Source organism: Neolamprologus multifasciatus, chromosome 7, assembly GCF_963576455.1.
Source record: "Neolamprologus multifasciatus chromosome 7, fNeoMul1.2, whole genome shotgun sequence".
Classification (NCBI taxonomy): Eukaryota; Metazoa; Chordata; class Actinopteri; order Cichliformes; family Cichlidae; genus Neolamprologus; species Neolamprologus multifasciatus.
The window spans coordinates 55802886-55873149 of NC_140445.1; the positions used below are offsets into that span (position 1 = coordinate 55802886).

The window sequence follows — 70264 nt, forward strand, 5'->3', positions numbered from 1 at the left end:
TGGGTCTTTCTGTGTGGAGTTTATATATATATATATATATATATATATATATATATATATATATATGTGACCTGTCCAGGATGTACCATCACCTCTCACTCCTTGACAGCTTGTTCCAGCCAACCCACAACCCTGAGTTGGTTACGCAGAAGAAGAGGGATCACAGAAAGTCAAATTTGAAAATGTAAGCTCAGGGTTGGTAGCAGAGCATATGCTAATTGATTCCGATTCACAAGATATAAATTTGACTTTGCTATTTTAAACCATATATGCATACATTTATAGCCTGTCCATAGCTGTATAGGCTATACACGCATGTCCAGCAATTTTCTTAATTTATAATGTATTTGTAAATTCTCAATAAGTTGTATCTTTGTCTTTCATTTTAGAAATGGAGGTGGTCCAAGAATACAGTAGTGTCACACTTGCTGTGATGTCATTACAGGATGATTTTTAGTTTTATTATTCATGCAACTTCTTACAACTATTTTAATGATTGGATAACTATTTAAATGGCAATTCTTGAGGCAGCTGTCACTTTGCCTTGAGTTAGATAAAAAAGCAAACAGATGAATGCTAGCTTCCCATAAGCATTACAAACATGTAGGAAGTGTGTCATAAAACTACGGTTCCTCACATGGCCACTAGGGGAAGGCTCCTAAAGTAAATTAATCCCCAAATTTAAAATGGAACAGCTATTCCCAAACTCACCAGTGCTGTGGCACACTTAAAAACCAGAAAATCTCAATCTTACATTTTCACTCTAATTAAAATACAAGAGAAATTGGTATATTTCCTTGAATTTGTTGTGTTAAGTTATAAGCCCAATATGTGAGCCACCTGCAAATTAGACACAAAGGTCAATACATGTGTTGTACATTTAGGTCAGAGTATTGATTAATAGCACAAGCTAACCCCCTTATATTGCCAGTTTTATCTTTTTTTTATATGGATAAATGTATTTATATAAATATGTAACTGTACATTATTATTACTTTGGACCACCTGCAATACCTTTGTGGCCCACTATGGAGCCCCTGCTAGCATGTTGGTAATCCCTTCCTACAGTCTGCTCACTTTAGCTAATTATTTGTTTGTGGCAACTGTAAGGATATTTGTTTTAAAATAACTGACCTATTACAAGTGTAGGTTAGAGACAGGTGGGTTCCATTTCTGTCTTCTCTTATACTAAAAGACAGTCTAAGAAGTTGGCTGCCAGGTTTGGCCAACATGTATATAATTTGTAGCCTGTTTTACGTGATCGAAAGTTAGAACTGTATTACTGAAGTAAATGAGCGATTCTTGCTACTCAGTTTAGCTAGCCAGCTAAGTTAGCTTACAGCTTCTACAACTGCTGGTTTAGAAAAAGGGCACAAGATGGCGGTAGCTAAAATGCTTAACTCTGAAGCCCGTTAAAGTCCTGGTCCGTTTTTTGTCTTTATATTCTATTTCTATATTTTAATAGTACTAGTATAAAGTATGGCGTGTCAACCATATTGTATTCTTCACTTCATTTGCATTTTTCTTAGGTAAATTACTTAAAACTGTAGTTGACAAACGAATCGCTTTAGCAGCTAGCCTCAAACCAGCAAAAACCACATAAGAGTTTATGGTGTGAGAAGATGGTAATTTGTTATATTTAAGTGTTTCTTAAACACGTGTGGACAGAACAAACACGAGGCCCCACAGGACTACTGTAGTAGATGTAAGTTGAGCGGAGATGACGCTTCTCTGCAGCGCCTCTAGGGCCGCACTTGTGCTCGCAGAGGAGGACAGTAGTACAGGGAGGTGGGAGCGCGGAGGCAGGGCAAGCTCTGTGTGAGTTAGGGATAATGACAGACCGGCACGGCCGGAGTTTAGCAGAAAAATAAGAACCTGGTGAGCAAAATTCAGAGCCGCCGCGAAAAACCACTAAAGTCCGCGGCGGAAACATGCGATCTGACTGGAATCTACGTGTCCGCGTCTCACTTGTGCCTTTGCTAACACCTTCAGGGAGTTCACATGTTTCTGCGCGTCGACAAGGAGGCAATGTTTAGACGCAGACGAGCGACGGAGCCCCGCGGAGTTTGGATGTGTGTTTGGTAGCTTGTCAGATGAAAGAGTACAGTTTGTTGAATCGAGAGGAACGGCGCCAGGGAGCACCCCGAATGTAGCCTCCAGGGGAAGCGAAAAGCGAAACACTGTACCTGCCAGTGTGTTCCTTTGGTCACCCTGCTGTGTGTTTCGATTTCTCGTAGTTCTGTGAGGCTAACGTAGGAGAGGATGCAGGTGAAGAAGCAAAGGGACCCGGACCGGAGCGACGGGGACATGCTGGAAGCAGACGGTCCCCGCAAAAACTCCTCGTGCTTCTCAAATATCAAGATATTCTTAATATCGGAATGCGCCCTGATGTTGGCACAGGGCACCGTCGGAGCATACCTGGTGAGTACAACACAACCCGAGCTCACGCAGGACTCGGAGTGCCTGCAGTGTGAACTGAGACCCCACTGCAGTGGGGGCTGCTCAGATCTGTGTTTACTGGGACTAGGCTTTTGCATTTGGGGCTTTTCCTGCTCTGCATGCTTTTGACTAATGCAGCAGAGCAGTGTCAGGACAGAAACCTGCCTTCTTCTGAGTAAAGTCTGCCCTTTAGGATAGTATGCCCTTTACCACTCTTTTGCTTGTGTTTTTATTGTGAGGAAAACATCTATAGCTACTTTTCACTCATGTCTAATTTATCTCTAATGTGTCACAACTCAAACTAAATCATCATTTACCATCCATTTACCAGAGGGTGACTTTAAAACTCTGGTTAGCTTTAGTAATAACAGCCTAAACATATTTAGGATGGCAGAATTTGGCTGCTTTGACCCCAAATGACATTCAAGGTCAAAAATTTCCCCTCCATTACTTAAGCTTTCACATTTACTATTACTCATACAAATAAACTGGTAGTATGAGAAATAAGATAATTAACATCTGCTCTCTTCTGACGAATCTTCGAAATGTGTCTTGGTGATGATGATGATGATGATGGAGTGTTACAGTAAAATTTGAACACAGGAATGCCTAATATAGATTTTGTTAAACAAAGCTCCCTGAAGTGCTTCAAATTTTTCCTCAAAGGGTCCCAGAGGATCTTTCACAACCTCGGGCGAACCACTCTGAACATTTAGTTTCAACATTAGCAGTGTTTATTCTCCAAGAATCACACCGATTTCTCAGCTTGCTTGTTCAATTATTAGAGTAAAACCCTAAATATCTTGTCCATATTTGGAGTGGAACATCTTATCTTAACTCTTACTGAACCTGCTGAGCATCAAGCATCCTGTGGCCCAGCAACAACAGAGCACAGTGGTGCCACTCGGGAGTCGCTTACGGGGAGGAGGGGGGTCTTTTTCTTCACTGTTTATTTCAGATTAAACAGGCAGTTGCAGTTTTTTTTGTAGTATATTGGCACTGGACACCTGTTTAAACAGGAAAGGAAAGATAGACCTGCAGGTGAGGTTTGGAATCATTCACTTAGTCAAACATGCCAAGCTTTTGGGCCTGTTTTTGTTTGTAAAACCCACCGAGCTGATTTACATGGAATATCATTTACTCAGACAGGACTGAGGTACCTGGCTTGGTGACAGTCTAATGAGCTGGTGTTGACCTGTATGAGCTAATGCGGTGTCTGATTGGATGAAGGTGCTTAGGAGTGTTTGCTGGCAGCAAAGGGGCAAAATTTAACTATCACGACCCCCTCTGATTTCTGTGAGCTGCTTACAGCACAAGACACTTACAGTAACAGCACGCTGTGCCTCCTGATTTAGCAGCTTGACTACAGGGGAACGGTTAACCTGCACAAACACATGAGAGCACACATGTACGTCTGCAGTCTGTGATTTATTAGGCCTGTTCTTTTTAGTTGTGCAAGTGAACAGAGGGAATTAACGGCTTTGAGTCTGAAGCAAATAATGAAAGATTGTTCGAGGCAGTTGAGTTCAATGGTCTAATGCACATTAGGGCTATAACTTTTTTCTTTTTTCCCCTGTCATTACTAGGTATGTTACAATACTAGACTAATAGTACAGACCCAAAGATATTTAGTTTATGATGAGATATTATAAAGACATATAAAAGGCTAAAACCAGAATATTTCCATTCCTTCTGTTTGGTAAAATGACAGAACTGATTTATTAATTGCTAAAATAGCTCAAAAATGAATTAAATCTTTTGATTCACTGGATTAATTGACTAATCATTTCAGTTTGGTGGACACAGAGTTTGAATCACAGTATTACAGGAAACTAAAGTCCTGGCTTACAATCACGCCAAAGCTTTTTAACATAATGTATGTGCACTCAGGATATGGGCTTTCAATAGGTAAACAAACAGCAACTCATCTGAAGTATGGCCATTTAAGCTGCTCTATTTTGCCATGGTTAAAAAGGTATTTTGTCGCTGCTTTTTGATATCAATAGATCACATGCATGATGAATATATTCAAACATCCCTTAAATAGTGATGCCTGATTAAGATTTTAAACTTAGGGTGTGGTGTTATATGTAAATCTATAAATAGAAAGCATTGGTCAGTTTTTGTATGCAGGGCCCAAGAGTTCAAAATCTATTGCTTATGTTATCACTTCTCACAAAACCACCAAATCTGACACTTGAAAGCTTTGAGCTACAAAGTGCGACAACTGAACCTCAACGGTGTTTGTCTTGGCGCTGCAGGCCTGTCACACCAAGTGTGTTCAAACACGGAGGAAGCCCAAACATGGCTGTCTCAGTACTTATACCCCTATAATGTTTTAACATAAGGTTTTAGGTGGGATCTGATTTGTTTAGTAACTTACCAGACATTTATTGGTTTACTTTAGCCATTTTTGTTGATTGGAGCACGAGTATAACCATTAACACACCTGTCAGATATAAGATTCTGTGAAAGTGTAAAATGTTGTTTTGAAAACTGCAGTACATTTCTAAAGAAGTGTTCAAACTATGCTATACAAGTTATTTAAAAAGAAAAAGTACTATAAAAAAAGTTTATCTCTGTGCCCATGGCCTAAACTGTGGAGGCAGCTTCTTTGGATGCCACTAACATAGCTCTTTAAAAATAACCTATGCAGTCCTGTTCGAATACCTTTAGATAACCTTCAACCTGCTGTAAGCCACACCTCATAAAACAGAGTGGATTCCATTCTAATAGCAGAAGCTTAGTTATAAACAGTTGCTCTCCCATCACAAATAGCACCATTTCAGCACATTTACATCAATGCAGCAAACCTCAATGTGCAGAAGTGACTGTCAGCAGTGAGCAGCTTTCTTCTGCATGTTGATAAGTAAATGCCTGGTCAGTACATCCCGAGAAAAGTTGTCTCCTCATGCTCACATAAGGTTTGCTCTTCTCATTTGATGGGTTGTCAGCACGACGAGGTTTGTTTTGTTGCTGTGAGACAGATTAAACATTTCCACAGTCTGAGTTGTGATGCGGAGAAAATGTGGCTTTGACCACTGACCATTAAGCATTCCTCTCAGTTTTTCCTGTGTATTTTATGCTTGTAAGTGAAAAAATCAGTGATGGAAAGCTGGCTGTTGAAGTCAGAAACGTGTTGAACCTGCAGACCAGAGTATGACTCATCCGGAGGGTTTCCACTGATCAAACTGTCAGTCACAGGTGCTGACTGCAGGCTCTCGATAATGGGATGAGATAATGTGGTGGCTTTATTCCCTCTGTTTCAATGTTAATGTCTGCGTAGAGCTGCAGCTGTTATGTTAACAGGTTGTTGGGGCTCACTATTGTTTCTAACAGCTGGGTAAAACAGGATTGAGCTTAGATCCCAGCTGGGCAGAGCCAGCCAGGCATACCGCAGCCCATCTAGTATGTTTGCATTCTTGAGAAAGAGCCACCCAAGGGGCAGAAACGTCATGACTCATTCTGAAGTTTTCAATCTAACAAACTTCACTGAAGGACTCCGGCATGAGCCGCTCCCAACAATCATCTTCTCCGCACTTTGATAAGTAGTGAAAGAGTCACTGCAGTTGTGTTCAGAGAAGTGCAAAAATGACCTGCTGTCACATCTAACTTCTAAAAGTCACAGAAGACAGCTTATTTTAAACCCAAATGGCAAAACAGATAGACTGCATAGCATTGTTTTTTTGTTGGAAGTGACAGTCTACGCACCTGTTGTGTAGTAAGTATTGTGCATAGGTAAATAAAGTAAAGATAATGCACCCAGTAAACCCACAGATACAGATTGCAGTTCAATTTCAGGAGAACACAGTGTGTTGAGCTGTCACTGAAAAGACAGCTGTGGAGGAAGTGAAGGTGCTAAATACAAGAAAAGCTGAAAATATATTCTATGTTCTACGGTTTAAAAAAATTAAGCTGATGCTTCCCTGTGATTCCTCCTGCAAACCAAACACTTAAAATGTACAGCATCAAGGTAAGGAAACATTCGAGTATGTTTGCATGACGGACGAAAAGAGCAGTTTTGTCAAATCATTTCCACATTTAAGCCTTAAGCACGGAGCCTCTTGGAGCCACAAAGATTATGTCTGCATTAAAACTGCTTATAAACCTAAATCAACTGTGTACATTAAATCACCATAATTGGGAAAGAAATGTGTAAAATGCTCCAGCAGCAGAAACCGCAAGTTGACTGGTGGGGCCCTCTTTTCAGGGGATGTTTGTGTTAGTAGGATCTTTTCTTTCTTTTTTTTTTTAGTAATTCAATCAAAACTCCTTCATAGTGGCAGTTGGGAAAAGGGAAGTAGTTGTGCCCTTTAAAGGACAGTTTGAGCCAAATATATAAATAGCATTTTATACTCTCTAAAATGTGCCACTGTGGTTCACATTGCTCAGAGAGACTGTTCCCACAGATCCGACTTTACTGAGAAATCATGGCATGCACATGTCTAACTAAATTTAAAGTGTTATTTGTCCGTCTCTGTATATCCTGACTATAAATGTGGCCTCACAGTATTTATTCCCTGACCTCTAAATCGTATCTGACAAACAGGGTTGCCAAAAAACGATCCTATACAACCTTTCTGTTGTGTTTGCTTTGTTTAGAAGTTACTGGTAAGCTCTAACTCTTGCTCTGGATGACAGCTGGTGAACAAGAGAAGCAATGGAAGTAAATGTTGCTGTGCCCAGCTAATCAGAAACAGAGGCCTGTTGCCTAGGAGGAGCCACGGCGTGGAACATCTGAACAGCTCGTTATTCAGGATGTTCCAGTAGAAAGGCACACTTTAAAGCAATGTGACTGATGATGATGGAAACACGTGATTTATAGCAGTGCTTGAAAGAATCAAGCACAGGCCCTATTTAGATCCACTAATAGTTAATGTGTGTTTTATGTTTGAATAATCATGCTTCCTCAATGGCTCTTGTTTTAAAATCCAGATATGTATTCCACATTTTTTTTTGTTCATTCCACATTATTCGCATGGCCCCACATTTTACTTATTTGTTCCCTTTTTTTGTCCTGCTGTTTTTAGGTGAGTGTGCTGACCACCCTGGAGCGGCGGTTCAACCTACAGAGTGCTGACGTCGGAGTGATAGCCAGCAGCTTTGAGATAGGCAACCTGGCACTTATCCTGTTTGTCAGCTATTTTGGGGCTAAAGCGCACCGGCCCCGTCTGATCGGCTGCGGTGGCATCGTCATGGCACTCGGCGCTCTGCTCTCAGCTTTACCCGAGTTTCTAACAAATCAGTATGAGATAGGGGAAGTGTGGAGGACTAATGAGGGTCGGGATTTTTGCTCCAATAGTAACAGTTCAGAGGCTCAGCAAGCGGAGAAAAATGTATGCGACAACAAGGCCAACACCAACATGATGTACCTGCTGCTGATCGGAGCCCAGGTCCTGCTGGGGATTGGAGCCACGCCAGTGCAGCCCCTGGGGGTCTCCTATATCGATGATCACGTAAAGAAGAAAGACTCCTCACTCTATATAGGTGAGCCATATTAAAAATTCTTAGGGTGTCATCAAAGGAAGAAACGTTTTGCTCTTTTTGAGCAACACATTGATTTCCCTAGGAAATGAAACCTCGTGTGTTTGTTCATCGCCATCAGGTCTAATGTTTACATAGCTTAAGTCAACATATTATGCATGTGCACTTCTGCTGCACACCATCTCCCTTTGTTCCCAGCGCAGGCCTGTTCATGCGAGTGCCAGGTGAGCACATCTTGGAGCTGTTTAATCTCCATTGCAGTGGTTTAAGTGGTAAAGAGGCCAGAAATGGGCGAAATGTGTCGGTCTGCTGTGTTTGCGCTCCTCTCTCAAATCCAGGATGCTGCTGATGTGGCTAGGTTTAAGGTGAATTCAGAGTGCTTTCTGTGCAAAAGTGTGAATTCACAGTAGCTGTTTAGAGATTAGAGAGCAACTAAATCTGAGGCCTTACAATTTGTAAATTTGACTAGTGAGGTTCTTGCTACATATATATATATATATATATATATATATATATATATATATATATATATATATATACCACACAGAATTGAAAATAAGTTTTTCAGTGTATTCATTTAAAAAAAAGGTTTCATTGACTTACATTTATAGATGATTAATCTTTCCCTTTACATGTAAACCACAGGCAAAAATCCCAATCAGTCTGTCTCTATGTTTTGACTGGGCCTGTAATTTGTTATCCAGATTGAAACATCAAGCTTTGATAGAGTGCATGAGATGTGTCTGAATAGCAGGCAATGTTTGTTATCAGTGTGCAGCAGAGACAATGAGAGCCTGAATGTAGGATGAGTTCAGGCTGGTACACACCCTTCCTGATACATTTGCACAGCAGCGTGCTGTGTGTCACTCCAATACAGATGTGACCTGTGGACAAAGCCAGCAGTGTGCTTTGTAATCTCATGGCCAAAGCTGATGTTCTTGATTGCTAGTCATTGTGTTTATTTCAACATGTTTTTTTTTCTTCTTTTTTTTTTAAAAAAAGCACATTGTCAGGATCTCTATGATTTCAAACAAAGCTCAGAGTATCACAAAAGGCTTTGACATTTTCGCACCACAGTGTTGATGCTTGTAATCGGTTTATAGTGGGAAGTGGACTGTGAGTGATTGAAGTTTGGTAGGCACAGGGGGGAGAGATTTGGTCCTGCCTTCCTCTGATAAGCTGCTAGGAGAGCTGGAGGAAAAACAAGCGGTGAGCAGCGAGGAACAATGTGGTATTGAGTCGTGCTCAGCTGATCGTCCTAATCCTTCTGCTGCAGGCTTGTCATGCGCCCCCAGCTCCATGAATGGTGTATATTGTCTGAATTTCCTTTCATATTTTGTTACATTTTTGGATTATTCGTTCAGTTTACTTCAGCAATAACAATGTTGAGAAACACACCAAGTTGTGTTTCATAAGTCTTTGTTGTTCTTCCACTGTGTTTGGTTATTTACTGCACATTAATTAATTTTAAACAGGTTCTGTGGCCAATGTCTTTAGCTTCAGTTTCATAGTTTACTTTAGCTCCCTACACACCAGTGAAGATCATCTGTGTAGAAAACGAATAAAAGCAGAATACACACTATACCTTAAATTGGCAATAGTAGAAACAAGAGATTCTTTAGTTTCTTTTATTGACACATACATAATAATCAAAACACTTGGTTTAATAGATCAAAACTAATGACATAAGTAATTTACAACAAGCAAAAACAAAGTAGAGAAGTAAAGATGGCAAGGATCCATCACTTTGTGAAATAATTAGTGAAAAAATGGTTCAGCAATTCAGCTTCCAGCTTCTTCAAAACTGGATCATATGGATCATAGACCATCAAGTGAACATTGCAAGATTATTTAATTGAAAAAAAAAAAATGCTTTATTTAATACTTTAACACCTTTCCAATTCTAATCTTTTTCAGGCTGTTTAACCTCTGCAGAAAGGTTTGCAGAGAGTGTTTTGTTGAAGTTTTGATGGGGAGTTTAGGCTTGGTTTTTAGGAAATGTTCATAACATAAAGAGCACGCCTTTCAATTCTGTAACAATAAAACCTTACTTTTAACACATAGTTCTCACAGCAGTGGCAGGCAGATGTGTTGGCACACACAGTAAAGCTTCCTCTGCAACCACTGCTGTCTCATTTTCAGCAGAATGATGACACATTAAGACTTGGACACGTTCACACTTGCAAGTGTTAACAAATAGTCAGGATTTAAAGCAGAAGAAATATGTTTTTATGTATTGTTTAATTCACTATCATATCATTTTAAGCTCAGCACCGGTTTGAAAAATATCTGCACAATTAATGATCCTAATCTGTAAGTGATGGTGTTTTTATCTCAGCATAGCTGTAACCTGTCACTGTTGTCAAAGCATATTTCCACCCAGTGATGAGTTATTGTTAAGATTAGAGTCTTAACTAGTCTGAACCAAGTGAAGAGCACATACCTTTGAAGAGGGCAGGTCTCGCGCCATGTTCAGTACAGTGGTTCAGGGAGAGTGTAGCATAGAGGCCTGGAGAGGAGCCATAATTACAGAGTTAGGCAGGAATGCCAACCAGCCAGCAATGAGGTGGGTCTGACTGGGCCGGGACGCTCACGCATACCACAAAGGCCTCTGAAAAACAACTCCTCGAGAGGCTCTGCCTTCCTACTTTTACTGTGTACACCGCAGCAGGCATGTGTCTCTACTCTTTTAACAACAACTGTAAAACACACTAAAGGCTGGTCTGTTGTGACTCTTCAGAGAGCTTTTTGGTCTCTTTCTGATTATAATATGTTTTCTGTCATTGTTAATAGATTTTATTTTGCTAAGCCTCCATTGGTAAGTGGTAGGCTACATGTTCTACTTAAAAGAAAGTACCTTAGTGTTCTGAAGAAGTCAGTTTGAATCACGTTGCTACTGCAGAGTCGCGCATCATCAGGTATTTTATTGGATGCTGTTGTCTTGGTTTGTTTTCCAGTCTAGATGTAGCCACTGGTCGCTGGCCAAAGGAAATAAATATGATTGGACAGATTGCGTCAACAGGATCTCTATTCCCACTGCTCCATGACCTTTCATTATTCACTTCTAATTTTGGCTCTTCCCACAGGACCCCCAACTGCATAAATACACTGTCCAGGACAGTCACACAGAAGCCTCTAGAGCTGATGTTGTGTGTCTTACTGACTTCACACAGCTGTCTGTTTAGGTGTCAGACGTTTTAAACAGCCTCTGATTACGTCATCATAATGTAAAGCATGCGTTGCCTGCAGTATAGTACACACAAGGGTTGAATGGAAGTATGAAATGGATAAAAAAATGATGTAGTTATTTTAGGATAATGAATCAAACTTCCACTTCAATCGTTTCTGGAGCTAGACAACTAATATGGCACATTCAGGAATAAATTTGTAGGTTAAAATTATTTATATCATTCACAGTTCTCATTGTCTTTGCAGTTCAAATGTCTTTGTCTGTCTACATAGTGAGAGAACATTTGTATATGCCCTATTGGCCACAGTCATCACTGAAAACATAATGAAAACACTATTAGGAAAAGCAGTTTGTTAGCTAGCAATCTGTGGTCTCTGTGATTTAATCTGCTAACAAACATCATAGTCTGAGATTCATACAGTTATAAGCACAAATTTGTTCTCAGTCTAAGCTTTGGTTAGGGAAGTTCCTAGTGACTAATTTCCTAATTGGGTAAATGGGAGGGAAAAAAGTCGGAACAAATCTACAAGTCTAAAAGTTACAAATAGTCAAAATGGAGTTCAGTTGAACATATATGGTTAAATATTGCATGTGTAATCACAGACACAGTAATAGATTAGTTTGCTGAGTGTGGTTAATTGGCAGTGCTAGCACCACAGATTATATGGCTGCCACCAACATCCTTCTTTCCCTGCAGGAAAGCTTCCTTGCACCCGTATAGAAAGTGTTTACGCAGTACTGTAGTGATTATAAGTTTTGGGGGTGGGGGTTTCTTACGGCCTACATACAAACTTTCCTTTACTAGATCAATTCTATCTTATTCTATGCCGCTAAACTGTGGTGGTCTGTGTGGCTGTCACCTGTCTTACTTTCCACTTGTTGCTTGTGTACAACTTCCTTTCACACAGAGAGGTGTTTCTGTCTCCTTTTGACAAAGAGCTGTGGCAAACTTTCACAGCCACATCATACCAAAAAGACTTCTACCTGGAAAGTCTTTAAAAATGTGTTTCCTGTCTTTGTACTTTGCTTCCAATCGCTTTTTTGTATTTTATCTTCAGCCCTCATTATTATCTAGGGCAAAATGTAGTGCTAATTTATTCAAACTTATATATTTTACCATTTTTGTTTACTTTAGCCCCTCAGAGATAAATTTAGCTTCAGGTTTGTTAAGAAAACTGTTGAGTGGTTGCAGTGACAACGGTCTCGGAGGGATCCTCGAGAAACTTGTCAACATTCCTCCTAAAATGCTTTGAATCCAAACCACTGCTGTGGTATGGCGTTTATATAAGCTACTTAAAGTCGGCGCATGGTAATGTCATCTTGAAGGATTAGATCCTAAATGGGTTTTTCCATCCACGGTATAAGCTGCATGCAAAGTTTGCCTAGCAACACTAGTTTGGTTTATCTCAAGATGATAAATAGGGTTGCAGTAACCTTTCATCAGTGAGCCGCTGCTTCCCTGCATCACTGTAATGAACACTATCTGTCCGCCATATGTGACAGCATGCAACCGTCTGCTGCTCTACAGGCTGATTGGCGTAGAGGAGTTTACAGTGCATTGAGTTGCAGGCCCTGATACAGTGTACACTCCCTGCTCAGTTACTTCTAGTCTGGTTCTAGAGGCTATAGAGGGCAATGAACACGAGATTATCTTGTATCCAACCGGTCAACAACATGCGGTCCTAGAGCTAATCACTAATTATCCCTGAATACTCTGAGTAGCACGTCAAGTAAGAGTCAGAGAGGAAGCAAGCAGACATAGTGCAGAGCAGAGGGAGTCTGCACCCTTAACAGTGCTCCAGTTTTGGTAAATGGGGAAATCACTATAATTGATTAGCAACTTGCCCTGAGTGAAAGGTTCATTAAATTTGTGTAAAAGGAGTTGTTTGATGCAAGTCTTCCGCCATTCCTGCCTCTAATGAGGTCATTTCTCAGTCCCGTGCAGCGATAAGACAAGACATACTGATCAGTTTATAGTTAGATTTTGCACAAGCTGCTGTTTGCAGACATTGAGAGCCAATTAAAGAGTTTGTTTATCTAGAGAAATCAAATGAGGCCAGTTTGGAAAATTATCTCATAATGTTTCATTAACCTCACACTGGTGTGAATTTAGCACAAGGGGTGATTTGTAAAATTCCAGATTTCTGCTGTGTAGTAGGAGCACTCGTCATCTAAAGTGAATCACCTCCCTGTCAATTTGTTGTTTTTGTGTTTAATATTGCACTCATGCTGTGATTATTCCACTTTATATCTGGCTGGGCTGATCAGATGTTTCACTTGTTAACAACTAAATTGTTGAAATTGAATTACATTTACAAAGTTTAAAAGGAATCAAATAAAAAAACAAAAACAAAGGATAAATACCTTAAAATGTGTGAAAAATAGTGTGTTATTGAGAGAAGAAACAATTAGCCAGTTAATGAGCATTCAATAGACAGTTACTATATTGATTTTCCACAAGGCTCCTTTACAGTCCTGTGCACCTTCAGAGCAGCTCTACCATGCAGTCCCATCCTTAACCTTTAAGATTAAGGTTTCAAGTCAGATTGTCATACAAAACTGAACAAACGGTTGAGACAATAGGTTCATCCTTCTAGCTGCTTGTTTTCCGACACTATCAGTCATGCAATACACATCTGCAGAGTTTGACCAATTTGTGACTGTTTTTTTTTGTTGTTTTTTTTATAGTTCCGCTGATGGTGAAAGACCTTTTACAGTCTGAAATTGCACCATCAAGGAGTGAAAAAAGTGTACATTTGGCCTTTTAAAAATAGGTCAGATGATATGGATCATCACAGGATGGCATGATATGAAAGCCTTAACCTCTGTCACTGCAACCTACACAGTCGTACACTGAAACTCCTGGCTGCAACCCATCTGATCTTATTATTCATTTTTTCATTATTATCTCTATTGTACTTTTAGCACCCTACTGTATTCACAGCCACTGTTTTGGTCTGAACATGCTTGTGACACCTTTTCCTCTTCATCACGAATCCCTGCCGACTCTGCTGCCAGGCAGTCTTCTAGAGGCAATCTGGGTCAGGCACCGTCACTGCTGATTAAAAAGGGGATTTTTTTTGTCATCCATTGAGGGAGGAGCACTGGGATAAGAGGTGGGATGAGACAGATCATAAACACAGCGGCATCAACAGACTGTTGCCACAGAAACGTCCGGTTGTTAGGCTTCTGTGTTTTTTGGGGGGGGGGAGGATGTGGAATTTTTCCTATCCTGATGCAGTGATGGATACAGCCACTAGTCTGATCTTAAAAACAAAAATCGCACACAGATACACCTTTGACTTTCCATACCTGTAACTGTCCTTTTTAAGAACTTTATAGAAAGCCCTCTCCTTGGACAAGGTCTTACATGGATTCACATGGCTTTACCACAAATCCCAAACCTCATTGATTGAGTGGTGCGTAAGTGGTTGCTCTGTGGGCTCCTAGGATTACACAGAAGCATGTTCAGCACTTAATCCCCATATCAGTGATGGCAGAGACTGAAGGATAACAGTGCCTAATTAAATGGACTCTGATCAATAAGTAGGCAGTAATCATAAGTGACTGTTTGACTCAGTCAGCCTTTATTTATTTCTCCAGTCCCACTGTGTTATGCTCCTTTCAATAGGTGTTGAATCAGAAGGCTTTCTGTGACACTGCAGTTTGATTTACATTAATCTGTATTAATATCTGCATAGAAGCATAATCCGAAAGGGACAAGGTTTTGATTTAGCTTTGGTGTCTGTTTCTGATCATGTTTGAACAGGCTTTGGTTTCCTGTTGCTCTCCCTTGGAGCAAAATAGGGATTGTATAATTTTAACCTGCACAAGTTGCACTCCTTTAACCATTTGCTATTAGCAATTTAGCTTCTCCATTCAATAACAATGACCATGAACACTTCTTGGCCCAGATATCTGCTGGCTAAGGTGAAATTTTGGCCGTTGTCCTCAGAGGCTGAGTCAGCAAAATGGCTGATGGATTGATCATATCCTTCTCCAAAGTAAGAGTCCAGAGTGTATTGTATGATTGATTTCTGTGTTAAGTACTTAAAATTAATTTAAAAAGAAAGTTAAAAAAACAACAACTTTTTGTCATTATAAATTGAATGTCTTTTGGTTTTTGGACTTCTTGTTTTAAAAACAAGAAACACAAGTTTGAGGCTTTGAAAAATGTCGTTAGTGTTATGTAACACTGTTATGTAATATTTCACACACCAAATGACTAAACTGTTATTAATAATACACAACAGATTAATCAGTACTAGCAGAAAGATTAAAAGTTTGAGTAGACTTTGTTTGTTAATGCTGTTTCTTAGTTGCACATGTCTAAGATGACCTCGCCCATCTAAGGTTTCATTTTGACTCAGACTGTAATTACACTGATCTGAGACATTAGTATAAGACCTAAAATAGTAGTTTGTTCAGTCAGTCTCTTATCACGTACAGTAAATTCCTTCAGTAAGTAGTCAAATTCCACCTAAAGATGAGGTCACAGATGAGTTCCTCACAGTGTGTTGTACTAACTCTAAAATTAAGAATGAGAGAGCTGTGACAGAGTTTAGGGTCTGGATAGAAATATGATTTTAGCCATTGCCCGAATGCTTTCTGCCTTTTATTTGTCCTCAAAACACTTCACTCATCATATCTTCCTCATCAGTTCTCCTTTTCCTCAGGATGCAGCACAATTAGTGCTCCATTTTATTTGGTGGCGGACATGATGTTGTACACTTGGCTGTGTTTTTATGTGCCTGCTTCTCCCATCTTCTCGGGGAAAAAAGGAGAGATGGGCTGCTGGCATCTTTATTCTAATAATTAAGCCAAACCACCTGCTGAAGAAGCTGTTACCAGCTGCTGTCAGAGAGTCCAGAACCTCTCTGTGCTCCTCGTCTTCAATAGAGCAGCTGCAGCTCTCCAGCACAGACCATATATGCGCTGGTCTTTTTGCCCCTTGCCTTGATCCAAGCAGCCCACTGCTCAACAGTGGAGACTGTGTCTTGCAACGTCTCAGCTCCAGCGTCTAAAAGCTGATTACAAACGGATCACTGTATGACCGGGCTTCACTCTGTTACATTAACTCCTACACACCATCTACCCGTCATTCTCTCCCTCTGTCTCTTTGTGTCTGTCCTCCTCTGCTGACCCTGCGTTCACAGACTTTGCAGTCTGGCTGAGTCCTCTGAGCTTCTAGCGTCACATCAGTAGTATGTTTGAAAGCATGCCCAGCCTGCTTATGTAATCGTACAGCACAGAAAGACCATCATTATTGTTGTAATAGCATTCAAAGCATCCATTACCCAAATATTTGGAAATTGCTATCCTGCAATTTCCAGAAAAGGCCTTACTGATCATTATACTGATAATGGCATGGTTAACTAATTGGGAGTGTGGATTTAAATCCATAGGACATGAAACAAAAACAAATGCACCTCGGTCAGATCCAGCTAATACAGGCGCCATTTAGGTTAATGAGGGCTTTCACTGCTTCCTGGAACAGTTTAATGACAAAAGGTTAATTGGACTCAAAGATTAAGTTACTGCATTTCAGGCTAAAGTAGCATACTGTCATTGACCTGGGAGGTGAAAGAAAAGACAGATTATAGACACACTTAGAACAAGCCTCCTGGATTATGAAGTACAACTGTATATGGGAGGACTTCTCATCAGTGTTGGCTGTAGGTTTGGAAATTTTTTGATTCTAAATCTTCAAAATGGGGCTACATGTAAAGACATTAGTCTGTGAACTCTTAGGGCGACCGTGGTTCAGGGGTTTGGGAAGCTCATCTTGTAACCGGAAGGTTGCCGGTTCAGTCCCCAGCTCTGTCTGTCCTGGTCGTTGTGTCCTTGGGCAAGACACTTCACCCTACCGCCTACTGGTGTTGACCAAAGGGGCCGATGGTGCGATATGGCAGCCTCGCTTCTGTCAGTCTGCCCCAGGGCAGCTGTGGCTACAACTGTGGTTTGCCTCCACCAGTGTGTGAATGTGAGAGTAAATGAATTGTAAAGCACTATATAAATGCAATCTATTATTATTATTATTATTATTATTATTATTACTACCAATGTACTCTTGCCTCAGTGGTGAAATGAAATACAACTTTTAAAAACAATCATTTTTAACTTCTTTCGCCTCTGGCTAGGCCTTTTTAAAAATGTATTTTCCATAGTCCAGCATGTATCTGTAAGGAGACACACAGGGTATGAACACACTTTTTTTTTCTCTCCCAAAAGGTTTAATATGATGGCCTCACTCTGTTTTATATAATGTATGAGGTCCAGATGAGGATTTTTTTTTAGATTAAAAACGCATTTATTTCCATGACAGGACTACAATGTTCCAGCTCTGTCTTGTATCTCACTCGATAAAAGGCTTTTTCTTTTTCTTTTACCATCCTGCCGCACAGTGTTTTACTTAAATGATTTTTCTCTGTATTGTCATCCAAAGGGAAGTGGCAGCTCAGCTGTGCCAGCCTCTGAATTATAAAAGAGGATAAATTTGTTTTGTTTAGTTTTTTTGGTGGTCCTCCTATATTATATAAAGAGTATTTTACACATATACATTGATTAGTGTGTAAATACATCTAACAAACTTATAATTCACCCATTAAAAATATGCAGGAGTGGGCGCTGGTTTGTGGAAGCTGCCAGAAGTTGCCTTGCCAACTTGAATACAGTGGCCGAGATGGACATCAGTATTTTGCCTAATTATGTTTTATATATGTAGCTCACGGTGTGGAGGAGAAGTGTTCCTGTGGCATGGAGGGAAATTTTTAATTTGTTTCTGGACCGTCAGACTCATATCAGGAGACAACAGGGTGATAACGTGAGGATGTGTAGCCTTTCGCGAGGCCCTATTTAGGACACGACCTATCTGGGCTTAAATTGAGCCAGAGTCCAGATTAACGTGATGGGGTGTTGAGGGAAAAAGTCCTGCTGGAAAGCTGGCGTGTCAGCCGGGTGGAGGTCTGGCCGTGTTCTGCAGTAACCTCCCCACTCATCCTCAGGGTCAGAATGCTAATAGTATTAAACGTGTCCTCAAGCTGCAGTTTCTGTGTAGCAACCATATGTCAGTCAGTGAAACCATTTCCACACACAAGCAGCTGTTTTTATATCAGATCCCGGCTGAGTGTGCGCGAAGGGTTGGTTTCAAATTTGACATGATTTGACGTAAGCGGAAGTTAAAGCAGGATGATCCTGATGTAATGGCATTTGAATGTGAGTTGAGAGCCTACTTTGAGCTGAGGCTTTTTATTTAGGTCATGGCTATGTAGAGTTAACAGGTTATTATTGGGTACAGCTGACTAACAAACTGACTCTTTTTCTTCCCTCCAGCTTCAACGGAAAGTTAAAGTCAGTTGATCAGAAAATTGATTAAGTTTTTCGACTTTAGTGATTTCTTTTTTTCTTTTTTTTTTTAAATTCTCCTTCCTCTTGAATAAACCATCTAAACATCCTCTGGGATAACTAGAAAATAATTAATAGGCATTTGAAAGTTTGCAACTGTCTGGATTTTGGAAAGTTAGTGAGACTTCCTGCTTATCGCAAATGCTTTGACAAGTGATGGTGACGTTGATACTAAAAGCTGGGTGGGTAGAAGCTTTGCTTCCTGTGGGGAAGGCTGTCTTCTAATTCTCTTAGTACCTGCTTACGGATAGCTAAAGATTTGGTGACCATTAATCGCCTTTGTACCTCATCAAAATAGGTTTCACCTCAGAGGCGACTATGGCATGACTTACCTGTTAGCAGTAATCCTGTTGGCATGAGGGAGGCTGGGTTTACATAACAAAGATCAGTATAAGGTGGTGTCCCTCTCTTTGCATCTTTGTAACATGTGTCATACTTAATGTTTAAACCTTAACTTGTCATAACACAATTTAAGAACATGGACGGAAAAAAATTCTGGTCAAGCAGATAAGACTGCAAGCTCCTTTGTGTTTAAAGTTTTCCTTATCTTTTAATTATTTATTTATATTTTCAGAAAATTGGTACCGGTAATGAGTCATTATGGTAAAAAAAAAAACATCCTCCAGGTACAGCATGGCCGTCTGTGTTATTGGCAGAGATATGACGCAGTAAAACAAGAACCAGAAACGTTGTTACATGAAAGCGCTTGAGTAACTTTTTACTCCTAAATGATTCAGGACCTGATTCCTGGATATACTTGCTTTCAAAGTGTTACAGGAAGATTGCAACGTCTTGTGAATTGCGTAAAATGTCTGTTTTTATTACAGCTCATGTCTAGATGGTGGTTGAAAAAGTCTGTATTTAGTGATGACAAATTGAAGCCACACACCAACAAGAGACATGATTCTGCTCTGAGGTCAAAGTTGGAACAACACGCTGATGCACACCCCACACATTTATCTAAAGATACACAATACATGCATTTCACAGCAGCCATGGTATGAAAGGTGAACTCAGGTGTTACTAATGGCATTAATTAGGCTCTGTTCAGCTTGGGCACAGAGCCTTCATTAATATGATTAGTAACACCTGTGTTTAGGGCAGGTGACAGTATTGAGTCCTCGTTGTTGCTATCATCATTCTTAAATTGAGCATGTTGAGGTTGTAACTCTTGGCTTTTCCAAAGTTTGGAAGATTTCAACTGACATTTAACCAATGTACCAGATAAAAGATTCTGAGATCTTTATGAGGACTCAGGAAAAGACACAAAGCAGGCTGTGTGCAGTAGCTGCCCCTAACTTACTTCCTGTCTAGCTTATAGTCAGCTGTCTGACCAGGCAAGAAGAAGGGCCATCAATTTGTGAATGAGGTGGGACAAAAGGGCAAAGGATTATCAAGACCCCTGGTGAAGTGTGCTGAAAGTTTCTTAAATTTATCTATCACAGCCCTTTAAAGCGAACTGTATTTTATGATTTTGCCTGTTAGAACAATAACAGCTAACCTCAGCCAGCTAGCAATGATTAACTAGCATGTATCCCAGGCCAAACAATCCTCCACCACAAAATGGACTGGTACTCAGCAGTCAAGTCATTACTTACATCTTGCTCGTAGCAGGTTGGACCCCTATTTTTCCTTTCAGAAATGCCTCAGTTCTTCATATGATAGATTCAGCTAGGTGCTAACCACAGTTTCCTGTTCTCAGCTCTTAGGCGTGGCACCCAGTGTGGTCTTCTGCTGCAAAGGTTCAAGTGTTACATTCAGAGATGCTCTTCTGCATACCCTGGTTGTAATGAGTGGTTATTTGAGTTACTGTGGACTTACTGTCAGCTGAAGGTAGTCCGATCATTCTGGCATCTCACCTCTAGCATCATCAAGGCATTTTCTTGCTAGAAACTGCTGCAGGATTTATATTTACATTTCAATTTAAATCCAGCCATTCTACTGTAAACCCAGTAGATCAGCAGTTTCTGAAGTACTGAGACCTGTCAGTTTGGTACCAATAACTACGCAGCATTCAGAGCCATTTAACTCATCTTTCTTCCACATTCTAATGTGTGGTTTTAAGTATGGCAGGTTAGAGCAGGCCGATGTGGCCAAAAATAAATATCACGATATATATTTGAAAATTTGCGATAACGATATAATTTCTGCGAGACAAAATTCAACTCCACAACTTTACTAGCGCAAAAAAACCCCCATCAATATATTTTCACTTAAACAAGCAGCTGTTTTTATGTGCATTAAAGCTATATAAACATTTAACAGTGCAAATGCAAATTCCTTGCTGAAAGTTTAACCAAAAGGCATTTCCAGTAGAAATGGGCTGACATATCCTGAGCATAGCCATGTATAATATCCACTGAAGTTAAAAAGAGGAGCTTTGCAACAACGTCACTGCTGTTTAGTTTCTTGTCTTCATTTATGTTGGAAGTGATAGCAGAGCTGTACGTTTGAATTTTTTCAGAAATCTCTCAGTCAGAACATGCTTTATCATGCTTAGGTAACTAGCGAAACTAGCGAGCTAACTTCCTGCTAACTTCTACAAAAAAAGTGCTTTGTTGTGTATCTGACGGACAAACACCAAACCAGTGAAGTTGCACCATTTTTAAAATCCAATTCTGGTTCATCTGTTTCACTCAACAATCCGCTTTCCCCCTTCTCATTCTCCGTTGCCGCCGTGCTTTTTCGGCCATGTGCGTATGAAAACAAAGGCACTGCGCATGCGCGTTTCACCCATATTCTATCGCGATATTTCATTTTCTTATCGTTGCCTAACATTGTACCGGTATTACCGTGAATGGTATAATATGGCCCAGCCCTATGGCAGGTCAAGTCTACATATCTAAATGCACTGAAGATCTGTCATGTAATTGGCTGATTAGATAATTGCCTTAAGTCAGTTGTACCTAATAAAGTGTCCAGTGAGTGTATATATCTACTAAAGCCACATGCAGCCATTCAAAGAGCACTTTGCTCTATGCCTTTAAGTGCTTTCTAACTATCTCACACACTCGAACTCAGATGGATGCATAGGAAGCAATATGAGATTCACTATCTTTTCCGAGGTTGCTTGGGACCAAACCACTAACCCACTGATTAGTAGATGATTCGATCTACCTCCACTGCTTCTTGGTTAGATGATTTTAAAATGGAATTCATATACGGGGACTTTGTACCACACAACTATACAACTGTTATCTCATTAATAGTTTACTTCAGCCCTGGACTGTCACAACACTTAGCACTCTGTGTACACCAAGTCACTTTATTACGCTGTCCACTGCTCTCTGTTATACTCAACCACTTTAATTCCATCTGACATGAGCTCTGCTTGTTTTTCATGCAGCCATTTTTATTGTGTTATCTTGCTTTATTGAATCTATTAAGGCATTTTTTTTTCTTCGTAGAGCCTCTTTGTTCTACATATTCAATTTCTTATTTATCATTGTATTTTATTTAGAATTTTATTGACTGAACTATTTTATTTTACTTTTAGAAGGTCAGTAAGTAGAAAAAATATTTGTTGTAATTTCTATCTTATTGGGCTATTTTCTTTTTTTGCTTTTTTTTTTTTTTTTTTTTTTTTTTTTTTTTTAAATTCTAGTCTTTTTTTTTTTTTTTTTGCTCATTTCCCCTTTTTGCTTTTGTTATTTTTACAGTGTTTGGTTTCAGTTTAGTTGTAGTTTTTTAATCTTTCAAATATGAATGGTATTTTTCAGGGGCAAATGAGGACAAATTACAAAATTCAAAATGGGTATTACAATGCTTTTAGTTGACTCTGTCACATAGATGTCCCAGTCTACACATGCATCAGTGCATACTTAGGCTAGTTGTGTTCACACTTAAACTAAAACTAGGGGTCATTTTCGCTTTAGGTTAAAACAACTATAGTTGGTCAGCAAACGTTCTACTGGTGACAGCTGAAAACTAAAGTTAAATGAGATAATGCTGCACAAACTAAGCCCTTAGATGCATTTCATGAAGACTTGCTCCTAGAAGTACTTCGGTCCATTGCACAGAAGGAAATTTCTTTTCGAAACGGTTTAAAAAATTCAGTTTTTACAAGTTTTGTGTTGTAGCTGAAGCACAGCACTTTTCTTGGGTGTAGTGTGTGACTTTTCTTAGTTAAAATGTCGTATTTGTCTGAATCTCTGTCAGAGTGACTGATGCCATCTCACTTCTGTGGAGCAAATTGTCCATGCTCCTCTGACACGTCTGGCCTATTTGAGCATTTCTCAATGTTCTTTAATCTTAAAAATGTCTTTACCCTCCTACCCAGAGGATTTGATGACCTGATAGAGCAGAAGAGGAGGAGAGGTTTTGGTGTGAAAGCTCTTTAATCCTCTAGCGTGTAAATGTTGCAGTCACTTTGATGTGACCTTGGAATCTTGTGCCTTTTCTTTTCCCCGTCTCGACCAAACCTTGGGGTTGAACGCGTATTTAGGTTTCAGATGTGACAAGTTGGGATGCTGGTTTCATCTTTACTGGTCATTCAGGTTCAGTCTGGTCTCTTGTGAAAGTGTCACAAGCTGTTGTTTGGCTTCCCACACTACATTGTCCCTCTGCTGTTATTTAGCTCATGAGATTACTGAGCCTACTTGAGCAGGATTAATGGTGGAGTCGAAGGAACTCTTTGTACAGTGAGTGGAGGAAATGAACCAAGGGTGGTGCACTTGTCATGGATCTGACATTTCGATTACTCTGTGTGTGTGTGTTTAACCTCACAGTGTGCTGGTTTGTAATTTCAATACCCAGATTAAACTGAACTTTGCAGCTAAGGGCTTTTATAGGGTCTGTGAGCTATGTGAACGCATGCATTATATCTATTTCTCTGGGTTTCATCTGGCATTAACCTGAGTGATTGTTATGAAGAGCCTGTCACTACCTTCATCATTTGTGTTATGGTTTAATCTGTGCATGGTGTTTTAAATACATCATTATAAACATTTGTAAGACAGAGGCACTAATGCATTGTTGTTTGAGCGGAAACACTATCAAAGTGTTCAGTTAGTTTAGCATCAGGAGAGTGCTAAACCACAAGAGTTGCATATGAAATGGTGATTCTGATCTACAATTTGAATGATGCCTCCTGTTTTTGCGGGAGTATTTTTATATTCAGCCCCGGTTTAAGATGCATCTGTGGGTTAATTAATATGGACGTGGCTTTTCTGGCTTTTTCCATTGGTCTCTAAGTCAATTACAGGGAGACAAAAACACTAGACCCAAGCTTTGTTATTAAATTACATCAAACATGCTCCCCAGAGAGTATAATTCACAGGGTACTAAAAGGCTTGAGTGAAGTACAACATGAACAAATTAGTTTGTTTTGTACTTGTCTTGTAACGGGACAGCTAGAGGAAAATAAAAAAGAGATTATAAAGCGGTTGTGTATTGTCCTTCATGCAGGTTTAATGTGCTTAACTTGGGTTTTAGTTTTTACTCCTGTTGAATCATATTGTGAAAAAAATATAATAATTTATAGTCAGTGTAGCTACACTTGTTTGTTTGTTTGTTTGTTTGTTTGTTTTGTTTTTTGTTTTACCAAAGAGTCAGGGTCTCAATTCAGATGTAAAACTAACCAAGTTGTTCTCTCGATGCATCATTTTGTCCATTTAGCCTGCTACTTTTTGTGCACAGAAGAACTGAAGAAAACGGATGGATTTTTCTGGATTTGGGGGGGTTGAGGAGGAGGGAAGAGAGACTCTTTGATTCGGAAAAAGTCCTCTGACCATTGATCTCTGGTGACCAAAGACAAAAAGAGTGGACTAGGAATTTAGGTTCCTATTCTTTCCACACATCCAATAATTCAGTAATGTTTATTATTATTATTATTATTATTATTATAATTATTATTATAATTATTATAATTATAATTTATTATTATTATTATCATCATCACACAATAAAATCTGACTGGACTGACAAGACTACTGAAAACACACAAACCAGAGTAATGAAAGCAAAACTGGAAAAAATGTGACTTTTGAGAGATGAACGCATGCAAGGATGCATCAAAACATCAGAGCCATGCACAAACTTATGAGATGAACCTTTTTTGGATCGTTTTGTTGCAATTCACCCAGTGCTCAATGCAGTGAATACTGTGATACTCCATAGTCTGACACAGTTTGTAAGTTTAACTTTCTAAAATGGTTGCATTGTCATTGTTTGTCGTGCAGCTCTGAAGAATCTTTAGATAAGAGCATAAAAGCGGTACACACCACAGATATTTGCTGACTTAGTGGTGACGCTCATTTTGGCGAGAAACAGCTAGATTTTGTAGATATACAGACGACCGTGTATCTAACAGCAGCTCCAATGTGGGAACAGTTAAAAGCCATGTCAAGAAATAACCTGGCACACAAAACACTACAAATTTTGTTGGTAACTGTAATTTAGCTTTTTTTTTATGCTATTATGCAGGCCAACTCATGACATGCCTGCCTCTGTTGTTATTGACCCATAACATATAAAAAATGTAAAACCCTATCATTTCAGGTGGGGATTATCTCTGACTTTCAAATTGCACTGCCCTTGTTTCTCCTCCAGAAGCAGCAGATTGATAAGGGGCCACGCTAGATTACTAACTTTTTTTTTTTTCCTCCATGTGAGCCATGTGGCTTAAATGTTATCATCAAGATACAGCGTTTCTGAGAGCAACCAGGGGTAGGCAGAGACATTTATCCTCTCAGTGGTTGCTGATTCGTGGACTACTGAGCTATCATCTCCTGGAAGGTGATTTCACTAACTGAATTTCCTCTCTGGGGTTTCCTGTGGTGAAAGCAATTGTGATGTTGCTATGTGAAAGCAACACTTAGTTTCTAAGGAAACGCAAAAGAAATAGTGCATAGGCCTCATTTGCAACACCACAGGCAAATTTTGTAGTCACGTAGTGGTGGCTGCAGTCCTCTTCTTTCTTTTTTTTTTTAAGTGCTTTAAGCTAAACTCTTTGTTAGGTATATAGTAAACACTTCCTAATGAGATACAACAACTTCCTGTTTGTGTGTGTGTGTGTGTGTGTGTGTGTGTGTGTGTGTGTTTGAGTTGACAATTTATTTAAAAAAAAAAAAAAAAAAACTTCTCACATTTGGAAGTCTTGCATTCAGACACAGCAAAGAAAATTTGTCAGCCACCTGCCAAAATCTCAGAAAATAGCAGAAGGAATAGGTTAAAACCTGTCATGATCCAGTGCCTCATGACTACATCTGGGTCTTTGTTCATTTCCGCGCTGGTCTGACTGTCAACCACAAAGATGTTTCACTTGTATTCTTCAGAACAACAGCCAAATGTTCCCATCACAACTTGAAAGGCTCTTTCTGTTTTGTTTCACTCCTTGTCTAGCTTAAATGAGCCTGTTTATACCGCATTAAAATGGAGAAGAGGGTATAGGTAGTAAACCCCACCTAGCAAATCTGTGAGCCATTTCCTTTATGCGAAGAATAAACTGATGTGAATGAGGCTCATGTGTTGACTCCCTTCCTATGTGGGTGGTCAAGGCAGGAAGCAGGCCTGATGCATTTGCTCTCAGCACAAGCAAACACATACACAGCTTAGTCACAGTTTCCATGTTTTTTTGTTTTTTTTTTTTGTTTGTTTTGTTTTGTTTTTGTTAAGTGGCTGCTTTTGGCATGCAAACAACATCGTCCCGGTAGCAGAAATATTTTTAATGCCCCAAGAGAAGGAAGCAGAATTAGCAGGGATGTTTTCATTTCATTTCGATGGTAATTCGAAACTGCATTTCTTGTGCGCAGCAGTAGTTAAACTTAAACTCGGATCTGGTTTGTCGCAGTACAGCTCTCCACACTCAGGTCTAATAATACCGCAGATCACAGGACAGACTGTCGGGGGGATATTTGTCTCCTAAATTGAGCTTTGAGTCTTCATTATCTCCCTGCAGTCTGAGTCATAGTGCCAGACTTCCACCCCGCTGACAATGCTCTAATGAGGATTTTTAGATCAAGCTTCAAGCTGCCCACCATAAGACTGGGACAGAACCACTGTTTTCCATTGTCAGGTGTGTGTATGTTATGCTGTGAGTTTGATAGGGCTGAGCCATGCGAGCATAACGAACACAGTCGGTGTGTGCTGCCACCAATAGCATTGTGGTTTTTAACTGACTTGATCTTTCATGACAGCTGAATTGCTTCTGTGTTTGCCGTCATGCTCCACAGTGTACCTACTGGATAGGGCCGCTGAAAACGAAGAGAATACTGTGGAAGATTTGCTGTCGTTCTATTTTGATACGTTTTGAAATTGAATATCTTCGAGTAGCTGCCCAGAAAAAGTAGGACAATTGAAGGTGTCACTTTTAGGCTCTTAGAACTTGAGCCTTTTGTACTATTTTCAGACCTTTTATGGGCTAAATATTAAACCAGTTTCCATCCATCTGTTTTCTTAACTGCTTCTCCAAGTAGGCTGGAGTTCATCCCAGCTGTCATATGGTGAGTGGTGGGGCCACTACTCATTTGATAAACAAACGAGTAGAGTACAGGGAATCAAGTGCCCTCGTTAGGTGTTGTTTGTACTGTATTCTGATTTTCCTAAATCTTGCTCCTCTGTGAGAACACCCTCCATCTTACAAAGATTAAAACTAACTGTGTAGCTACTTAAAAATAAGTGAAATCTAAAGATTTTTAATGAATACAAACTCAGATGAGCAAATTAAATTAATTAAAACTGCTTGATGCTTTCTCATACTATATGTCTGTTTACCATAAATGTTTAACACCACCCAGAACATATTAACAAGACTTTGAGAAAAAAAAAAAGCATTTAGGTTACTTTCGATATTTTTTCCCAGTATAAAAATATATCCTAGAGTACTGGATGTGTAGAAATCAAACATTAAACTTTATCAATGTTTCTTTGCAGGAATCCTCTTCTCTACACTGGTGTTCGGACCTGCCTGCGGCTTCATCCTTGGATCGCTGTGCACTAAATTCTATGTGGACGCCATCTTCATTGAAACCAGTGAGTTGAATGTGTCCCTACTCTGTGATCCTCTCGTGTGTTCTTTTCTTGGCATGTGCAGTTTATTGACCGACACCATGCCTCCCCGCAGGTAAACTGAACATCACTCCAGAAGACCCGCGGTGGATCGGGGCCTGGTGGGCAGGCTTCCTCCTGTGTGGTGCCTTACTCTTCTGCTCTGCTGTCTTGATGTTTGGCTTCCCTCAGTCGCTGCCAGCAAGGGAGCGGGAGGAGGGAGCAGATAGCGAGCAGGTTATGCTTCCTCCCTCTCTGAGCTCAGACTGTGAGACTCCTAAGCCCAGCAACGGAGTCGTAGTTAACCATGAGCCTGCCAATAGCCCCACCTGCTGTCAGCAACTCAGGGGTGAGCATGCAGCATCCAGCGTAGTACTGCAGTTTGGTGTTGTTGTTTTTTTAATGCAAGCATGTATGGAACAAAAGCACACAACATTTTATATTTTTATTTGTTGTATTTGCCAAATGCTATGAAGTACTGACAAAACAGAAGTGCTACAGTCCTTTTTAAATAAAACCTGTTAGTGTAAATGGTACTAGATTAGTTATAATATCATCATTTGTAGTATTATGTGTTGTTAAAGATAACCTATGATTTTTTTTTCTTATTTTTTACTGTTATAGTGACGAGTGCTCATGTTAAACATGGTCAGATGGTGAGGTCAACATATACGTATATAATAAACCAAAAGCTCAGTTTCAGACTGTGCTAAATGCTCTGTTTCAGGCATCTATCATTAGTATGGTCATCTCAGCTTATGTTCAAACTTGCTGTTTTCAAGGGGCAGCCGATCAGAATAAAGCTGACTCAAAGAAAAGGAGGCTTGTATGAGACAAAGGATAAACTTAGGAGCTGCTTCAAGGCCCACTATATAACAATATAAGTGGGCCTTGAAGCCAATATAAGAATTGAACTGTAAATCTACTCTAGCTACTGGAGTCTAGACTAGGTCCCCACATCGCACCATTGCAAGTTGTACTTGTATATATATGTAAGAGTATGCAACTTTTAAAAGTAAAATGAACTACTAGAAGAACTTGAACACTAGTTTTGGATTAGTAGAGTTGGCTCAAAAGTGTCCTTTATTACACAGCTGCAGAAATTGTAAAGCTTTTGGAAGTGACTGGATCATAATTGGTGTTTCATTTCTAAACACATGTAATTAGTTAGAACAGGTGCTGAAATAACAAAACCTTAGACTCAAACGTTAGAACAGGCTTTTCCCCGCAGCACGCTGTGTAATAAATATCGGTTAAAACACTCGACTGCAGGTACACAACGCCCAGCTGGAAACACTTCACGCAAGCTGCCCGAGATTCACAGAACTTTCAGAAAATGTAAAATTTTTGTGATTTATATCACAAAAATTTATAAATCACAAATCACAATCACATACATATGAGATATGTATCTCATATCCCGATACAAGATAGATGTCTTGTATCGGGATATGAGATTTTGGTCATATCGCACACCCCTACCCTCAATGCTTATATTTCCTCTTTCCTTTTATGTCCAGTGATCCCCACGGTGACCAAGCAACTCCTGTCGAACCCTGTGTTCACCTGCATCGTCCTGGCGGCCTGTATGGAGATCGCCGTCGTAGCCGGCTTTGCAGCCTTTCTGGGGAAATATCTTGAGCAGCAGTTCAACCTCACCACCACCTCTGCAAATCAGTTGTTAGGTTTGTATTCTGTGCAAAAAGTCGCACGTATGCACACTTTTTTTTTCTCCTGCAGAGGAGTATAATAAACAGATTTGGGCCTATCTTGTGTTTAAGGTATGACAGCTATTCCATGTGCGTGTCTGGGGATCTTCATGGGTGGTCTGCTGGTGAAGAAGCTGAATCTATCAGCGCTGGGAGCAATCCGAATGGCCATGCTGGTCAACCTGCTGTCCACCGCCTGCTACGTCTCCTTTCTGTTCCTTGGTTGTGATACGGGTCCCGTCGCAGGAGTGACCATCCCGTATGGCAACATGTAAGAAAAAATATTTAATATTATCACTTGTTACATCCTCTGCTTAAAAGCATCAACAAAAAGTGGAAACTGACACCGGAGTTTAGGGCTGGGCGATATGACCCAAAATTCATATCTCGATATTTTTTAGCTGGGTGGCGATATAAGATATATATCTCGATATTTTTTTAAAGCCATAAGTTAAGAACAAAAAGAGAGTTCTTAGTCACACTGTGTCCCAGATGTTACATACAGCATAGATTTACATGAAGAAATTACTCAAAAATAAATTATCAGCATTTATTAAATAATCATGCTCCATAAGTAAAAGAAAACAATGTTGTTTTTGTGCATAACAAAAAGCTCATAATTGTGCAGTCAAAATGTAAACTAACAGACGCTGAGCATAATAACAAAGACAGATTTCACAGCTGCTCTGTTCCCAACTTCTACTGCGTGACTGACAGCCTTGAGTTTGAAATCCTCTTTGTAACCATGTCTCTTAACAGGTGCCATTTATGGCCCTTATACACACACAATACGGTAATATTACGTTGAAGCACAGTACGTATCACTCCGCGAGGCTCCAGACTACGGTAACCGTAATCCTCCGACAATCCATCAAGCGCTGCATCTCCGTAGCTTACCAAAGTCGTACTAAAACATTTTTGACAGATTGCTGAGCGCCGTGTACCACCTAAAATCGGTTCGCGGTCAGTAAGCACAACCAGAATTCATACATAAGGCCTAAAATCCCTTCATTTTTGAGAAAATGAAGGGATTTTAGGCCGTGCAGCCCCTGTGGGCTGCATGTCGTTAGCATGGTTAGCTCGTTAGCGCGGTTAGCTCGCTAACACATTGACGCCATCCAGCCCCACAACTCGCTAACGGAGATTTGCCGTGTCCATCTTGTCGCTGCCTGCAGGTGAAGCTATGGGGGAGGAGGGGGAGTTGTGTTCAGTGAAGGAGAGGCGAGGCCGAGTAATGTTGCGTAGAGACAAAAGTGGACGAAAGAGAGGAAAACTTGTGGCTCCACAAGTATAATTATAACGTAACATAGACTATATCGATATAAAGGATATTGTCACATCTTATATCTCGTATGAAAATATATCAATATTTTTTAAAAACTCGATATATCGCCCAGCCCTACCGGAGTTTGTAGAAAACACTGGTTTTAAATTACTTAATAACCACAACTAAAAGGCTAAAAGTGGCATAATCCTCACGCCAAACTCAACTGTGCCTTGATCCAAGGCGAGTAGGGGCTGCAGACTGATGTAACACAATAAATAAAGCAGTTGAAGTAGCTGTCAGCCAAGATCATGTGAAGAGGTGCAAGTTGAGATTATCTTTTATGTGTGAAAGAGGGACGAGTTAGAGCGCTGTTGCTCAGTGTGGCATTCTGATCTTCAGGCTTCTGGCCTATGTTTACTTCCTGGATAACCCCTTTTTAAAACTACCTGTGGTCACGTAAAGTTTGGGAAGCCATCCTTTTTGATTACAATCCAATTCAGTAAGCAGAGACTATTTGAAAGAATTGAACTCAATGTGTTGAAGCGCAGAGTTTGGGTAATAAACTGTCTGATGATTAGACTCAGATGAAGCTACATAGCAGAGCACTCCCACCAGTGGTGGGAAATAGGACAGGACCACCCTGGAGTCTAGACGCTGCTGGTGGTGATGGAGATAAAGCAGATGGACTCGGACGAGGGTATCTGAGCGAACAAAATGAAATCGAGATGTAGTGGAGGCGGGCCACAGTGAGCACCAAGATTTAAAGCACAGGGAACAGAGGCTGATTGACTCGCTGAATAAGGAAATAAAGTTACTGAACCAGAGATAATGATGAAAGAAGTGATCTAATAGACTAGCAGCCCAACCATGCAGGAATGCTGGGAAACGAGTTAATACTAGGTCTTCCTCGTTGAACTTGCATAGAAGCTTCATTCACACGTCGCCAAAAATTGTGTCCTTAATGTAAGATGAGATGGACTCATCAGTGGAGGAACGGCAGATATCTAATGATATATTTCTGTTGTCCTCACTTCAGCGTGTTTTCATGTCATAGATTGAGAAGGAACGAAATGCACTGTTAACATTTCAAACCCAGTTTATCGAACGAGAATACAAGCAGTTAACAAACTCTAGCAGTGAAAAGCGGTGCTGCTGCCAAGGCTGGAGGATTTTTTTGCAGGTGAACTGTAGGGACTATAAATGTGTAAATAAAAATTCTTATCACTTCTGGACATTGGGGCAAAGATGGGACAGAGGGCTTTTTATTCAAACAACTTTGTGTCATCTTATCGAGTCTATAAAAAGATTTTCTGTTTGGAAAGTGGCCTCGAGGGCTGCATGAACTGAATATGAATGTGACAGACTTCACTGAATCAGACACCAATAAAAAGAGGTTTAAAGCAAAGCTATTATGCAGCAGGACACGTTATTCACTTTCATATTGATGAACCTTTCAAGTGAAGCTCTGTTGTTAGAAGGGACTTTGTATTTATTATGTCGTTTGTCATAAATTAGCAGGAATCACTGTCTCATGCGCACACTTTTTAACTTAAATTCTTTACTTCAAAGGTAAAAAGACAGTTTGTTTTTATAAAACCTAAAGAAGTACATGAGGATAAACTCGTAATTTTACTCCACAAAGCAAATTATATGATAATATAACAAATATGGTGTTTGGCTTCTTCCTTCTAATAGAAACAAACATCTCAAATCAGAACAGACACATTACATTCCTCTTCACCTTATGCATGTATCTTGAATCCAAGGATATCAGCCTGTGGATTAATTCGTGATATCAAGATTTTCTCATCTCATGTTTTATAACTATTTGTGACGGCATGAAGTAAAATGCCCCCATTTTGACCTGTATCTGAATAGTACTGTCAAAAAATCAGGATTAAGTGGCAGAGAGTGAGGCAGAGCTACACCCCACAGATCATCTGACGTGGACACACACAGTATGTGGAATTGTAGGTGGTTATTGCTCTGTTAACCCCCCAGCAGTGCTGGGTCTAACACCTTTTTTTCTCTCTGGTAGAAATCTAGCTTTACTGCGAGTGCTCTTTTGTTTTGTTTTTCACAAAGTCTCCTTTTTCTTTTTATATTGGATTTGAATTTAGAGGGAATAATCAATGATAGCCTCTCAGAATGATAAGGAGTCCTTTAAAAAAAATCCCTGTATTCAGATCTAGATAGACTCCATATGTAATCGCTTCGATCTTGCACCAAGCCTGACAGTTTTCATGCAGATCTACCCTTAACTTCTTAGTAATCCTGCCAGTGGCATCTTCAATTGTACTACCTGCCACAGAACGAAGACCTTATTTATCATCTTAGTAACTCTGTCACTTCTTACTGGGGTGCATCACCATAGTAAGGTTAGAGATCAACCTACTGACCAATCACTTCTCCAGAAAACAGTATCACCACAGCTGGAAAAAGCCTCTGACTTCTGCACAGATAGTAGAAAGGTCTTACTTTTTAATGTCTAATTTCTGATGCAATTCACAGATGACCATTAAGAATTATAAATTCTTAGATGCAAGTTTATTCCTTCATTTTTTCTTCCCTATTACATTAAATTTGCACATAGTCTAAACCTAAATTTGAATTCTGTTTTTAATGTGTTCCTTACTTGCTCTCAGATTCTCCTGTGTCCTAATACACAGGATACAGCTGTGATATTGCTGATTCTGTTTACTGTCAGTGCAGTCAGCGTTTTGCTGGTTTTCTTTCCTGGTTTCAAATAAGCTAAATTTTATTATTATAGCAGCTCTTTTCCAGTCTTATTGACCAAAGCACTTAAAGTGCCCCTGCATTCATTCAGGCCTTTTAATACTAAACTGCTGTGCAGCGCTTCTCCTCACACACCGCTGCTTAGTCAGCAGCAGGAATGATGCTTTCAGTCTGTATTGTGCGTTTAACCTCTTTATATTTTTTCCCCATACTTTCCTCATAATTGTATCTTCCATGGCAAAGTCACCCGCTCTGCTGCCAGTATACTTATCTAAACTTTTAATTTTGATTGTTGTGCCAACATCAAACCTTTCAGGTGAATATGCGATTGAGAAACCCTGGGTAACCTTGGTGAGTTGGTTAGCAGCTTCTTGTGGCTGCTTATCATGATTTTTGATGTTTGGGTAAATGAATTCAGAATTTAGCAGCAAATATTTGTTTAATCAGTCAATCATCATATTTTAGTTAAAAATTGTTACTTTTGGTTGCTGTCTCATTTAAGTCTTTAAGCCTGTTTAAGTCCGGTAATCAATACATTACATTTAGCCCTAGTGAAGCTAATTATTAGTTACAAATGATGATGGTGTTTATTGAACGGATGTTAATGTAAGTGTGCGATATAAACAGAGGGGGCAGGAAGTAGATTAAGAGGAGGATAATTGATCTGTCACACAGGGGCTGTTTTTGAGGAGGGGGAGATTTTACACTCGCACACACACACATATGCAGAAATCCAGCTGTGTTTTGCACACAGATGTGTCGAGGTTCCTCGAGAGCAGCGTACCTGTTTGGATCACTTTGAGACCGATAGCACTGTATTCTGCGGGGGTTTTGGCATTGAGCTCCTTCTCTATCTTTTTACCATTGTGCTAGTAAAAGATATTCATGTGTTCAGATGAATATTATACACCTCCTTTTATTTGCAGCGCACTTTGAAACCTCCATGAGTCCAAGGTTGCTTCTTTTTCAGTTAAAATAAAAGCATTCAGGCTCAGTCTTCAGCCTTGGTGTCGCTTTTACCTCTTTAATAAAGTGTGAACTCAGTGATTTAGTCTGTGTGCTCATCCTGTAGAAATACTGAATGTTTGGGCCGCTTTTGAAATTGGTAGCCTAAAACCAACTTGTTCCAGAGCGGGTTAGGAGAGCTCTGTCGTTTCCATGGAGATGTTAAAAGTGAAACGGTGTCCATAATATCTGATAAAGGGCTCCTTAGTTTTACAGGTGTAACTTACAGCTGTTTTTCTCTGTTTAGGACCCTGCAGGCGAGCAGGAAACCAGAAGCTCAGTGCAACAGTCAATGCAGCTGCTTCACCTCCTCCATCAGCCCTGTGTGCGGCTCCAACGGCATCACCTACCTGTCCGCCTGCCTCGCCGGCTGCAGCCGAACTGGGATCCCCACATCCAACATTTCTCAGGTTTTCATTTTTTGATTATGATGAGTACCAGCAATGTTGAAAGGGACTGTAGCACAGAAAAGCCACCAGAAACCTTTATAGTGTTCACAGATATGAAGTCCCAGTATTTCACAGCTCTGTCATCAACATGCACATGCTGGGCAGTCAGGTGGTAACGTGCTTGTTTCAAGATCAGATGCTGACTGCAGATAATCTCTTCTATATTCAAATCACATCAGCTCAGCAGCACAAAGTATCACCACTTCACTGCTGCTGAATTTGTTTTGCTTTTCTTTTTTCAGTTTTTAAGTGCTCCTAAAACAAACACACATTGCTTATTTCTACTGAGGATTTTGATCCAGACGTGAGGAGCAGGTGTAGCATGTGTGTTCCTGCAGGATGAATGGCTTGTTGTTGTACAAACGCCTCTCTCTCTTTCTGTTGACAGAATCTGACCGGCTGCTCCTGTATATCCAACAACAGCGAAAGTGCCACGGCGGTTCCCGGGAAATGCCCAATGCCGGGATGCCAGCAGTCTTTCCTCATCTTCCTGTGCGTGATTTGTGTCTGCAGCCTGGTCGGAGCCATGGCCCAGACTCCCTCTGTCATCATCCTAATCAGGTATCGTTGTGGTTTTATTTTATTTTGTGAAGAGACTCTCAATGCTTTAATTTGAAAAATAAAACCTTTTTTGTTCTGTCTGTTTCTCTTGAAGGACTGTGAGCCCTGAGCTGAAATCATACGCGCTCGGTGTGCTGTTCCTTCTGCTGCGACTCCTCGGTAGGAACCGTTTCCAGATAACACATCACTTTCACATACAATCGCTCCGTCTCATTTCTCTCACTCGCAGCACAAATCCTGTTGAGGCTGCAAGCGTGTGGCGTTTTACCAATGCCTCCAGTGACGCACTCTGTTAATGACGGCAACCCGTCAATCGCTGGTGCGCGGCTGCATCGACTTTACGTGTTTTCAGATGGAAAGCAAATAAATCAGATCACGAGAGTGTAAAAACAACCTCGCGTTCAGGAGGCAAGAGAAGAACTGGAACATAAGAGGGACAAAATGTGATTTTTAAATCATTTCAGTGCTTACGGAGTGATAGTTTGAAGATTTATGATTCTCCTCTTACAGCCAGCAAACCTTAGCTCAGTGCATGTTTCTCTCTTGCAGGATTCATTCCCCCTCCTCTGATTTTCGGTGCTGGGATCGACTCCACTTGCCTTTTCTGGAGTTCGGACTGCGACAAGAAGGGTGCCTGCCTGTTGTACGACAACGCGAATTACAGGCATCTCTACGTGAGCCTGGCCATCGTTCTCAAGGGTGTCGCCTTCCTGCTTTACACCACCACATGGTATTGCTTGCGGCGGAACTACAAGAAGTACATCAAAAGTCACGAGGGCCACTTGACGCCAACTGAGTTTTACCCGTCCCTCACCGACGGCCCCAAAGTCGTTGACAGGACGAAGTTTATATACAACCTCGAGGACCACGAGTTTTGTGAAAATATGGAGTCTGTTTTATAATTTGCAAAGCAAAAAAAGGACAATATGGACATTTAAATGACTATTTTAGGAATGTAGTTTTTTCTTCTTTGTTAAATTCAAGAGGTTTTGATAAAGGCGATCTATTTTACGGCCCGTTGAGGTCCTCGGTGGCTCTCGACTGCGCTACACGTCCTCGGTAAAATCAAAAGGGTCCATTGTAGTTGTTTACATCTGAGCGAGGTGTTGTCAGGTGTTGCCAGTGAGTTCCCGTGTTGACTCTGTGGTAGAAGACGAGCGCAGTACCGTCCCACTCAGTCCTAGTCTGTTATTAGTGAGTGGACATGATGCTACTACAAACTATAGTTGCCATATTGTTTTAGGTCCGTCACGATTCCAGTGACAGTTTCCTTTCAGTCAGCACTGTGTGTTTTTGTTCCGTCACTCTTCAAAATGACATTTTTATGGTTAAAAAAAAAAAAAGTTTGGTTTGTTTTTCAGTTATTCATATTTATAAAAGTTGCCAAGTGTTTACAAACTACTAGTTGATGCGTTTTAATTTCACTGCAGGAAATTTTCCTATTGAAAAATTTAAAAAAGAGAGAACAGAAACACCCTCACTGGGTTATTTTAGTGGCCTGTTGGATCTTTTAACTGCTCAGTTTCCTGTTCTCTTGCTGGATCATAGACACTGTTTTTTGATACTTCTTAGACTAGACGTTGAGGTCTTGTCTTATAGGTTGAAATGTGCAATGTTTCTTCATGATAGCATTTCCATGTCGTTTTTACTTTTCAGCCTAATATGTCTTAATAAGGGATAGTTTGAATAAGAACTTTCTATATGTTTTCTTTTGGCTTTTGCACCCAGTGTCAAAGCAAAGGAAATCAAAAGTAGTATTTTTATGTTGTTCATCCTTCAAGTGGAAGGTTTGTTTTCATTTGGCCCAGAATGTTTTTATTAGATTGTTTTCGAGTATAAATTATATGTAATCTAATTGTCTGGGATGTGTGTGTGTCTGATGTTACAAAAGATCTGGGACAATTCATATCTACGGTGTGTTGCCTGTGTCTTCAAACTAGGCCTGTAATAAGATACAGAGGTTACATATGTGCTAAAGGAGACTGTGTGTACAAGGTTAAATAAAGTTAAAGGGCACTGAATTCATATCCAGGTGTGACTCACTGCACATGTGACCTGTTACTCAGCTGAGCTCTCTGCAGTTACAGTTTGTCCCTTTTCTTATACTTTTTGTATGGCAGCATATTGTTTATTTTACTCTGGAAATAAATTATTTTTCAGAAAATTCATACAAATTTGAGTTCTTTTCTTTTGAGTTCTGTTTGTGTGTAAGTGGCTCCATAGTGTAGTCGTTTACACATTCGCCTAACAAGTCAAAGCTTGTCAGTTTGGTCCCAGGAGGAGGCACGAGTCCCTTGGGGTTTGCATCAGGAGGGACATCAGGTGTGAAAATCTGCCAAATCAAATATGCAGAGCCATCCTGTGGTGACCCCTTGTGAATAAGGGAGCAGGCTAAAGAAGTTTTATTTTGCATGTGTGTAGAGCTGAGTTGTTCAGTGTTTTTATAAACAACCACTGTTTCTGCTGGCCAGCAGGGGGCGACTCAAGGGGCAAATTGTCACAAAATATGGAGGAGTGTCTACAGCCATCTGTAAAACATGGTGGAGGCTCGGTCATGGTTTGGGGCTGCATTTCAGCCAGTGGTGTTGCGGTCAAAGTTGATAGAATTATATTGGTCATATTTTCATCCACAATGCAATACAACCTGTAAAGTGTTGTGGTCTTAACTCAAAAGAAGTAATGTATTATGGCGATGTGGAGTACTCCAGATTTTGGTATCGATCTGATACCGAGTAAATACAACACCGATGCCTTTAATGATACTTTTAACCTTTAAAGGCAGCTTAGGTCGGAGAGAGCAGTGTGTCATGATTCATGAGATGAATCAATTTGCTAAACCTGCATGCATTTTAATGGCCACTAAATCACTGTTTTTATGCAATAATTAGCTAACATAACGAAATGCATCTTTTAACTTTTCATGTATTTTAAAACTGGATTTTCTGGAGACCTGGAATGCCCACCCTCCAACAGGTCTCGTCAGATGTCTGCCCCTCCCTGCACCAGGTTCTGCCAGAGGTTTCTTCCTGTTAAAAGGGAGTTTTTCCTTTCCACTGTCGCCAAAGCTTGCTCATAGGGGGTCATCTGATTGTTGGGGTTTCTCTGTATTATTATAGGGGTATTTACCTTTCAATATTAAGCGCCCATATGGGTGGCTGTTGTGTAAGTAAAATTAAAATCAATTTAGATTAATTTAAACATGTCTGTCACTTTGGATCAACTTCTGTTGTTTAAATGTGCTATAAGTAAAACTGACATGAGAGTTGATACAAAAAGATTCAGACATTTTTCATAGTCTGTGTTTAATGCATTTTTTTTTTCATTTCTGAAAAAAAATAATTATTTAACATGATTATATTACATTAAATAATATAATAATGCATATTTACAGGATAGAGCAAAGTATCTATCCGATAACAATACCAGCATCGGTATCAATACTATCAATATTTGGATTGATCTGCCCACCTCTGATATATTACACATAACTCATTACTTTTTTTTCAAGTAATGCTGTATTTTACTTAATTACTAAGTGGATGAAGTAATTTGTTACACTACTCGGTACTTTGTTCAAATGGCCAACAATATAAACCTGAGGCAGTTCCACACACCAACACATAACTTCTTCTATTTAGAACACAGATGCAATATTTTTAGTATTTATTTATGAACAGAAAATTAACAACTTGAAGCAAAGCTGAAAACGAGCACAAAGAGACTTCAAAGCGATTGCCACAGTCAACTTTAGAAACATGAATAAGTAGAAACGGAAGCTACAAGGCTGACGGCTCTTCACTGCCTTTGTTACCTGCTGAAGTTCAGGCTCTGGCTGCTAGCACGCATTCAGCTTTAATGTCACTTTGGGGTTTTGGCTAGCTTTGTGTTAGCATGCTGTCTGTGCAGATACTTGGAAAGAGCTGAAGTTGTGTTATCAGCAGAATGCGATTGATTCTATCCTGGATGTAGTTTCAGCTTTACCATCATATTCTTGCCCTTTCATAAAATAAACATAAAGGTAATGTCCATATCTGGACTGCAGGCTGCTCCACCGCGGTCTTCCTCCCACAAGTAACGACACAATTGCAATGGTAATTTATTAATGCATTTAGTGCAGTAACTGCACCACTGAAAAATATAATGTGACCCAATGCTGTTGGCCACAACTTCATTTTTCAGCATGACAATGATCCCAAACAAAGTGCCAATGCAGTAATAGCATAGCTGGACAGAAAAACATGCAGGAGTCGCAAGAGTTCAGGCTGTGCTGGTCAAACAAAATATTGATTTTCAAACTTTTTAGAATTGTACAAACTCTGTTTTTGCCCTGTATACTGTATTTCTATTCATGTTTGCACATATTTTAATAAATTGCTGCACTTATTTACCACACCGGCTCAGATGTCACCTGGCTTAATGAGGTCTAGAAGTAGGCTACTGGAACAAGATATGCAAGGACCGAGAACATGGAATTGATGGAGTGTGTGTGTGTGTGTGTGTGTGTGTGTGTGTGTGTGTGTGTGTGTGTGTGTGTGTGTGTGTGTGTAATCACGGTTCTATTTTTCAGATAGGCTTTTTAAAGATTCTAATATAAGTGTTGAGGCACTGTTAAAATAAAAGCTCCAGCTCAGCTGCCAGTTTGTATTCACGGCTCAGCACATATTCCTAATATTGTACCTCGCCCAGCGAGATGCTTTATATAGACACGAGAAATTAATGGTACCACATGAGGACAGAGACTTTCCATATTTTGATTTGCACAGTGGATTGGAGGCTTAGTTTAGCCGTTAGACTTTAGCTCTCACAGTTTGAGTACCACAGAACCACTGAGAGTTTGTAAAATATGCTTCTAGATATTATGTAAATCAATACATGTTTCTGCAAAAATAATTTTAACAAGTGCTACTTAATATTTTTACTGTATAAAAACAATAAATAAATCAAAGAACAATTTTACCTTTTGAAATCAAATAAGCATGAATGTTACATGAGGATGTATATAAGGCTCTCTAACAGCAAATGCTGCTGAGGGAAGGACAAAATGTACAATGAGATTTTTCTTTTTCTTTTGTATAATAGAGGCTTTCAAAAGCAGCACAATTCAAAGTTCTTCACTTCATCACATTAATAGAAGTGAGAGTTCAATCAGACCTCAAGTTTTCTAAGACTTTCATTCCTGATATATGACATATGAAAAGTGAAGTAGATTCAGTCCCTTATAAACTAACAAAAGAATATAAAAGTCACTTTATTGACACACAGGGAGCTGGTACAAGATGACTGGTGTGGTCCTCTCTCCTGGGTTTCTAAGAAACACTTGAATAATAGCTTTCCTGGATTTCTGGACGTAGCACACGAGTCCTTGTGTTCTTGACATCATGTAACTCTCATATGTCCAACCTTGAGCTAAAATGACTGAGCAGAGCTATATATATTCACTTTCATAGGTACAGCTGTTTAACTCAAATATTAAATCGTCCAATCATCTGACAGTAATCCATGGAATTTAAGCAAGCAGACATGATCAAGTTAACTTTCGGAAGTTCAAACCGAGAGAAGAAAAATTATTTAAGTGACTTTGAATGTGGCATGGTTGTTGTGGCAAGGTTTACAGAAAATGGTCTGAAAAAGAGAAAATATTCAGTGAGGATCAGTTGTCTGGGTGAAAATGCCTGGTTGATGTCAGGGGAGAGTGGCAAGACTGCTTCGAGCTAATAGGAAGGCAACAGAAAATCAACCAAGCTATGCAGAAAAGCAGCAGATGGGCTACAGCATCAGAAGACCACACCGGCTGAAGAACAGAAGAGCATCTCTGATCAATAACCTGTCAATCTCGCTAAAATCAACCTCGGTGAATCTATGTCACAAATTAAGACATTTCCCATCCTTGTCATACCGCTGTGCTGATTTCTGTAAATAACTAAGGTAGAAAATACGGTAGTGAAATCCCATATGACAAACGTTGTAGCAACTTTATATTAACCCATATATGAAAACAGCATCCTAATGATTATGCCAGTTATCCTTTCTAGACAAAAACAAACACACTGGAATTAATTACTATTTTCAGCCTTAACAAATATTTAAGGTGCAAGATTTAGTCCTACAGTTTGAGTAATAATAATAATAATAATAATACATTTTATTTGAGGGCGCCTTTCAGAAACCCAAGGTCACCTTACAAAAAACACAATTAATAAAAGGAACAGTAGTCATAAAATACATAAAATAAGTTAAAATTACAAAACAGCGTGACAACAGATAAAATCAGCATTAAAGCGAATAAGCCAGTCTAAACAGATGTGTTTTGAGCTGTGTCTTAAATGCGGAAAGGGTGTCAATATTTCTTAGTGCAGGAGGAAGAGAGTTCCAGAGCCGAGGAGCAGAGCGACTGAAAGCTCTGTTCCCCATAGTGATAAGGTGTGAGGACGGAACGGTAAGATGAATAGCAGATGATGATCTGAGAGGGCGGGAAACAGTGGTCATATGGAGCAGGTCACACAAATATGAAGGAGCAGATTTATGGATACATTTGAACGTGAGAAGTAAGATTTTAAAGTTTATCCTGGCTTCTATGGGCAACCAGTGAAGCTGCTGAAGAACTGGGGTAATATGAGCACTTAACGGAGTACGGGTTATGATCCGAGCTGCAGAATTTTGAAGAAGTTGGAGTTTATGAAGGGACTTTTTAGGGAGACCAAATAGGAGGGAATTACAGTAATCAATACGGGATGTAATAAGACTATGGACAAGGATGGCAGCAGCATGAGTGTCATTAAAATGTAACCAAATGAGAAATAAGAAGAAAATTTTGAAAAAGTGTCAATAATATACCTTCCAGGTATCGACAAAAAAACCCTAACCCTGTCAGTCAGAAGCTGACCTGTAACAGGTGGGCATTACACTAAAAACAGTGTTGCAGAGCTGAAGCCTGTCTGCTAGTACTGTGGGATACTTATACTTTTGGTATAGTTTAGATACCAAGTATCACCAAAACCAGTACTAATACCGATACTTTTGACCTATAAAGGCTTATGTGTCATGGTTTGAGATGAACCATCATCAATTTGCAACTCTGAATACATTTCACTAATTCACAGATTTGTATTTTTCACAATAATTAGTTGTATTAACTTAAATTTCAAAGTGTGCTTTGTTGTATTAACAAAAAACACTAAAAATTTTCACATATTTTAAAACTAATTTTTCTTGTTTAGTAAAATAATAATAATTTTAAAAAAGGTTCAACTCAATGAAGTGGGCTACATACTGAAGTAAGAGGCAACAAAGTATTGATCCTATGTATCCAATATCTATACCAATACCAGCATTCTTATCGATATTATCTTTGGATCGAGCCCACCTCTGCTTTCTTCAGTTCAAAAAAGCCAACATGATCTTATGGCATCACGGTGGCATAATTATCTCTGTTGCCTCACACCAAGAAGGTCCTGCGTTTTCTGTGTGGAGTTTGCGTGTTCTCCGCGTGTTTGCGTGGGTTCGCTTCTATGCAGTTAATGAGGTTAGGTTAATTGGTGATTCTAAATTACCCATAGGTGTGTATGTGACTGTGTTAGTCCTGCGTCAGCGTCCCTGGAGCCTCTCGCCCTGTGGTAGCTGGGATAGGCTCCAGTGCGCCACACGACCCTGCCAAGGATAAGCAGAAGAAAATAGATGAATGGATCTTATGACACATGTAAAGCACGTATAGAGGCATCAAGGTACTATTCCCTCATCTCCTTAGTCTTATCAAATTTAAGGAAATACAGTCTGCTGGAGCAGTTATGTTATGATATGTTATGTCACAGATCTCACTGATCTTACATGCAAAATTAATGGCCTCCTCATATTTGTTGCTTCTGAAAACAACATCTCATAATTACAGTGACACCTCAGCACTTGCAAATTTGGCTATAATGCGCTTTAAAAAATGAGGGCGCAGTGTATTTCTGCCCGTCTTTGAGCGAGTGTCGTTGTCAGGTGGTTATAAAGTCTAATAATAGCTCAATGACACTCCTGAACAAGACACACACACACAGAAAGAAAGAGAAAAAGCTTGTGCATGACAGCAGCAGTAGCAGTATCACTGCATCTGTCTCAACAGCCTCTGATATTCACCTCACTCCTGATACTCGTCACTACAAAGATGCACAAAATACAACAACTGCGATTCCCCGGGAAGGTGTCCTTGTTGAAAGGCAGAGCAAAAACAAAACAAAACAAAACAAAACAAAAAAAGCCAACAACAACAACAACAATCCACCAGCAGGAAACAGATGCTGCTGCAGGCAAGAGTTTTCTCTCTTAGTCAAGAAGTGTCAATTAGCCTAATGGCTGCTTTAGTAAGACAAAGCGTTACACAACAGCTCGAGTGGAGAAAATAAAGCAGTAAATCCTCTCTGGGGTGCCTCGACTTGCATCCTTCTCAAATTGCCGATACACGTTCAGTGACTGTTAATCTGATAGAGTGACTGAATTCAGCCTGCTCTCATTTGGATTTTCATCCCAGAGTGGAAATGCGACGTACATGTTCCACTAAACACACTGAGAGTGAACTGTGAATTAGCACTGGATGTAAAACCAGACATCATATGTGTAAATATCATTATGAGTCATTATGCACAATCTCAGGGCTCCAGCTGCACTTTTCAATTTATGTAAATTAGACCTTTATTCATGTCTGTGAATCGCAATCGTGTAGAAAATGTACGCCTGGAATATGAAAACAGATTTCCCTTTAGATTTGCTTTGACTGCATAATCCCTAATTTACTTTCATTACATATCAACTAACTAACTAGTTAAAGACTGACTGAGGGCGAGAATGATGCTAATGATAGAAAATGTATAATGGAGGGGTAACACATTTTAATAAATGACTTTTAATTACAAAGGAATGAAGTATCGATGGCGACTATTCAAACGTTTGTACTTATGAAGAAACTCATCTGCTAAAGGAACGGCAAGAAAATAAATAAAGCAAACATGCTCAGTTAGCATTTTGGGATAAGCATAAATATATTCAAAGGAAAAATCTTGGCACAGCATAACAGTAATGCAGGGATGCGTGATAAGACTCATTTCTTTTCCAACATCAGCACTCTCATTATTTTATGCCTGAAAAGTGCTGGAATTCCCTGATCAAAACAAAAAAATTGAGAAAATTTTAAAAATGTGTTTGGAAATCACAGAACAGTCCAACATTTATGAGTCTGTGAAGCCGGGAGGGAAAAGGGAGGGAGGGAAGGAAGGAAGAAAGGAAGAAAGAAAGAAAGAAAGAAAGAAAGAAAGAAAGAAAGAAAGAAAGAAAGAAAGAAAGAAAGAAAGAAAGGAGGCTGAATTGCTTTCATCTCAGCCATCCTCCCAGTCAATAAAAGCAAAAGGTCATCTTTTACAAAAACCGGATGAAGTGCCAATAATAGTGGCTTTAAAAATGCTTTGTTTAAGGGGCAGAGTTGTATTCAGAACCTAATTCAAAGCACAAACATGTCGATAGTTTAGCCTTAACAGAAAAATGAACTCTGTGGCTGATTATTATGTATATCATTAACACTTTACACTGCAGCTCAAATGTTTGTGGAGGGGATAGAGACGTTTATTCTTTAGCTAAAGGTCCTTTTTTTCATTCCAGTGAATGATTTGTGTGCTCATATCACGACTGAATCTTTTGTGGTTAACCGAAATATCCCCGCTGTTCACACACACGGTGTTGTGATCTCAGCCAGCAGCTGCACAGCCTCTCTTCTGGTGCCGTGTACAAGCAGACAGGTTGATAAAACATGGAGGAGCCAGTAGGAAAGAGAATGGGGGAGGTTTTTGATTTTTTTTTTTCTCCTGATTTTAACATCAGCAGAAGATTTTTCCTGAAATTGTCTGACAACCAAGAAAAATGTGAAAACTGCTGTCAGAACTGTTACAGGGGTTTTAGTTGGCAAATGAATCTTGTTCTGAGATGGACAGTATGACTTCAAAACAAAGGTTTGTGTGACATGTTTTCAACGTGAGTTGACTTCCAGGGGTGATTTAAATTAAAATAAATTCCCCGGCACGATCAGGTGGCACGTTTACCTGCACGTCTCCACTTGCTTCCCGAAACAAATGACACAAAAGCGGCCTAACGTCGAATAGAGCTGTCGGTTTGTTACAATCTGACTCTTGCATTAAATTCAAGCAAAAAAGATGACAAAAGACTAAATCATGCCTGGAGGCGCGTTGACTAAGCAGGGAGAAATTTAAATGGTGAAAGATGAGGATGATTATTTGAAAGCAAAATGCATTTTACTCCAGTAAAAGTCAGCAGGCATTCCCCCCAAAAAAGTTGCAACTCGGTGTGTTAGATTCACACAATAAAGGAAAAGAAGTTTCCTGGGGTTGGACGTCCAAAGCCCCAGCTAAACCCCAGGTCACATCTAATGATTAACAGAATGGTTCATCCTAAATCCTAAATCTTTTCTGATTTTAATGAAGTATCTACACAGTCACACAAAAGCCAAACCATCCCTTCCATACTGTAAAAATGCAGTGTTTTATCTATAGCCACAAGCGAAAGGAAAAAAACCTCCTTCCAGTTGTTTTTGTGGATTTGAAATCCCATTAACGAGTTATATAGTTAGCTAGTCAAGCGTCTTCGCCTATGTTTGAATATCAAATTGTAGTCCCAACGTGCTCCTCGGTGTGGAAAGTAATAGTTCACAATGTCTGATGACAACTTCAGTTTTTGACAGTTTCCCAAAATCAAAATGTTCTAATTTTTTTGAACAACACTTCTCTGATGAGTGTCAGAGGAAAGTGTCTCTGAGGGGCGTTTTGATAGCACAAACAAGACTGCATAAGTGATAACACAAAGCACACTACTCCAGTCGCTCACAATTTGCTTAAACAAGTTGCTGGAAACGCTTCTCAGTCCATATTGACAGGACAGCATCACACAGTAGCTGCAGATTTGTTGGATGTACATGGATGATGCTGGTGTCCCGTTCCACTACATCCCAAATGCTCTGGTAGATTGAGATCTGGTGTTTGTGGAGTCCATTTGACCACAGTGAACTCACAGCTATGTTCTAGTTTGATGTGATTTGAGCTTTGGGACATCTTTTTGTGACACTTTGGTCATCCATGGCACTCAGGTAGGCTGCAGTGTTTAAACAATGCTCAGTTGGTACTAAGACACTGAAAATGTGCCAGCAGCAGCAGACATGTGGGCTTCTGCCACACATCTGGGCTTCTGCCACACATCTGCTTCAGAGATGCTCTTCTGCTTCTTTTTTGTAACAGCCCTGTAATGTGAACTGTTTCTAATCAATTTCACTTTTAGATATAAGATATTGTATAAGACAAAAAGAAAACTTGTGTATAAGACAAAAGCAAATTATGCTTTGTTTTTACAATGCAGTGTATTTTATTTTTTACTTGTGTGTAATCTTTGCTGTTTGTGAGGCAATAGCTTTGATTTCTTACATATTTGGCCCATTTATAAAGTGCAGTGGAGAGAAATGACTGCTGAAACGATCAACACTCACTGAATCGACTAAAAACTGACAATACGCTGCTTTTTCCTGCAGGCTCACAACCAGTGAAGTAAGTACAAGTTTAGTTGTTAACAACAGATTGTCTTTTATGCACTTGACAGACCTCCATCCACCCTTGTGCCCTTCATACTATTTGTTGAAATTTGCCAAACAGGGTGCATTCAAATGCTACTGTGACGCAGATAGATGTGGGATCCGTTTTGGCTTCTTTTCTTGTTGGATGTGTGAACATTTTCAGTGACATCGCTGTCCACTGACTCACTGCTGCAAGGCTATTTACAGTTTTTTTTTGATTAGATAGAAGATTTTTTTTCAAATGCTACTCCGGTCTGGTGGTAAAGAGAAAATGTGCCGCATCTCCTTTCCAAAGATGCGCATTTCACTCTTGTTACTGACGAAATTTGGGATTCATTTTTAAGTGGAGTTAAGATGGATATGGGGCTCCCTGCTGCTCTAAACAAAGTAATGACTAACGCTGACTATGAAATGCACACAAGTAGTTTCCAACAGTGGTGAACACGGCTACAGAAAGATGTTTGACCTTTATTTTGATAACGTGGGTTTTCAGACCACACATGCCTGCTTGAATACTGCACTCAGATGATTCATGCATGCCTGATTTTTCTCTTTTTTTTCTTTTTTTAACCACTTGCCTCATACACCTGTGCAAGCTGGCTCCACACTGCTGCAGTCTCTCACCTCTCCTCACTCCGTGCGCCAGGAACACCTGGAGCAGCAACCTGGAGAGTGAGATCAAACCGGCTGAGTGGATGGTGGATGTGGAGTGGGCGGGTGGGGGGGGAGTGAAGATGGGTGAGTTTGGCCCCTGCGCCTTTAAGACTGCATGTGGTCCACATCTCGCTGCTCCCATGGCAGGCTCTGTAGGTGCACGCGTTCAAAGTTTGACTGGGGAATAGAGGGAAGAGCGGAGACGGCAGCGGCAGCAGCAGCAGCAGCAGCATCGCCCCGTCGGGAAACAGAAACACACACAACTGAACATCTGAGAAGAGAGAGAGGAGAGAGGAAGGACCGCAGCTCGCCGGGGAGTGTCCGACTCTGGCGAAAAGAACAAAGGCACAGATGACTGAGCGGATTTTCGCTTTCTAAATGGAAAACACAAGGAGGTTCATTTAAGTCAGTGTTCGCTGAACGGAGGGACTCCCCCCGGCCCCCCCGGCGGCTGCAGCCTGCCCCCCCTCTCAGCCATGCCGCTTGTATTCCGCACACTGTTGTTCGGCTTTGTAACGCTGCTGGTTGTGCTTTTGATAATTGATGATATTGCAGAAGTGGAAGAAGAAACTGCGTAAGTATCCCGCCGTGATTTATCCACGCAGTGTGTGTGTGGGGGGGGGGGGGGGGGGGAGAGAGAGAGAGAGAGAGAGATGATGCCCATTGTTTTCTTACCCAGCAGGTTATTTCCTTCAGGCTTTCTCAGAAGATTTGAGGTGCGATGTGTGATGTGAGGGGAGGGATAAGGGGGCTGACTAAGTGGAATAAACGAGTTTATTTGAATTGAAATGAAGTTCGGAGTTTGGGGTGCCGGAGTGTGCGCGGTTTGTTTTCTACATTTGTAACACTTGGGTGCTGCAGGAGCAGCTGTTCCTACAGCAGCCCGCCTGCCTGGGTCTCCAAGGATTAGGCTATTTGTCTTGCAGCAGGCTGCATGCGGGATAGGATACATTTACACTATAAGAGAGAGGGGGGAGAGAAAGAGAGAAGGGGGAAGCGTGTGTGTGTGTGCGTGTAAGAGAGACAAAAGGGGTGAAGAGGCAAAAGAATGACAAAAAAGAGGGTCTCCTCTATATATTTTTCTTCTTTTCATTTTCAGAGTTTGAAATGTTGTCGCAGGATTCCTCCAAGTCACACACTCGCGTTTGACCTGCAAGAAGATCCATTCTTAATTTAGCATGAAAAACATGCAGGCTCCAAAAAAGAAAAGGAAAAAAAATCCAACCAGACCTCAGCAGGGCTACATCTTCCTCTGCTTCTCTTCATAATCATCACATAGATGTAAAGATGTCCTGTTACCTGAATGGCAAAAAAAAAAAAAAAAAATACCAACAACCAAAAAACAAAAACTCACCTTTAAAGAAATAAAATCTACGTCTCTGCAGCTTTTGTCTTCTTGCATTTCTCCCCTTTGAGCAAGAACATTTTGTTTTGAAAGCAATTACCCGGCTGTGGCTCACATTGTAATGAGGTCACATTGGTTTGTGATTTGCCGTGGGAGAAGCACCAGAACCAATTCCACTCCTGCATAAAATTCAGGCTAATATGATTATAACAATATATTTAAAGGCCACCGGGATTGTAAAACGAATGAAAGGAGCCCCGGTAGCACTCGGGTGTTTCACTTCTTCACTCCTATATTTAAAGTCGGCTATTAGATGTGACCAAGGTCACGATTGCAAAATTGCTCGAGGCTTAACAATCCGAATGCATATACAGTATATTTACTGTAAATGCATTTTGCCTGATGCATTCAACACCCTTGTAAAGCGATCGCTCTTTTCCCCCGTGAAAAGAAAATCTTCCTTTCAGTATAATGGGGCCCCATTAAGGCCACATTTCCCCTCATTACATCAGCAAATGGGTCCACAGTGGAGTTCTCTAAAAATTCCTTGATGTGTGCTTTTCACCTTTATTCTGTCTTGTAAGAGTGATGTACAGTACGCCTGCTGCTGGATACAGCTCGGTGTAAGAATCTACACCGCAGTAAGTGATTCATAATTCAATCGAAACCTTTTTTTTCCCCACTCAGAAATATTGGACATTCAAAGAAGATGAACTTGCACCGGCTCATCCCCAAACCACACAGGTCTGAAATCTTATCTACTCAGACACACACAAACACACACACACACACAGCTGTAGAACACCAGTGGGTAGCTAAATGGCCTCTCTGGGTAATTTTCACTTGCTATTGGTCACTGAATCCTTTACAGCTATGATGCCACAGTGAGTCAGTCACAGTGAGTGTCTCATTAGTTTTTTTTTAAGGCGAGACACAGCCGCTATAAATACCCATCAAAGTATGTGTGTGTATGTGCGTTTGTGTGGTATCCATGTGACAATGCAAACATCTGCCATGTGAGCAAAGCTGGATTTAACTTTAGGGAAACTGCAGTATTTTGCAGAACATCACTTTGCCGCATTTAAGTTATTGTTCATGTCAAGGAGGTCCTTTTTCGGAGCAGTGGCTGAATGAATCAGATACTTAAGTAGAAGCAATATTATCTGTACCTACATATAGCCTATCGCAAGTCCTTAAGAATCAGAAGCAGTATTTGTGCTCACCAGACACTTCATTAGGTACACCTTTTTACCATTGGGTTGGACCACTCTCTTGCTTCAAGTGACTTAATTCTTTGTAACACAGATTCAGCAACATGCTGGAAACATTCCTCAGAGATTTTGGTCCATATTGACTTGATAACGTCACATATTAGCTGGAGACTTGTCAGCTGCACATCAATGTTGCAAATCTCCTGTCCCTGCAAAGGTGCTGTATTGGATAGGGATCGAGTGACTGTGGGGGCTGTGTGTATACAGTGAACTCACTGACATGTTCAAAAAAACAGTTCGAGATGATTTGAGCTTTGTGATGTGTTGCGTTATCTTGCTGGAAGCAGTCATCAACAGATGGGTCCAGTGTGGTTGTAAAGGGATTCACATGCTCACCATCAGTACTCAGCCATTAGTATTGCTGGTACATATTAGTCCAGAGCATGCCAAGATATAATCCCCCACACCATTTCGCCACCGCTGGCTGCCTGAACCATTGATACAAGGCAGGATCGATCCATGTTTTCATCACACCAGACAACGTCTTCCCAGTTTTCTGTTGAGTCCATGTGAACTGTAGCTTCAGTTTTCTGTTATTGGCTGAGAGGAGTCCCACAGGTGTGGTCTTCTACTGCCATAGCACATCAATTTTAAGGTTCAACATGTTTAATATTCAGAGATGCTCTTGTTTGTACCTTGCTTTTAAAGGTGGTTATTTGATTTACTTTTGTCAGCTGGGAGCAGACAGGAAGGCAACAGACCATTGTCCTTTGACATCAACGATGCTTTTTCACTTTTTCGGGGTGGCTGTAGCTCAGGTGGCAGAGCAGGCCTGCCACTAATCAGAAGGTTGGTGGTTCGATCCCAGGCTGCCTCCTGGCTGCATGCCAAATATCCTTGGGCAAGATACTAACCCCATGTTTGCTCACTGGTGGTGGTCAGAGGGCCCGGTGGCGCCAGTGTCCAGCAGCCTCGCCTCTGCCAGTGTGTGAATGATTGAATGTAGTGTAAAGCACTTTGGGGTCCTTAGGGACTAAGTAAAGCGCTATACAAATGTGGGCCATTTACCATTTGGACCATTCTCTATAAACTGTAAGGGTGGTTGCATGGGAAAATCCTAGTATATCAGCAGAATCTGAAATACTCAGATCCCATCTGGCACCAATAACTACGCTTTTTTCAAAATAATTTAAATTACATTTTTTCTCATTCTGATGTTCAGTTTGAACTTCAGCAGGGTGTCTTGTCTGGATGCCTAAATGGATACCATGTGATTGGCTGTTTAGATTTTTGCATTAATGAGAAGTTGAACAGGTGTCCCTATCAAAATGGCCAGTGATAGAGCAGCCCCATCAGATGTCATGTTCCAGTTCAAATTTTCATCTTAAGTTGGACCTATCTTACTTTTCTTCATTTTCTGGGCTTACTGATGGTAGATGCTCCTATTAAAAATGGCAAAATCTTCAAATAATGGAGCCAGCATGGGAATAACTAAAAATGCCATATGTGAAAAATTCAGGCTTCAGTGTACTAAAAAGGTTCACTTTCATATGTTATTTCCTCCTGGCTCTCTATTAAGTCACAAAGAGGGGATAGCCCTAATCGGCAATCTGCTGTTTAAACCTTCTGTTCGCAAGTGGCAACCAATCAGAAATAAGTTGGGTTAAAGGAAGAGGAAGTGAAACTAAATTTCACACATAGAAGATGAACCAAGGGACTGGAAAAGAGCAAAGCCGGTAATAAACAAAGCATGGAGTCATTTGTTAAATCTAGTTTTCTTGTACCGTAACTCTACCTTGGAACACTCAGATTCACATATTTTTCTTGGTTACATTCTATACAACATCTCTGTTTTTAGTCTGTTAGGAGAAGGAAAAGTTTGATATAACAGCCTTTAGATTTAGAAATGAATGGGGCAAATTCTAACAATACATGGAGGAGATAACAGGCATAATTTTTTTTGGACTGTGTGTTGGTAACACAACTTTTTCTTATCATTTAGAAAGGCTGCAGTACACGTAAACCCCACTGCTTTGACAACAGCATGCGCGGACACATATCGTCACCGTCCAATCTACAATAGCACTGCCAAACACTCGTCAAACAGCTGGACTTTCAATAAGACCCTCTCCCACCTCATCAGGTATTTTTATCACCCTCCACAATTATCTCCACAAGGTTTTACACTTCGCTGTAGACGGGCGGTCATAATTGGCGCATATTTTCTCTTTTCACAGGAAAAACATTCTGAGATTCCTCGACCCGGAGAGAGACATCTCGATTCTGAAGGGCACGCTGAAACCGGGAGATATCATCCACTATGTTTTTGATCGCCACAGTACCACAAACATCTCAGAAAATCTCTACCGTCTCTTGCCAACCGTATCCCCCATGAAAAACCAGCATTACAGGCGCTGTGCCATCGTGGGCAACTCCGGGATCCTTCTGAACAGCAGCTGTGGGCCTGAGATCGACTCTCATGACTTTGTTATCAGGTAGCATGGGTGATTTAAGTCTTAGAAGCCTTTTGCTTGAAATAAATCATAAAACACAGCCGTTAAAATGGACTATAATTGAGTTTTAGGCTTGTCTTATCTCCTGCACTGAGTGTATAATTCATATTAGCATGATAATCGATAGCTGGTGGCCACATGGCTGGAAATATTTTAATTGCGCATTTGAAAAAGCTGTCAAAGCTCTGATGGCTTAAATTTGGGAGCCAACTGTCAAGCTGAGAGCTGTTTGATGAACGATTATACATGAAATTGACATTTTGAACAGCCTTTGCATTCAGCTGTAAGACGTTGTGCTTTTCAGAGAAACACCAGTGTTCTCCTGGGCCCTGCTCTCATTTAGCAGAGCGCGCTGTTTGCGAAGCCATCGGCCAGGTCTGTTTGTGTTTGGGTGCAAGCTCGCGAGTCTCTGAGTGGGTTATGTATCACCATTCATACCTGCCACCAGAGGTAAAGAAAAAAAAAAGCCTGTCGAGGCTGTATTATATTTGGCAGATGGGGAAAAAAGAAAAGTGTTCTGGTTTAAATTATCTCTGGAGTTAGGCATAATCGAACAGAACCGCCCAACCTGCACCCTCTCAGAAATCAGTGTTGTTAGAATTAAAGCAGCACCTCACTGCGCTGGTTGATCGATAGCTCAAAGTCTGTTATATGCCTATCTGTCTTGTATCTTGATGAGAAGAGGTCATGATTTCTAGACTCCCTCAGCATCATAATAACCATGCCTGGTCGGCTGAAGTCACAGAACAGGAAATGTGTCATTTTGAGAAGCGGAGGAATTTGCTTCTGTGCTCACATATCCGATCGGCAGATAATGTTGCAGCTAAAAATAGTTCCCTGCCCTTCGCTCGGTTCCCACAAAGTAGGTTGACAGCGTTCGGGGTACATAGATTGCTTCAGCTCATCATGCACCAGCTGTTCTTTGCTGTGGGTACATTAGCTTGCTGTGGACAGCGACAGCAACCATTAAGATGTAAAACACAACACCCCAGAGCGGAGAACACCCACACAGATAAAAGATCCAGGGTTCATTTGCTCAAATTAATTAATGAATTAATTTTAAAAAAATTATATCAAATCTGTGGCAATTAAAGTTTTAACTCCAAAACCTGCTGAAGTTTTAGCAAATTTGGCAAATGTGATTCACTTTATAATTACGGTTTAAAAAATAGATTATGAAAGAGATAGCATGGCGTTGGCAGTCCCTGACCAGTCACAAATAGGGAGCAATTAAATAAACACGAGGCTTACAGAACAAAATCATTTTTGTTTAATTAAAAATTGCCTTATGAGGCGTTGATGTATTTATTTATTGAGATTCTGAATTTCTACAAGACTGTGATTTCAAGAGGTTCTGTGTTTTTATAATACCTGTACTGATTTTACTAAATCATGCCTCTGACATATTCCCTCCATACAACAATAATTAGTAAAGACTAAATCTAAGACGGAAACTAAATGGAAACAAGCAAAGTCACAGTGGATACTAAGTGAAACAACTGAATTAAAATTTAAAAAGATAAGCAAAAGCTGGGACAGGCAGCTCTAGATAACCTATGGCTTTTATATAAAACTTGTCATTAATCTTTAGTTAAGAATCACTGCACTGAATTTTGATTCTTTTTACACTGATGTTTCAGATGATGAAAGTTTGACTGAAAGTAAAGAAGTCCTGCTAATTTATCATTGAAAATATGAACAAACCCCGCAGATCTGAAGTGCTCAGACTAAACAAACACTGTAATCAGTGTGTAGATAAGAGAATAAAAACGTATTAACAACAAGGCCTCCTGATGTCTCCTCCCCGCCCCCCTGTACAGAATGGAGATGTTTCGCTGTGAGGATAATTACCAGCTTTGTGTTTTTCTGACATTTACTTTCAGGCGGAGACGAACATCAATGAAGAAAATGCCACCCTGCTTTCCTGCTGAATTTCACCTTTACTTCTGCTCTGTTTCACTCTTCAGACTTTGGGTGGTGGTGGGGGAAACAGATGGTTGCTAAATTACGTGGATAAAATAAACGAATAAACAAAAGTTTCTCGTCAAGGTTTCACGACTGCTGGCTTAATGTAACCCGTCAGTTATCCACCTGTGTTTCATTAATCAGAACCACACAGGGAGGTGAAAGTTACTTAAAAGTTGCCTTCATAGAGGATATCAGAGCTTTAACTGTAACATAAAGGTGGAAAGTTCTGACTTTCTTTACTTTTGTATATTTGTATAAGCCTACACATCATTAGCGAACCATATATTTGATTCATTTGCGTAAATTCTAGGTGTTTAATAGACTATTTCCCCATGTTAAAACCGAACGCCCTTTGCTTTAAGGTGTAACCTGGCACCGGTGGAGGAATACTTTCAGGACGTGGGATGGCGCACCAACTTGGTGACCATGAACCCGTCAGTAGTGCAGCGAGCCTTCCAGGACCTGGTCACCAATGAGTGGAAGGAGCGCTTCTTACGGCGTCTTCGAAGCCTCAGCGGCAGCGTGTTGTGGATCCCAGCCTTCATGGCCAAGGGGGGAGAGGAGCGCGTGGAGTGGGCACTGCGTCTCATCCTGCTGCACACCGTAGACATACGCACCGCCTTTCCATCGCTGCGCCTTCTCCATGCCGTCAGAGGGTAAGATGCTCAAGCACGGACTTATAAGAACACCTGTGAGCAGCACACTCAAAGGGGCTGACGAAGCCTAATCTGCAGCCCGGGTGGCTATTTTTAAGCACATCTGATCACCGGGGGCAGTCGGTGAGATAAAGCTACTCTGCCTTTCTCCACTCAAGGGCCCACCTATCATATTTACCTAAAAGGGAAACTGATATGCTCATTTTTCAGCCCTATAGTTTTATTCTGGGTCTCTGACTGAGTAGCTTTGCATGACTCACAGTTCCAAGAATGGCTTATTTTGGTTAAACGTCCCTCCCCACTGTGCAGCCTTTAGTTGATCTTCTATTTGTAACAAGCCATTTTAGCTCACTTCTGCCTCCATTTAAGCCAACTTACTGCTGAAACTGTCAGTGCTTTTGTCTTTGGGAACGCCAAATTGAGTATTATTTTGGACAATAACTTCTTTCTAATAATTTGAGGACTCTCTGTCTGTCCATCCATCTGTTCTCCAACTGTTCTTTCAATCCACTTCAAATTTTGCAGGGGTATTAGTGGGGCCCCTGGCTGAGTGCAGTGCCCAGTTTGACGTCATTTGAATGAATGGCTCACAAGATTTTGACTAAAAGAGTGACAGCTGTGCTGTGCCGTTATCATTCTGTGCTTCACTTTTGACTCTCACCCCTAAGTTTAGGATCACAGCTAACTGCCAAACACTAACCTGAACCTAATTCTAATTTTAACCCTAAGCTTAGTCTTAACTCTCAAAAAGGGCCTTGAAATTTGAAAGCATGACAGAAAAGTGCCAACTTTTAAAAAATGTAATTAAAAAAATTCTCACGAAGACAGCTGAACAAGTATGAACGACATTTCTTTGTTTACACTTTTATCTCATTGTATGTGTTTGCTTTCCTGAGACGGTCTGTCTGTTCTGCACAGGGCTGTTTTAAACAGGCACGATCGCACTCATTTGTTCGGTTGCTGTCTCCTTTTATAGCTGTCCTCTTTTCAAGTCTGCAGCTTTAGGATAGCCTGCTTGCGACACATTTATGGGACAGTTGTAAATTGTGGAAACGCGGAAAAAAAGAGAGGAAAAGAAATGGGTTTCTTTTTCCCAAAATGAGCACTGTGACAAAAAAATAAGGAAAATATAAATAGGCCCACTTTATATATAAAATACCAATTTAACCCTGGATATAATGTGATGGGGTCAATTTGGGAAATGTGCTTTCTTTCACATGGGCAGATGTTGACTCAGCTCTAGTCTTGTCTGATGTCATGTCAGGTAAGAAGCATTTAGCTTAGTGTGAATATCTTGAGGAAAGGAAAAGTACTAGCCTGGTCTCTTTGGCTCAAGTTGAATGTTTGGATATGCTGCTTAGTTCTGTCCAACAGTGCTGCACCCGCACAATGCTGAATGCTTGCTTTGAGGGGAGGGTGCATGAGAGGATTCAGTACAAGTCCACAAGGACACGCACGGTGTTTAAGTCCATCTCCTTGTCCACACTTTCCACTAAAGCTGCCTGAGCACAGAGGGAAGTTAAAAATTCTCCAGAAATTGAGTGCTGTGTCTGCCCACCATGCTTGGGAAAGGCTTTTCCATAGTGCTTAGCACACATGGTAATCAACATGGTGCAGCAGACCAGTCTTTAAGCAGCTGCTGTACTTCACAGCAAAGATACCGTGGCTAAAAAGTGTGAGAGTCACCCAGCGTTTCGTAATCGTCCACAGGAGCTCTGTGTGGTTTGATTAGATGGTCCTGCCCAGTTACAGCTGGGAGAGGTTAACCTGCATCATCACTCCAAAATGAAACCAAAATATCATCCTCATGGTGAAATCAAAAGAAAAGTCACGGGGTCAGAGGTGGTGCTGGACCAAAATATAATATGACATTTCATTGAGTCACGGCGCTCCCACCATTTGACTCTATCTTGTTAAAAAAAAAAAGCAGGGAGCAGCGAGTCCTGCACCCGACACCGTGACATTGCCAGGCAACCAGAAGAGATGCTGCATTAAAAAGCTGTGTGGACTGACCTCATGGTGTTCATAAAGTCAATCTTTTGACTTGATTCTCTGCAAGAAAGCAAATACACACATTTCACAATTCAGCGTCAGGCTGAGGCTTCGCTGATGAGGCGAAGTCAAAATCTCGGTGATCACATGTTCCCGTCAACTCTTTAGCCTGATTTATACGAGCTTGTGAAAAGATCAGTTTGCCTAATTATTTGCAAATGTTGTTGATCTGTTCCCTCTGCTGCTTTTTCCGGAGCTCCTGAATAGCTCAGATAATCGGAAAAGCTGCTACGCTGTGGTTTAATGTGTTGTGTTTAGTGCATTTGGTTAATCATGTTATAAATTCCATTTATTATCATTACTGTTATCTTTTTTATTTAATAGCTTGTCAGTGATTTTTTTAAGAAGTCCTCTTTACACTGATGTCAAATGTCCTCAAGTGCATTTGGACATTTATAAAAATCCCTCTCTGCTATTGTTTGTGTGTCCTCGCCTCTGTTATCATTAGCACACTCTGCCCTGGTTCTTTCCTGCCTCGTTAAAAGCCTAACAACCACCGCTGGTCGGTGACCAAATTATGCGATTTTCTATGCTCCAACTCACTCTCGGTATTGCAAAGAGGTACAACCAGCCCTGATTTTTCTTGTTTACAGACCGTAAGAAACAGTCTTTGCCCTAAATCGATAGTCGTGCCTGATAAATGCTCCCCTGACCTTTCCTCCGGAAAAGCTGAACTTTAAATCGTGGTAGTTTGCAGTAGAGAATAAATCTTATGTGCTCATATTCACCGCAACCAAATCTCAAATCTCACCTCGGATGATGCCACTGATAATTAAACCCCGTTCTCCTGCCCACTGTTTGTCCTGCACGGCTCATGAGCTGATTAGAGTGGGAGGTTACTGCTGCTGCATTTCAACACGAGCTTCCACATTAACTGTAGAGGGTGTTAGAGGAGAGGCTGTTGTGGCCTCAAGGCTGGGCAAATGGGCCAGTGACTGGAAAGGAAAATGAAGCTGATGCAAGCGAACGCGTGACCATCTGTCCCCGAAGCTGCTCCCGAGGGGAGCGTGTGGCGCGTCACTGTCACAGGAGCTGCTAGTCACCTCAGGTAGAGAAAATAGTCGTGCAGAGCAGCTGTAGCGTCTGCAGCTTTTGTTAAAAAGGCTCACGTGGTGAAAAGAACATACAGTCTGTGCTGCTCAGCAACACACTGCAAAAAAATAAAACATAAAAAAATCGTCCACCTAAATATTTTTGATTTCATGTCAAATTCAGCAGCCAGGAGTTACTGCGGTTCTGCAACTGCAGTGAAAAAAATGCAACTCTCGACAGCGAAGTTATTTTCTTTCCCCTGTAGATGCTACCAGCCTTGTGCTTAACAATAGAACTGCAATAATTGTAAACCGCTGTTTTTAAAAGGGTCACAAAATTAAAAATCCCATTTCCTACAGCTTCAACCAATCACCAGTGGAAAACTCAAAGGTAAAAGAGAGAGAGGGAAGAAAGCAGCCAGTCATCACGTTTGAAAGACTGAAATTATTAAACCAACTGACCTACAGAAGACTTTAGGGATATGCGAGACAGTTGTGAGGCCAGTGTGTTGTTGTTTGCATCAGAAAGGTGTCGGTCAAACTCTCTATTTTTGCTTGTGTCACGCAGGATTCAACTCCTCCTCTTACTGAAGGAGAAAAGTGGTTCTTCCCAGTGAATGCAGAGCTCACTGTGTACCCAGAAAAGAGTTATGGACACCTTAATTGCTCTTCCTTTTGTTCTGGTTCTGTCCGAGTGTCTCCTGTTTTGTCCCTGAATGTCTTATCTTACAGCTCTGTCTCTGTCTGCATCTGCAGGTACTGGCTGACGAACAACGTCCACATCAAACGTCCGACCACCGGCCTCCTCATGTACACAATGGCCACTCGCTTCTGCGAGGAGATCCACCTTTACGGCTTTTGGCCCTTTCCGCACGACCCGCAAGGCAAACCGGTTAAATACCACTACTACGACACCCTCAAATATGAGTACACCTCCAGCTCGAGTCCTCACACCATGCCTTTGGAGTTCAGGACCCTGAGCACGTTACACAGACAGGGGGCGCTACGGCTCCACACTGGGGTTTGTGGCATCCAGCAGAGACCACAGAAAGATCTCCAGAGCAAATAGCAGAAGGTTCTGCGGCAAGCAGACTTGAATACGAGCAGTTTTTCTCGTTGCTAGCACTTTTATGAGACTTGAATTAACTTATTTTCAACAGCTGGAATGAACAATTTTTCTATTTCAAGCTCAAAGAGTGACCAACTCCACCCTCAGGCCTGAGGTCTCTCCACAAGCACATCTTTTTTTTTTTTTTGCGCGTCTGTATGTGTGTTGATTAAACAAATTAATGAATATAATTTCATTTTTATATTCTAAATTAAAAGTAGCTGACATCCCGCAAGTGTTAAAAGTTAATAAGGCTGGCTCTGAAATTCGTATTCCAACTTTGTGATGATAAGACTGTGAGCTGTTAAATTACTGGTTCGCTTGTTGAGCCACAAGATGGAAGCACTTAATAATCAGGAAGAATGATGATAGAGGAAAAAAGGGGACCATAATCTCTTTTTAAAACACTTTGAAGTGGAATCTCTTAAACGCTTTCTATGACATAACCTTACTTTAATGTTAGATGGTTAATAACAAGCAAAAACCCAAACCTCCAATAAACCAGAGCCACCGTCTAATAAAGTCAGGTTACCTTGAGAACCAAATCAAGAAAGGAAAGCGTGAGCATAATGGAGGAGTGTACCAGCTGTTCACATACGAATGTTTACTTAGACTTTGCCAACGGTAAACCCACTATGTAAACTTTCCTCAAAGAGCACCAGCCCTGTTTCCTCACCGGAGGGCGAGACGGTAGCTGGATGTTTGTAGTAAGAAGAGGTTTACTTTTTGAGATGAATGTATTCGTTGGCTTCCTTACAAACCTGGGAACAAGCAAGCTCCATAATGTGCTTTTAAATTAACATGAAGTCGCAATCAGCAGCTATTTCAGTGAAATATCACTGAGAGGACCCCGAGCTGGACATCTGTATGCCTTTATTCATGTGGAGCAAGGGTTCTCAAGGTTTTTATGACCAATGTAGGGAGAGGAGGTCTGCACACATCACAAACACTGGAAATGTGTGTGACGTGTCTGTTATTTGTGTTTTTAATTGACTTTTTGCGACATTTAATATGTTCAGTGTTGCGTTTCTTGACACCAGCTATATATGTCAGTGGTAGAAAGGTTTAGTCTGCTATAATGGCTGTAACACAGATATGTGCTGCTACACTCACTGGCCACTTTGTTAGGCACAGCTGTTCAACTGGTTGTTAACGCAAATATCTCATCGGCCAATCACGAGGCAGCAGTGCATTTGGGAATGTTGGCAAATGTGGTCAAGATGACCTGCTTAGGTTTGAACTGAGCATCAAAATAGGGAAGAAAGGTGATTTAAGTGACTCTGAATGTGTCAGACAGGCTGGTCTGAGTATTTCAGAATCTGCTGATCTGCTCGGGTTTTCCCACACAACCATCTGTAGGGTTTACAGAGAATGGCCTGATAAAGAGAGGAGCTCACTGGATCGTGAGCAGCAGCTCTTTGGGTGGAAATGCCTTGTTGATGTCAGAGGTCAGAGGAGCATGGCTAGACTGCTTTAAGCTGACTCAAATTATTGTTACAACCCAGGTATGCAGAAGGCATCTCTGAGCACACAACACGTTGCACCTTGAAGCAGACGGGGCACAGCGACAGGAGACCACAACGGGTGGTCGGGGAATGTTTCCAGCACATATCCCATAAAGCATTAAGGCAGCTTACTAGCAAGGTAACCTAATGAAGTGGCCAGTGAGTGTAAAGGATAGTTTGATGTGTGGATTAGTTAAATATAAACTAGTGCATTTCTTTCTTTGTTGCCCTGAAAGATCTCGTAGCATGTTACCAAGAGCTGCTACGGGCTCACAGGTCACACTTTAAGAAATACAGAGGTAGAGTGATGTGTTCATTTTTCTTGTAGAGCATGTTTGGAATTAGTATTAAACCAATATAATAGTTTGATACATAGTATTGTGCCTATAATAAATAAATTCCACCAGTCCCTAAGTGGACCATCCCCATGCCCAGACACTATAAAAGGTTTTATTTGGCTGTGAGTTCTTTAACCTAGTTATCAATTTAAAATAAAAACAGAGTATGCAAAAAACGTCTCGTCGTAGGCCTCTGGTCAGGATAGAAACTCCTTTTTATGTACATTTTAAGGCCAGTAGTCGACTGGCTTTTCAAACAGGAACATCTTAACACAAGATTAAATTATATTTTTGTACTTTGAGGATCCACCTCATCAAAAGGGGTTTTGTTTTGGGCTTTTTTTTTTTTTTGGGAGTTATCTCGATGTTGACATTTTGGCCAAGAAGCTCTGGGTATTTTTCTGTAACAATACGCCTCTGTTATAGAAAATTAAAGGAAGCATTTGAAATATTCCAAGAGCTCCATAGCTAAACAAACAGCCTCTCATGCGCTCTCAGCCATGTGATTTGTCCACAAAAAGTGTTGTTTTGACAGGATGCGCCTGTTGACTTGCATGTCGGCCTTATTACGCCGCCAATTAGGTTAAGAATAGACATGAAAGTTGTACTAGAGACGTCAGCAGTCTGAAGCAATGAAAGGTTTATTTGTGTGAGCTTGTCTGACTTTGGCAAAAATAGAAACGGTTTGTGACCAACGCTATTAAGTTAATTAACCCAGAATGTGGAGTTTGCCACAGATGAGAAAAACTTTCTCACACATGTTCCCTGCTCTGACGATTGTACAGTTTTTATCTTGCTTTTCCCCCCCACATACCCTGTTAACATCTGTTTAATGTGCAAATTACAGCAAACTAATACTCGCTTTTGCATGTTTGTCTTGTGTTAATGGATACAGTTTGAGCATATTCCAGTCTTTTTGTTCATTTTTATGATCCTCAGTGTGACTCATTGATGCTTAACGTGTGCATTTATGACAACGTGAATGTACTTTTCTGTGGCAAAAAAAATACACAAAATTTTTCCTTGACACTTCAAAGGAAGCGGGTTTATTTCAGTGGTTTTTCAAATAAATGGAAACTGAGGAAACAGACAGGGCTACACGCACATCTGTGTCAGAAACCAAGCAGGGGCTTGTTTACTATAAACTTTTAAAACAGTTCCACTTGTAATTTTTTTTTTTCTTTTTTGTTTTTGGGTAAAATGCGGAATAATGGAAATTAGTTTCACCGCTACAGCTTTAATTCCTCTTTACGAGCGACCGTCTGCAGCAGATGATTCGGTGAAGTTTTTCCATGATTTCACACAACTCCAGAAAAGAAAAAGAAAAACTTTGATAAAGGTTGGCATCTTTGTCTGAGCAGGCACAAACACATTGATCTGCAGCTTTCTGCACAAACAGTTAAAGACACGGGACAGAAGTGGAAAACAGTAAATAACAGCAGCCAGCTTGAGGAGCATTACAGAACATCATATTTCCAAAAAAAAATAAAAAATACAGTATGTTTACAAGTTTGATTCACATATGATTCAATGAATGATTCTGTCAAGACAATAAACACACCCAGTTTTACCCAAAATGCTAAAAACACTTTATTTCAGACGGGCGTGGGGAGAGAAAGAAAACGATAAATTGATTGTGCAAGTTTGGTCATGGCAGTCTTTTTATTTTCTTATTAAACCGAGGATGGAGGTCATTCGGAAACAGCTGCACCTGCAGGCCACAGTGCACTATCAGATAACAGTTTGGATTAAAAGAGAAGGTCACAGACGGCAACCGCGCGACCGTGTGCTGCAGAAAAGCTCATCTGTGTCTGTTCTGCCTCGCTCCTCAAACAATGTAATTATCGTTATTGGGCAGACGGAGACGTGAGCGTCTTGTGATCTCCTCTGCTTTTCCTTTCATTCACTTTGAATAAAACTTTAGATAGATAATCGTAATTTAATTTTTTGAATATGAGTTTTTAATATAGTGGTTTAGTATTTATAAAAAGTAACAATCACTTTACCCCAAATGTCAAAAGTGGCCTTTAATACAATCATAGCCCAGGAAAATTTCTTCTTTTATGAGAAGAAGTCAGTTAGCCATTAGTGGATATTACAGTGAGGGACTTTAATTTGTTAGCTCGTATAAAGAATATCAAATTTGGGGATATTTTTAAAGCGAGTAACTGGACTTTGACTCTGAAAAGTCAAACTTTAACTTGGCCTTGAAAATAATACAGGGCGCATGTTAATCACTGTGGCAGCATGACCGCAGTCTCCACAGGCAGCGCCGATCCTGCTCAGCGGTTCCTTTTTTTTAAGGATTAAGCGTGTTTCAGCGCACTCGATAACAGCAGATTCACATTCATAGCAAACTGGTATATACTCCATAAATATGACGAGTCAAATCTGATAACCTTAAAGGTCAACGTCAGCTGTGATAGCAGCGAAACAGGAATGTCTGAAAGAACACAAGGTAAAAAATATATATATATATATGCAGCGTATGCTAACTCCTGACCGAAAAGCCTTTAACAGTATATACGCACAACAAAGTGGTTAGTACATATAGGTAATATTTAGTTTTGGTTAAAAAAATATCAATTAAATTTTACAGTTGAAGAAAGTACTCTTGGTAAATGAATACTTTACGCATTAGGCGATGATCTGTAGTGACCACCATGTATTTATTTGGAAACGACTCAACTCCAGACCAAGGATTCCTGAAAGACTTTTGGAGCCTCCTTATCTCTAACATTAGAAATAACCTGGGAGATTATTTGGCTCACGTCATAGAAGCTTTAGCAAAGCAGCGAACAGTGATGTAAAAACACTATTTAACCACAGATACAAGCCATGCACAGACAGCATTAAGTTGCTGATATGGTAAGACTTGGAAATGCACACACACACACCCCAAAAAAAAAAAAAAAGTACAGGAAATCACTTGTACTTGTCCCGGGCCAAGTGGGAGTCATCAGCTCAAACACGCTGACGTCCACGCCGGTATTCACCTGCAAAGCAGAAACTTAGAGTTACTTAACGAGCACACAGTGAGGAGGAAGTGTGTTTGCCCGTCAAGAGTACTGCCTGAATTGGAAGTCAGGAATGTCAACTAAACAAGGCGTCCCTTTGAGGAAGTGACTGTGTGAACAATGGAAAGCACGGAAGGGTGAGACCTAAAGTCAACAGTGCATTAGAATTAAAGTAGTCTTTCCTTAAAGTAGTGTGTTTCTTTAGGATGACCAAAGCTGGTCAAACACACAGTTTTTAATCAAGCTTTGTACTTAAAAAAAAAAAAAAAAAATTTCCGGGACAGCTGGTAAATTTGCCGTTGTGCAAAATTTCACAGTCAAAACCAAAATACAATCTGCTTTGCATAAGCAAATCAGGGTTTCAGCATTTTATGGCTGTAATAGTAAAGATTAAGGCGCCTGAGGAAAATGTATCAGTGTTTTAAAATCTACATTAAACTTACGTTTGCTGTGCAAGAACCTGTACAAAGAAACTTGTGATCTGTCTTCAAGGCCATCATTTTTAGTACTCATGGCACTTTGCTTCTCATGGTCAGCATCTCATCCACATCTACATGCCAGCCCATCTTCTCTGATACACGTAGAACATTCTCAGTGTCATGAGGCTCTCATGTTTTCTTTCTTATCTGCTTATGTGACCAGTAGAAATTGAAGAAAAGGAGCTTTTCCTCTGGTTCTGCTTGTCATTGCTTAAGTGATCCAAAAGAAATAAAAACAAAACAAACCAACCTGTATTTGACATCAAAAAGGGTTGAGTCATCCTCTTCATCGTTTTCTTCATTGAGAGGCGCCATCTCTACGCGCTCTGCAGGTGTAGTGATAATATCATACTTCCGAGTCTTCCTGATTCTTCTGCCAGATCTGCGAGAAAAGACAACCGTCACACATGAGGTGAGCGAGAGAATTAAAACTTTGCCTTTTGGATCACAAAGCCTGCCACCCGAAGTTGTAATCTTCCTTTACTTCTGCCATATGGAGTGTGTTAAAGTGCTCAGACTGGCCCAAAAAGTTGGGCAACTATTATTTCAAAATGGTGATAATCAGTTGCTTAAAGTAAGTGCCAACCTCCCAAATAAGAAGTTCCAGTTTATTCAATCTTACACTGTTTTTATTTACATCAACTTCTTAAATGCTAGGGACAAAAAAAACCCTCACTGATTAATTAGAAATATGATCAACAGTCTGACTGCAAAGGAAAATAGAAACTAGCAGAATTAAATCTGACCGGGATGAGCCCGAAAATAAACTGTGCAATCAGAGAAATGTAAACAGAGTAACAATGTAGCCTACTTCACTAGATTCAACGCTTACAGGCACATAAAACGACTACATAAGGCAGTATGACGTTAAACTTATCAGTGCCTAGAAATCCCCGTAAGATGAAAATCAACAGGCCCAGACCCTTCTCCATCACATCACACGGGGACAAAACAACCACACGCAAATGTATAAACAACACTAATCGGCGATATGCCGAACCTGCTCTCATAATGTCTGCATGACTTTTACTTTTACAGTTTAACAACCGTTGCAATGATTGATTTGTTTTTTCTGCGCCAACCTGCCTACCTGACCACTTTGATGACCAGGCACGTGATGAGAGCAGCTGTTAACACGCAGATGAAAATAACAATGTTTTTCAGGGTCGGAAGATACGTCATTAGAGATGAAATCCGGGATCCCACGGCAGCATCCGTGGCATTGTTAGTCAGTGAATCTTGACTGATGACGGATGATGATGATGTTGAATTTAAGTGCGTCGCAGATGAAGGAGTGAGCAGTAGTTCGCCGCTGACCCCCCAAAGAGCCGCGGCAATAAAGGTTAAGGCCAGGTTATTGACCACCATTGTCCTGAAATAATAAAAACGCAAGCGGGATACCGCCCGTAGTTTCTCCCGAAATAGATGAGAGGCGACAGCAGCTGTCACATTATAGAGAATCCGCTTATCGGTGTCAGATTTGGTTGTTTACACAATAAAGCCAGAGGGAGAGGTGCGCAGACATTTCTCTACAAGTCCAAGCTGTCCTCAAAGCTGCGCTTCCCCCGTCGTAACTTGCATTTGATCCCAAAACGTGTTCCTCTCGAGGGGAGCTACAGCGATCCCTTCCTGACTGTAAGAGGACTTCGCACAGAGAAGGGGATTATCCGCCTCCGGAAGAGCTCTGCAGGCTGACCCGCTGTTCCCGGTGCTGAAGAAGAGCATTATGTGGGCTTGTGCTGCGTTCAAGCTAATCGTGTAATTTCAACTACTTCGTGCGATTGGGGGAAAATTATGCAGGCAACTTTAGTTTGACCTGTTAGTTGCTTACCTTAATAAAAATAAATAAAAAAGCTCATAAAATACAAGAGACATATCACAGAAATGTGCAGGTCCAATTTCATGGATTTCCTTTCAACATGGCTCATATTTTGAATTATTAGAAGTTATTAGAAGCAGAGATGGGCATGTAATCTGATTACATTTTTCAAGTAACGAGTAAAGTAAGGGATTACTATCGCAAAACGGTAATTAGATTATCGTTACTTTCCTGTAGGAACGTGCGTTACTGCGTTACTAAAACCTGATTTTTTTTGCAAGGGTGTCTCATGACAGTGACGTAAGCGAGTGCGACATTCGCAGCTGTGTGCAGATCAACAATGGATAATATATGGAGTGCAGGAGAGAGTATGAGCGTGCAGCGTTTAAAGCGTGGAAGTACTGACCTTACTTTGAGTTTGATTGCATAAAAAGTGACAAAAACATTAGTGTCCGCTGTGCGTGGGAAGAAAACTTCTTTTTACAGCGAAAAAACCCTAAACAAGCTCTGAGTGCGCAACGAGTAATGGGAAATTCACAGAGAAACTCGCGGATTCTTCAGCTGACCGCTGCAGCACACCTGCATCAGGGTAAACTTCCGCCTACGCCACTCCTGCTTTACAGGTGAAAATAGAGCAACAGGACCGCTGAGTCTTTGACTTTATTTATTTTCTGCTGTGTTTTACTTGCATCTATTTGAAAGAGTGAGTGTAAACACAAAAAATATTTTATTTTATGTGCTGGAATGCGCAGAAAATAGGTTTAAATGTTAAACTAATTTCTTCAAGTCAGAGAATGTTGCATATAATTACAATTTTGCTTGATGCATAAAGTTAAAAGATTAAAACTGATAAAAACAAGTTTAAAAAAAGAGACTTTTCCATTATTACATTTTGTATGATGGATTATGCAGAAAAAGTAGAATTGGGCTGAAAGATCTATCGCTTTATCACCTATTCAGGTTGTAAATCGTGTTTAAAAACTAAGTAACTAAGTAATTAATTACTTTTGAAAATAAGTAATCAGTAAAGTAACGGGATTATTTTTGGGGGGAAGTAATCAGTAATTAGTTACTGATTACTTTTTTCAAGTAACTTGACCAACACTGATTAGAAGTGTGGATGAGACTTTCCTTAGCTGACAGAAACAACGCCTGGTGTGGTTTTATGTTGCTGTGGCCCATCTACTTCACAGTTCAAGATACTGGCTACTGATGTGGTTTCAGTGTTAATAGATAACAGCTTTTAAATGTATTCAATTTTTAGAAAATGGTCATTTTTAGTCATCAGCCTTTAAAGAGCTATTGAAGGAAATTAAAAAACAGTTTGTTCTGTCCCATCCAAAGCTACTTTTCTTGGTATTTTACAGTGTTTTCATTTATTTATATGTGATTTTAGAACAACATATGAATTTCTGTTCATGTGCACACGTTTATGGCTCCGTGAAATGTGGTTTTCATTGTTACCAGACCACCTGCACACAAACAGTTAAATAGGGTGGGGTAAACATTTATGTCCAAGTTTAAGCAAAAACACATACCATAATTTCTTCACAGTGAAATTGTCCTGATAGCTGTAATCAAAATTCAACATTATGTAAGTAGTATACAAATTAATCTAAGAATAAATGCAAACTCAACTTGTCTGCAGGTATGTAGTCAACGTAAAGTCCTGGACAATTTTACTTTATCATTACTCTCTGACACGGTTCATAGGTTGAAGAGTATCCTGACTTCTTCAAGCACATTTAAAGGTCGATTGGTAGTTCCCAAATTTCCGACTGTATTGAAGGCAGCCCTTTTCCCTTCTAACGGTGGGCCGTAGTATACGCAATTTTACAAGGGCAGCAGACACCGGGTTCACGACCGCAAATTCCTGGGAATCTTGACCATAAAATACGTAGAAGTCAGTGGGTCAGTGATAACCACTGACAACCACATCAGTAAGGATTAAAAAACTAAATCAGTGTCTTTGGGTCTGTCTTAAAATAGATGCAAATAATGATCCCCCCCCCCCCCCCCCCCCCAAAAAAAAATAAATAAATAAAAAATTACGTCTTTAACCAGAATTATTGTAAGAAAAACAAAAAAACGAAGAAGCGATATTTACAAGTTATTTTTACAGGGGTTGCATGTAACTGAGAGTAAGGAAGGAACTTAAAACTACAGTAGATGTAGACATCAGACAAACCTGTGGGGACTCCCTGTGTATGAAAACAAAGACAAAAGCTAGTCTGATTGTGTGTGTGGTGTGTTTAATTATTTCTGTATTTTTGTACATTTCCCTTACTAGAACTCTTAAATCTGAACAAGGTCCACCAGATGGCAGCACCAAATAATAATAGAGCAAGCATTTTTCTCCTCAGATGAGGTTTCAACATGCAGCACACACTGTGTTTAGCGAAAACCTCGAAAATTAGAGGCATTTTGAAGCAAACAATCCATTTAGTGGTTGACTCTTTTTCATATTTGAAGAGGAATTTCATGACGTAAGATCTAACACGGATTTGTACGCAAATTACAATAATGTCAGAGGAGCTTAAGTGAAGCACAAATATCAGACAGACACACAAAACAACCATTATAAACTGTCCAAAGGCTGGATGTATATTACATATAATCATTTTTGCTCAGATGTATTTGCCTATTGTGGTTTTCCCCATGTGGGGCAAGAGTTTGTTTCAAAAGGGAGGATACTAATTTTTAGCTGACAAGGATATTGTCACATCTTGAGAACAGGGCTTGAACTTTGCACAGAAAAACAGCTCAGGTTATGACTGAGGCGATCATGTCATGCATTTCCTTAAACTAGATTAAAACATCAATACTCTATAGGATCTATATTACCTGTGCTATGAAATATGCTCATTATAATCCATGGTATTTATTTTGAATCTTATTTCTCTTAACCTTCAAAGATGGTTTAAGCATTAATTTCCTTGTTTGACTGTCACATTTTGTGTGTATTCACATCTTTCAAAGTGAAAAATCAAACATAAGAACCTGTTCTTATGTCAACTTAAAGCTTATTTGCGCTATAGATTGCAACCTCTGTGTAAATACACACCATTGTTGGGTCAGTCTTTGCTAGAACCGACAACATCCACACCTTTCTACAACAGTGCTGCATCAGGTTTCAATTCTGAGAACATGTGTTTCAAGATAAATGTTAACACTTTACACTTTACCGTTTTCACTTCTAAAGCTACCATTATAAGCCTAGTTTCCCCAAAACTACAATTTTTTTTAAAGAATTGTTAAGAAAGGATGAAGAAAAGAAGTTGCAAGTCATACACATAAAAAACCCACAAATAACAGTTTAAAAAAGGTAGGTCGGACACCTATATATCATTTATCCATACATTTACTCACATACATAAACGGTAGTCCGTCATATGCTAACACATGTGTTTAAAGTATTCTAATCACACTATTTTCCATAGAAATGAAAAAGTGATTAATTTATGATTTCCTACCATTTTCCTACCAAACTACGCACAAATACACCCTCCATTATCTTTGATTTACGGGTCATTTTGTCAATAAAATGTACTACATGTATCATACTTTTCCATATTTAAATTAAGGGGAGTGAGTTTTCCACTTGTTTACTGGCTCTATAGTTTAGTGTTGTTCATACATTTGCCCACTAAGTGAAACAGCCTCAGTATGGTCCCAGGAGGAGACACAAATCTCTTGTGAAGTTGTATGTAGAGCTTTAAAAACCTCTTCTACGTGCT

General features: G+C 40.3%; 3 protein-coding genes across 6 annotated transcripts; 2 read left to right on the plus strand and 1 right to left on the minus strand.

Moving 5' to 3' along the window:
• The first annotated feature begins 998 nt into the window (after positions 1-998).
• On the plus strand, positions 999-37403 carry slco3a1a (solute carrier organic anion transporter family member 3A1a). Of its 4 annotated transcripts, none has more exons than XM_085167026.1 (11): positions 999-1160; positions 2238-2421; positions 7470-7926; positions 27389-27487; positions 27579-27851; positions 29023-29187; positions 29284-29482; positions 34467-34629; positions 35057-35229; positions 35324-35388; positions 35779-37403. In XM_085167026.1, exons 2-11 carry the CDS (start codon positions 2263-2265, stop codon positions 36129-36131), a joined length of 2106 nt encoding a protein of 701 aa, XP_085023152.1. In that variant the 5' UTR covers positions 999-1160; positions 2238-2262; the 3' UTR covers positions 36132-37403. The 4 variants fall into 4 exon arrangements, with proteins under 4 accessions (XP_085023152.1, XP_085023151.1, XP_085023154.1 ...); XM_085167025.1 differs by having other exon boundaries at positions 1082-1219; XM_085167028.1 differs by lacking the exon at positions 999-1160 and adding an exon at positions 1281-1423.
• A 10163-nt stretch (positions 37404-47566) lies between these two features.
• Positions 47567-63594, plus strand: st8sia2 (ST8 alpha-N-acetyl-neuraminide alpha-2,8-sialyltransferase 2). Its single transcript, XM_085167318.1, has 6 exons — positions 47567-48059; positions 49518-49574; positions 52044-52184; positions 52279-52536; positions 54885-55178; positions 59018-63594. The coding sequence occupies exons 1-6, from the start codon at positions 47962-47964 to the stop codon at positions 59328-59330; spliced, it is 1161 nt and encodes a 386-aa protein (XP_085023444.1). The 5' UTR covers positions 47567-47961; the 3' UTR covers positions 59331-63594.
• fam174b (family with sequence similarity 174 member B) lies at positions 62229-66445 on the minus strand. The gene is made up of 3 exons (XM_085167319.1): positions 65799-66445; positions 64959-65090; positions 62229-64208 (listed from the first exon to the last, which is right to left on the minus strand). Exons 1-3 carry the CDS (start codon positions 66074-66076, stop codon positions 64205-64207), a joined length of 414 nt encoding a protein of 137 aa, XP_085023445.1. The 5' UTR covers positions 66077-66445; the 3' UTR covers positions 62229-64204.
• Positions 66446-70264: the final 3819 nt, after the last annotated feature.

Excerpts from the sequence above, each read along its gene's own strand:
- st8sia2 (XM_085167318.1), top strand. The coding sequence starts at position 47,962 with ATGCCGCTTGTATTCCGCACACTGTTGTTCGGCTTTGTAACGCTGCTG. Across the intron at positions 52,185-52,278 it reads ACCCTCTCCCACCTCATCAG|GAAAAACATTCTGAGATTCC; the intron begins GTATTTTTATCA and ends CTCTTTTCACAG. Across the intron at positions 55,179-59,017 it reads CTTCTCCATGCCGTCAGAGG|GTACTGGCTGACGAACAACG; the intron begins GTAAGATGCTCA and ends CTGCATCTGCAG.
- fam174b (XM_085167319.1), bottom strand. The coding sequence starts at position 66,076 with ATGGTGGTCAATAACCTGGCCTTAACCTTTATTGCCGCGGCTCTTTGG. Across the intron at positions 65,091-65,798 it reads CTGGTCATCAAAGTGGTCAG|ATCTGGCAGAAGAATCAGGA; the intron begins GTAGGCAGGTTG and ends CTTTTCTCGCAG.
- slco3a1a (XM_085167026.1), top strand. The coding sequence starts at position 2,263 with ATGCAGGTGAAGAAGCAAAGGGACCCGGACCGGAGCGACGGGGACATG. Across the intron at positions 29,188-29,283 it reads CTCTGCAAATCAGTTGTTAG|GTATGACAGCTATTCCATGT; the intron begins GTTTGTATTCTG and ends CTTGTGTTTAAG. Across the intron at positions 35,230-35,323 it reads TCTGTCATCATCCTAATCAG|GACTGTGAGCCCTGAGCTGA; the intron begins GTATCGTTGTGG and ends TTTCTCTTGAAG.